This window comes from Oryza sativa, chromosome 9, assembly GCF_034140825.1.
Source record: "Oryza sativa Japonica Group chromosome 9, ASM3414082v1".
In the NCBI taxonomy this organism is placed as follows: domain Eukaryota; kingdom Viridiplantae; phylum Streptophyta; class Magnoliopsida; order Poales; family Poaceae; genus Oryza; species Oryza sativa.
Genome location: NC_089043.1, coordinates 8950756 through 9020000, shown reverse-complemented (window position 1 = coordinate 9020000; position 69245 = coordinate 8950756). Strand labels below are relative to the sequence as shown.

Sequence of the window (69245 nt, the reverse complement as noted above, 5' to 3'; positions counted from 1 at the left end):
TCTTGACTGCAATCGTACGGTGGCTCCTTGTTTTTGGTGGCGTCAACTTTCGCCTTCTTCGTTGCCCTTGTGCGGGCAGGCAGTGGAGCTTGGCGAGACCTTGTCTTGGGAGGTGCAGGCTGACACAGTGGAGGTGGAGGAGGCAGAGGAGCCGGAGGAGATGGTGCAGGAGGAGGTGGCGGAGGAGCCGGAGGAGATGGTGCAGGAGGATGTGGCGGAGGAACCGGAGGAGATGGTGCAGGAGGAGATGGCGGAGCCGGAGGAGATGGTGCACGAGACGCCGCTTGTCGCCCAGGGAAGATGATGTACCGCTTGCGCCATAGTATAATGGCGTGGCTTGTGTCTCGTAGATGCGTCTCACCGTCTCCTCCTGGGTAGTCCAACTCGAGGGCCTCGTACGCGGCTTCCACCAGCTCAACTTCGACCCTCGAATATCCTGCTGGAATCGGCCTGCAGTGGTAAGTCTCGGAAGGGTCCGTTGGGATGGCCATTCCCGACGCCACCTTCACGTGATGAGAGGTTATCTATTAGTAATCAACCTAAGCAGCAACTTGTGGAATGTACAAGTCAAAAATCATCAAACTACGAGCATACCTTGATTGATAAGTTCTTGAAGGGAATATGCAGCTCACATGGTGTCCACTGCGTGATCTCATCAACGGGGTAGGTGGTTTCGTCCTGGGTTTGCATGGCGTCCATGCTCTGTGATCCAACCTGCCCCGTTGAGGCGCAGCTGCTACGATTGCCTAATGGGCTGACCATTGTAGGAGGAATGTACGGCTGGGGATCCTAGGACCGATGTGCGGACATACGTTCATCCACCTTCCTTGCCACCTCCTCTTGCATGCTGAGCTCGTAGCTCGATACCCTGTACTCAAGATCTGCAATCTTCGCCTCAGTATCTCTCTTGCTCCTCATCCGACTCCTGTACGTGTGGATGTCCTCCTTAAATCCAATCTTCCAGGGAATCACGCCTTTCCCTCGTGTTCATCCTGGATGCTCGGGAGTCTGTAGGGCGAGTGACAGCTCGTCCTTCTCTCTGTCGGGTCGGAATGTGCCCTGAGAAGAGGCTTCCACTGCGTCCGTTAGTCGACTGGCAGCCTCACGTATCTGATCGCTGAAGACAAGGGAGCCATCAACTGGGTTAAGCGTTCCACCGTGAGCATAGTACCAGAACTTTGATCGATCCGACCATTTAGCGGTGGCCGGTTCGATACGCCTCTCAATAAAACTTGCCTCCATCTCCTCCCACTTCGGCATTGCGACGCTATATCCGCCTGACCCCAAGTGGTGATGGTACTTCTTCTTGGCGGCATTTTCTTTGTTTCTAGCCATCATCGCTTGCCCTTGTTGCCCTGTCTTGTAAGCAACGAACTCATCCCAATGATCCCTTACCTTTGGGAATACGTCGAAGTTCGGTGTTAGTCCCTTCAGGATGTATTTCTTGTAGAGATCTCCCTTCAAGCTCTGGAACTGTTCTGCCATTTTCTTCAGAGTCCACTGTTTCACTATGTTCTCCGTACCCACGGGTTGCGTGAACGTCTCGAGCATTGTGGTCCACAGCATCTCTTTCTCTGAGTCTGGGACAAAGCTGTCATTATCCCCGCGTGCCCTTGTTCTGCGCCAGTACACCGTGCTGACAGGCACGTTGTCCCTCACAACCCAACCGCTGTGGCGTACAAAATTCTTGGCTGCTTCTGCCGGGGTACTAGGTCGGCCGTCTTCGTCCACCTCAGTTATGATGTGTCAACGCTCTATCTTCTTCGTGGCACCTCGTTGTCCGCGTGCCCTCTTCTGTCCAGTGGAAGGATGACTTCCACTAGCCTCCTCCTCATCGTTCCACTCCGCATCCCTCTCCACGTTCCCCTCCTCGTTCAAGTACTGGTTTGGATCCTCGTTCCCCTCTTCTTCATTCTAGTACTGGATGCTTCCCTCTGCGATTGTATTGTATAGTATCTATTCCTCATCGCGATCAGCCATTTGTGCATACAAAAAATATTTGTTAGGTCCATAGGTCATATTTGCTAACCGTAATATTAAAACTCTACTAATCTTATATTAAATCTCTAATAATCTTATATTAAAATTGTAATAATCATATATATATGCTAAGTCTTACAATCTTATATTAAATCTCTAATAATCTTATATTAAATTGTAATAATCATATATGCTAAGTCTAACAATCTTATATTAAATCGCTACTAATCTCATATTAAAATTGTAATAATCATATATATATGCTAAGTATAACAATCTTATATTAAATCGCTACTAATCTTATATTAAATCTCTACTAATCTCATATTAAATCGCTACTAATCTTATATTAAAATTGTAATAATCATATATATATGCTAAGTCTAACAATCTTATATTAAATCTCTAACAATCTTATATTAAATCTCTAATAATCTTATATTAAAATTATAATAATCATATATGCTAAGTCTAACAATCTTATATTAAATCGCTACTAATCTCATATTAAAATTGTAATAATGTCGCGTCCCAAAACGACTCTAAAATCTATCCTCGAAATTGTGCAAAGAATAATTAAAATTCAATGTGAAAGCCTCCAACAATTAAAATGTGCCAAGATAAAAGTCAAATGAGGCTTGGAGGATTTTTGTATATTTCCTAAAAGCCTAAAATGCTTAAACAAATTTTAGTGGAATTTTCAGAGCACAAATAATAAGTGAAAAGAAATAAACAAAGTGGAAAAGGTTTATAAAAAGAAAATCCTAAAAGAAGTTCTTTTCCCCCCCCCTTTTTCCCTCTTGGGCCGGCTCGGCCCATTTCCCTCTCCCTCTCTCTCTCTCTTCCCCCGCGGCCCATCGGCTCCCCGCGCGCGCGCGCCGCTGACAGGCGGGCCCGCCCGCCACTCTCGCTGACAGGTGGGGCCCACCTGTCATCGCCCTCCTCCCGCCGCCGCCGCGCCCGTGCCCTAGCGCCGCCGCCGCCGCGAATCCCGCCGCCCCCGTCCGCCCCGCGTGCAATCAAGAGGGGGGAATTATTCCCCGCAATCCCCTCTCCCGATTCCCCCTCTTTCCCCTCTCTCTCTCCCTCGGATTCGCTCGGAATCAATCCCGCAAACCTCGCCGGCGTATTCAATGGAGCCGAGATCTCCGCGCCCGTTTCCTCTCTCTCCGGCCGCTCTCTCTCCCTCCCGTTGCTATATAATTGCTCCCCGAGCTCCGCTCTTCCGTTTCCGCCGCTCGCCGCTCGCTCTCGCCGTCGGAATCGTGCTCGCGCCGTGCTCCTCTCTCTCCGCCGTCGCCGCCGAGCTCCGTTCCGCCGCCGCCGCCGCTCCGGACTTTCTCCTTACTCGGCGACACCTCCGTCCGCTTCGCCGTGTTGCCGCCGACCCCGTCCGCCGCTCCGCTTCGCCCGCCGACCGCCGGAGCACTGTCGCCCTCGTCATCCCGAGCCGCGCCGCCGTCTTCCTCCGCTCCGTCCGCCGTTTCCGCCGCCTTCGCTGTCTCGGGGTGAGCCGTGGACCGTCCCCTTCGTTTCCCCCTTCCCTCCTCTCTCTCGGGTGCCACTCCGCCGCGCCGTTGGTCGCCGGCGGCGACCATCGGGGCGCGGGTGCGCGCCGCTCCCGTCGGCCGTGCCGGCGAGGCCGCCCTCGGGCGCGCCCTCGCGGCTGCCAAGTGGGCCCGGCCGTCAGCCGCCCGCGCCCGTGGGTGCGGCTGACGCGCGGGACCCACGGCGCCGACCGCCGCCAGCCGCGTGCGCCCGGTCCACCGTGGACCGAGCGGCTGACGCGTGGGCCCCACTTCCCGTGGACCCGGTCCGCGCGCCCGCCCCCTCGGCTGACGCAATAATCCGTGTTTTTAATTAAAAATTAAATGAAGAAATTCGTAAATATCCATTTAAAGAGCATATAAACTTCAAATGGCCATATCTTGGCCATTTGAACTCGGAATTGGACCGTTCAAGTCTCTAATTTTTCCTTAAGATGTAAAGAACCCATTTTTGTGCTTTGTTTCTGCTGTTATGTGGAGTTATTTAGTGTTAAAGCCTTTTTCTTTTCCGTTGGTCGTGTAGACGCTGCAGCTTCGGAAGATCCGCTCTTCGTGGAAGTCGAAGCCGTCGATTGGGAAATCGAGCAAGGCAAGACACATCATCTTGATCATATTGAATCCCATTTTATAAAATTATGTTGATTTAAATTATTGCATTATCGCTTTATTTAAATTCCCGCGTTATCACTGTTTTACTTAGCCATGCCTATTTACCTTTGTTATGACCATATTATTATTGTCATTGTTATTATTATTACCTTGTTCACCCTAGATCAAACAAAACCCCAACTAGTGGACACTCTACTCATGACACCACTAGTTTAATTCTAGGTAGATGCTTCGCAATTTAATTAGGTAACATTAGGAGGTTTTACAACTTTAGACTTTGGGAATTCTCATATCATTTGGACACACACCTCTCTTCCTCTTTCAAAACCCCTAAAACCTGTTTTCGGTGGGGTTTGGGTGCATGCCAGTTGCGGGAAGTAGCACCCCGGCCACTATAAGGACTAAAGCTCGGGCCTCTGTTGCAAAGCACTACCGTACTTCCACATGTCTAATGGGTAAGGCTTAGTTTGTGGCTCAGTCTAGTCTTAAACAAAAGTACACGGATTGGAGATGGATGAAGTCGGGCGTCGATGGACATTCTCCAGGGCAAATGAAGGCTACACGAGCTGCGGCCCGGTAGTCGAGATGTCATACGGCGGAGGGTTGGTGCCCAATGCTAGGGGCTCAGTTCTGCCTGCCTGTCCCGGGTATCCCGGCCGTAGGCAGGATTGGGTCGGTACTCTTGTTTATGGCTAGGATGGGTTGGGAACTATGTCACGTCTTCCGTCTGTATACCGTGGTGGTATGTGGCGCGTGGTAACACGTGAGGAAGATGTGTCTTGTGGGTAAAGATGTACACCTCTGATCAGAGTAAATCTATTCGAATAGCCGAGCCCTCGGATATGGGCAAGCCGAGCAATGTACCCAAGTCAGTGTTATAATTCTTAAAATTTGCTCAACAACTAAAATATGGAATGGTTGGCCTGGGTTGGCTTGGGACGAGCTGGAACCCAGGGTCGGGTTGCCAGTTCGGTCCGAATCATCGTAGGCCTTGGGTTAAGGCAGGTTCGTGAGGGTTCACGGCCTTGTTTAATAACTTTGTATAGTTCTAGGATCATGTTTACAAAATGGCCTTGAGCAACTAAATGTCTTTAAATGCTGTTTACTGCAACCCTAACCCTTATTATTATAATTCCCTTGTACTCCCTTGCATTTATTCTGCATTTGTGGGTGTGTCTTGTTGAGTACGGTGGTTGTACTCAGTCTTGCTTAATTTTCCCAAGCCCAGATGAGGAGTTCCCTGAAGATGAAGGCTTCGGTGTCTAGCTCGTGCCTGCCGTCAAGCGCCTGTGGTCGTCGCCCTAGTCTTCCGCTGTTTTTCGTTGTCTTTGAGTGTGCTGGGCCTTCGTTGCCCATGTAATAATTTTATATACGCTTCCGCTTGTTAAACTCTGTATTGTATCAACTTTTGGTGTACCTTGCCTCCTGGGACAAGGAATAATACACGCACGTCAGGAACGCCTGTTGGGTGATTTCCGGTCGTGACAAATAATCATATATATATGCTAAGTATAACAATCTTATATTACATCGCTAATCGCTACTAATCTTATATTAAATCTCTACTAATCTCATATTAAACCGCTACTAATCTTATATTAAAATTGTAATAATCATATATATATGCTAAGTCTAACAATCTTATATTAAATCGCTACTAATCTTATATTAAAAATGTAATAATCAAATATGCTAAGTCTAACAAACTTATATTAAATCGCTACAAATCTTATATTAAAATTGTAATAATCATATATGCTAAGTCTAACAATCTTATATTAAATCTCTAACAATCACTTCTTTACATCACTTGCCTCCACGAATTCCTTCGATGGCTAGCTACCACTTCGGCTTGAGGGACGACGACGACGTCTTCTCTGCAACATTACCAGGAAAATGTATTAGTCTAAACGAGCCAAGTTACATATATATAATCATATATGTATTACCAGGAAAATGTATTAGTCTAAACACGTTCGTTCTCACACTTTTAGTACAAGTACATTCACGTTCGTAAGCGTTTCGTTCACGTTCGTTCGCGTTTCGTAAGCGTTTCGTTCACGCTCGGTCGTGTTCGTAAGCGTTTCCTTCACGTTCGTAAGCGTTTCATTCACGTTCGTTCGTAAGCGTTTCGTTTGTCGCGACCGAGAAAATTACCTTTTCCTGAACGCTAGTGTACTAATCCCCGTCCCAGGAAAAGCCGGGGTACACCGAACAAACATGATACAAAAGGCACATCTTTATTATATCGATAATATTTACATTATTACAAAGGCACTTAAGGCCTGACAATCAAAAATAAACAGCAGCGGACTAGCGGGCCTACGGCTCCATCTTCACAGGCGCTCAACTGGGGTATAAGCCAGGACTCCACCTAAGACTTCTTCTCCAAAGCTTCTCTTACTGAAGGGGGGGGAAAAGATTGAGCAAGAATGAGTACAACCACAGTACTCAGCAAGCCACACCGGAGATGCATAATTAATGCAAGGGAGTACAAGGGGATAATAATATCGGGGTTAAGTTTTGCAGTAAACAGCATTTAAAAGTCATTTAGTTGCCCAAAGCCATTTTATAAGGACGATCCTAGAGCTACACAATATTATTAATCAAGGTCGTGAACCCTCACGAACCTGCCTTAACCCAAGGCCTACGATGATTCAGACCGAACTGGCAACCCGACCCTGGGTCCCAGCTCGTCCCAAGCCAACCCAGGCCAACCATTCCACATTTTAGTTGTTAAGCAAAGTTTAAGAATTAAAACACTAACTTGGGTACATTGCTCGGCTTGCCCATAACCGAGGGCGCGGCTATTCGAATAGATTATACTCTGATCAGAGGTGTACATCTTTACCCACAAGACACATCTTCCTCACGTGTAACCACGTGCCACATACCACCACGTTATACGGACGGAAGACGTGACATAGTTCCCAACCCATCCTAGCCATAAACAAGAGTACCGACCCAACCCCACCTACGGCCGGAACCTCCGGGACAGGTAGGCAGGATTAAGCCCCTAGCAGCAGGACACCAGCCCTGTGCCATGACATCTCGACTACCGGGCCGCAGCTCGTGTAGCCTTCATTTGTCCTAGAGATGTCCATCGACCCCCGACTTCGTCCATCTCCATCCGTGTACTTTTGTTTATAACCAGTCTGAGCTACAAACTAAGCCTTACCCACTAGACATGTGGAAGTACGGTAGTGCTTTGCAACAGAGGCCCGAGCTTAATCCTTATAGTGGCCGGGGTGCTACTTCCCACAACTGGCATGCACCCAAACCCCACCGAAAAACAGGTTTTAGGGGCTTTGAAAGAGGAAGAGAGGGGTATGTCCAATTCCACCATAATCCAACAATTCCATAATGTCCAAATGATATGAGATTTCCCAAAGTCTAAAGTTATAAAACCACCTAATGTTGCCTAATTAACCAGCGAAGCATCTACCTAAGTTAATACTAGTGGAACCATAAATAGAGTACCCACTAGTTGGGGTTTTATTTTCCTAGGGTGAACAAGGTAATAATAACAATAGCAATAATAATGTCTTAACAACGATAAATAGGCATGGCTAAATAAAACAGTGATAACGCGGGAATTTAAATAAAGCGGTAATGCATTAATTTAAATCAACATAATTTTATAAACTGGGATTCAATATGCTCAAGGATGATGTGACTTGCCTTGCTCAGAGAGAACGGCCTTCCGAACCTTCGGCGACGACCGCGAACCACGCTTCGGGAACCTCCGGAACGACAGAAGCTATGCGAAGCACACAAGCAAAGCTACAAGCCTACAAAGAAGCAATAACAATACATAAAAAGAAAGCACAGGGTTCTTTAGGTTATAACAAACATTAGGAGACTTGAACGGGTCGATTCAGAGTTCGTATGACCAAGATATGATCATCCGAAGTTTAATGCTGTTATATGGAGATTTGCGGATTATTATAATTAAGCTTTGCAATTATAAAACATGTGTAAGCGCTAGCCTGGAAAAGACAGGAGGGCTGCGCCGTTGACATGCGGACCCCACATGTCAACCTAAAGGACCGCGGTAGACCGAGTACACAGAGACGGTCCCCGGGTCGACGGAAGCAGACCCCGTGTGTCAACCGAGGCGAGTGGCCGACAAACGGACTCCACTAGACACCACACGGGCTGCACACGTAGAAACCACGCGGCTACCGAGCGGGCACACTAACACGGTCACCACACGCACAAGCGAACGACTACCGACACCGGTACACGGGTACCGGGGTCGACAACCGCACAACGAGCACGGGCGACACCGAAAGGACGAAGACGGGGCAGCGAGGGAGAGGGATCCTTACCACCACGCGACGAGGCGTGGGAACGACAACGACGACCGGGCGCGGCGGAGGCGGCCGGGAACTACGGAGACCAACGGGGAGGGGACGACTTCGGCGGCGATCCTTGGACGAAGGCGAGACGCGGCCGGCACGAGGCTTGACGACGCGGAGGAGAGGACGAAGACGATGACGGGGGCTGCAGCGACCTTGACGAAACACCGAGGACGGACGAGAACGGCTCGACGGAGGGACGAACGCCCCGACGACCGGGAACGACGAGAGGACGACGACGACGACGACCGGGGCCGGCGAGGAGACGACGAGGGCAGCCGGCAGCGGCTGCACGGAGGCGAGGATGGCGAGGAACACGCCGCTGCGATGCCGACGACGGAGGCGGCGCCGCGAGACGACGAGCCGGCGAGGATGAACGGTGAAGACGACGACGGACACCGGCGGTGTTCGGCCGAATGGGAAGCGATGCCGAGGACGACGTCGCGGCTGCGATGCCGAAGGTGGTGGAGGTGCGGCCGACCGGTGCACGGGTGAGGAGGGACGGGCGGCCGAACAACTCCGGTGAGGCGGACGGAGAGGTTCGCGGCGACGTTCCGGCGAAACCGAGGGCAGGCCGGGGTGGAGGGCGATGCGGCGACGCCGAGGGAGGAGACGGCGACGTCGGCCGACGCTCTGGCGCGGCGACCGGGGCGACTGAAGGCGGTACAGTGGCGGCAACGCCACTGTTTTGCCGGCGAGGGCGCGTCTCCGGTGGTTTCCCCGCGAAACGGAGGGCTGACCGAGGGAGAGGAGGCGGCTGCGAGGCCGAGGGAGAAGACGGCGCGGCCGGGCGGCGCTCGGGCGAGGAGGGAGAGGCGGCTGGAGGCGGCCGGCGCGAAGGAAAGAGAAGGGCGACGGCGGGAACGTAGCTCCGGGGGTCTCCGCGGGAAACGGAGGGCAGGCCGTGGGAGAGGAGGCGGCTGCGACGCTGGAGGAGGCGACGGCACGGCCGGACGGCGCTCGGGCGAGGAGGGAGAGGCGGCTGGAGGCGGCCGGCGGCACGGGAGAGAGAGGAGGACGGCGGGGAGAGGTGATGCGGCCACGGGGAAGCTCGGGAAGGGGCTAAAACGAGAGAACGCACGGAGGGGGTTCCGTTTTATAGGATGGGGGAGGGAGCCGGGCATGGGAGAGGGCGGAACGGCGACGAGAAGCACGGCCGGCGGCCATGGTTGGTGGCCGGGAAAAGCGCGGCCGTTCCCGACGATTGGGGGCGCCATTCAAGGGGAAATTAAGGGGGAAAGAGAGAGGAGGGAAAGGGGTTTAATTCCCCCCAATTAATTTTGGAATCCAACGCTTAAATCGTGCGGATTCGAGGGAGGAACGAAGCTAGGGTTCACGGGAGAGAGAGAGAGAGGAGGCCGGGCAGGAGGAAGGAGGCGACCGGCCTGGCGCGTGGGCCCCACGCGGTCGGGCGCGCGGCGTCAGCGCGCGTGTGACGCGCGTGCACGCGGGAAGGAGGGGCGGCTCGGGCAGGGGGCGGCTTGGGCCGGGCGGCCGGCCCAGGAAGAGAGGAGGGAGAGGCGGCCCGGGGGAGAGAGGGAGGAGGAGGGAGAGGCGGCTGGAGGGGGAGGAGAGGCCCGGGAGAGAGAGGGGAAAGAGAGGGAGGAGAGGGAGACTTCGGGCTGGGCTTGGCCCAAAGGAGGAAGAGGATTTATTTTTAGGTTTTTCTTTTTAATAAACTTTGATAACTGTTTTTGTTGCTTAATAATTATTTCCGGTGCTCTGAAAATTCAAGTAAAATTTGAGGGCTCCTTTTAGACCAAGGAGAATTTAACAAAAATTCTCCGGGCCACATTTGAATTTTTCTTGTACGTATTTTAGTGTTTGCCAATTTCTTTTCGAATTTTAATTAATTCTATTATTCCTTTTAGAGAATGAATTTTATTTCGGAATGAATTTATCAGGACGTGACATCGTTCACGTTCGTAAGCGTTTCATTCACGTTCGTAAGCGTTTCGTTCACGCTCGTTCGCGTTCGTTAACGTTTCGTTCATGTTCGTTCGCGTTTCGTTCACGTTCGTTCGTGTTCGTTCACGTTCGTTAAGCGTTCGTTCACGGTCGTCCATGTATCGTTCGCGTTCGTTCACGTTTCAATCACGTTCATTCACGTTCGGCAATGTTGGGCGCGCGCGGCCCGGCGGCGTGGCGAGCTCGAGGCAGGGGGCGTCGTCGGTGGTGGCGGCCGCGTCGAAGTCGGTCGTCAGCGGTGGCGGTTGACCGCGGCGTGGCAGTGACGTCGGCAACGAGCTAGGCGGTGGCGGTTTGGAGAGAGAGAGAGATCAAGATCGAGAGAGAGAGAGAGGCAGCGGGGGCGGCGTGGCAGTGGCGACGGCGTCGTCGGCGGTGGCGGCCGCGTCGAAGTCGGTCGTCAGCGGTGGCGGTTGACCGCGGCGTGGTAGTGGCGTCGGCAACGAGCTAGGTGGCCGCTGTTTGGAGAGAGAGAGAGAGATCGAGATCGAGAGAGAGAGAGGCAGCGGCGGCTCTCACACAAGAGATGTGGCGGCGGCGTCTGCGGCGGAGGCGGCGAGGACCGCCAAGCGACGGCGGCGTCGGCGCGGGGTTGCCCTAGGCACGGTGGCGGCGAAGGAGAAGCCTAGATCGGTCTCGATGGAAAAACGTCTATGTGTTGGTGGAGAAGACGAGGGCGCACCGGGAATATATATACCCCCAGATCTTTAGTCCTGGTTGGTGAGAATATCCGGGAGTAAAGATATCTTTACTCCCGGTTCGTAACAACAACCAGGACTAAAGAAAAAATCTTTACTCCCGGTTGTTCGTACGAACTGGGAGTAAAGATATCTTTACTCCCGGATGTTCTCACCAACCGGGACTAAAGATCTTTTCCCACTATTTCCAAATTCTTTTTAAACCCGGTTAGGGTTAAGAACCGGGACTAAAGATAATAGGAGTTGTGTCTTGAATTTCATTCCATATGTGTTTCTAAAATAGTAAATAATGCATTACAATTATTTAAAGTCGAACAATTAATGACAAAACCTTTGAAAAATTATTGTTTGTATGTAGTAGAATAAGTGGATGATATATAATAAGCACATGAATGATTTAAAATCGTTAAAAATTCTAATAATCATATATAATTAGCATATGCATGATATTAAATTGTTAAAAATTCTAATTAACATATGTAAATAGCACATGCATGATTTAAAATTAATAAAAAATCTAACAATCATTTATAATTAGCATATCATGATAATAAATTGTTGAAAATTCTAATTAACATATGTAAATACCACGTGCATGATTTAAAACTTTTAAAAATTCTAATAATCATATATAACTAGCATATGGATGATTTCAATTTGATAAAAATTATAATAATCATACATAATTAATAAAAAAATCTAATAATCATATATAATTAGCATATCATGATAATAAATTGTTGAAAATTCTAATTAACATATGTAAATACCACGTGCAGGATTTAAAACTTTTAAAAATTCTAATAATCTTATATAACTAGCATATGGATGATTTCAATTTGATAAAAATTCTAATAGTCATACATAATTAATAAAAAATCTAATAATCATATATAACTAGCATATGGATGATTTCAATTTGATAAAAATTCTAATAATCGTACATAATTAATATATGCCATACAACAATTGATTTGTATGGATATTCAGTACATCCAAAATAGTTTACATCGTGCACACAACAATTACGGCTATACATCGACGGTGACGGTTGACCGCACGTACTTTCTCCTCACTATTGTTCCTTCCTTGTGATCGCTACGTGAGTAAGGGGTGTCTTCATTTGATAGGAGGATGCTAGGGTCAATCGTCACCGTGAAAGGGGGTTGCCCATCAAACTGATCGTAATCCTCGTCAGTATTGTCCTCTACTCCGACGATTTTTCTTTTTCCTGGGAGAACCACGTGGCGCTTCGGCTCGTCAGGCCCTTTGCCCTTTTTTCCTTTGCTAGACATGTCCTTGACATAAAAAACTTGTGTTACATCATTGGCAAGGACAAAAGGTTCGTCCGAGTATCCAACCTTGTTAAGGTCAACCGTTATCATCCCACTGTCATCAATCGTTACGCCTCCACTAGTCAACCTAACCCATTGGCACCGCAATAGAGCGACCTTGAGAGGTCCATAGTCAAGTTCCCATATGTCCTCGATGGCACCGTAATACGTGCCAGTTGTACCATCGTGTCCCATGGCATCGATACGAATAGCACTGTTCTGGTTCGTGCTCTTCATGTCTTGGGCCCTCGTGTAGAATGTGTACCCATTGATTTCATATCCCTGGAATGTCGCGATCGAGCCAAATGGTCCCCTCGCCAGGAAGGCCAGTTGTTGGTTAATCGTCTCGTTACCCATGAGATGTTGTCGCAGCCACGCGGAGAAAGTATCAATGTGATGCCATGTAATCCATGCATCGAACTTACCGATGTTTCTGGCGTGAACTAGAGCCAAGTGCTCCTCGATGTAGGGAGCCACCAATGAAGATTGTTGCAGAACCTTGAAATGGGCTTTACGAAATAAATTATTGTCTAACGTCATTATTGCTTTCCTTCCAAGAGTCCCCTTTCCCCGTAGTCTCCCTTCATGGCGTGATTCAGGTACCCCGATTGGGCGAAAGTCTTCGATAAATTCTATGCAGAATTCAATGACCTCCTCTGTTCCATACCCCTTGGCGATGCTTGCCTCTGGACGAGCACGGTTACGAACATATTTCTTCAGAACGCCCATGTACCTCTCGAAAGGAAACATGTTGTGTAGGTACACAGGACCGAGAATACCGATCTCTTTGACAAGGTGACAAAGCAGATGCGTCATTATATTGAAAAATGAAGGTGGAAATATCAACTGAAAGCTGACAAGACATTGCACCACATCATTCTGCAGGGCTTCTAATCTATCCGGATCGATGACCTTCTGCGAAATTGCGTTCATGAAAGCACATAGCTTTGTTATTGTTGCCCGGACATTGTCTGGGAGGATACCCCTTATTACAACTGGTAGCAGCTGTGTCATCAACACATGACAGTCATGAGACTTTAGATTTGTGAACTTCTTCTCCTTCATGCTTATTATTCGCTTTATATTCGTGGAGTATCCAGACGGTACCTTGATGCTCTCCAAGCATTCAAACATACTTTCCTTCTCTACCTTGCTAAGAGTGTAGCTGGCTGGACTCAAGTAATGGCTTTCTTTCTCCTTTGGTTCCGGGTGAAGGTCACCGCGTTGTTCCATATGCTTCAGATCATTACGTGCTTCCAGTGTATCTTTCGACTTTCCATATACACCTAGGAAGCCAAGAAGGTTTACGCAAAGGTTCTTAGTGAGGTGCATCACATCGATTGCGTGGCGGACGTCCAAGAATTCCTAATAGGGTAACTCCCAAAATATAGAGTGCTTTTTCCACATTGCCGCGCCCTATAGGCTGGCTGCCAAGCCCCTTTCCAAACACTACTTTAAGATCTTTAACCATAGCAAACACTGTTTTCTCGCTGCGATGTTTAGGCTTCGTACGGTGGTCCGCTTTATGTTCAAAGTGCTTGCCTTTCTTCCGTACCGGGTGGTTTGCTGCAAGGAATCGACGATGACCCATGTACACAACCTTCCTACAGTGCTTAAGATACGTACTTTCTGTTTCATCCATACAGTGAGTGCAAGCCTTGTACCCCTTGTTAGACTGCCCGGATAGGTTGCTAAGTACAGGCCAATCGTTGATGGTTACGAACAGCAGCGCTCGTAGGTTAAACTCCTCCTGTTTGTCCTCGTCCAAACCACGACGGGTGACGCTGCCGGCCATCTACAAACAAAAACAAAAAGAAAAGCAACATTTTCAAAGGTCAGATTTTGGCGATAAATGAAGCAGCAAGACAGAGAGAGACTAGAGGATTTTCACAAATAACAAAGGATTTTTTTTATTTTTGAAAATATTGCTAAGGCTTGGGATCTACGGCTCGTCCTAGGGTCAAGGGTGGCTCTGATACCAACTTGTCACGACCGGAAATAACCCAACGGGCTTTCCTGACGTGCGTGCATTAATCCTTGTCCCAGGAGGCAAGGTACACCAAAAGTTGATACAATTCAGAGTTTAACAAGCGGAAGCGTAAATAGATAACTTATTACATGGGCAGCGAAGGCCCAGCACACACAAAGACAAACGAGAAACAGCGGAAGACTAGGGCGACGACCACAGGCACTTGACGGCAGGCACGAGCTAGACACCAAAGCCTTCATCTTCAAGGAGCTCCTCTTCTGGGCTTGGGAAAAATTGAGCAAGACTGAGTACAACCACCGTACTCAACAAGACACACCCACAAATGCAGAATAAATGCAAGGGAGTACAAGGAATTATAATATAAAGGGTTAGGGTTGCAGTAAACAGCAATTAAGGACTTTTAGTTGCTCAAAGCTATTTTGTAAACACGATCCTAGAACTATACAATGTTATTAATCAAGGCCGTGAACCCACACGAACCTGCCTTAACCCAAGGCCTATGATGATTCAGACCGAACTGGCAACCCGACCCTGGGTCCCAGCTCGTCCTAAGCCAACCCAGGCCATCCATTCCACATTTTAGTTGTTAAGCAGGTTTTAAGAATTAAAACACTAACTTGGGTACATTGCTCGGCTTGCCCATAACCGAGGGCGCGGCTATTCGAATAGGTTTTACTCTGATCAGAGGTGTACATCTTTACCCACAAGACACATCTTCCTCACGTGTAACCACGTGCCACATACCACCACGGTATACAGACGGAAGACGTGACATAGTTTCCAACCCATCCTAGCCATAGACAAGAGTACCGACCCAATCCCGCCTACGGCCGGAACCCCCGGGACAGGCAGGCAGGACTGAGCCCCTAGCAGCAGGGCACCAACCCTCTGCCATGACATCTCGACTACCGGGCCGCAGCTCGTGTAGCCTTCATTTGCCCTGGAGAATGTCCATCGACCCCCGACTTCATCCATCTCCAATCCGTGTACTTTTGTTTATGACTAGACTGAGCCACAAACTAAGCCTTACCCACTAGACATGTGGAAGTACGGTAGTGCTTTGCAACAGAGGCCCGAAGACCGGTCCTTATATGGCCGAGGTGCTACTATCAAAACCATGCACCCCGAGCCCAGCCTAAAACCATTTTGGGGATTTTGAATAGAAGGAGCGGGGTGAATCCAATTCCACAATAAGCCAACAATTCCAGAGTGTCCAGGTGATATGAATATCCCAAAGTCTAGAGTTGTAAAACCGCCTAATGTTACCTAATTAAAAGCGAAGCATCTACCTAAAATTGAACTAGTGGTGCCATAAGTAGAGTGTCCACTAGTTGAGGTTTTGTTTAATCTAGGGTGAACAAGGTAATAATAACAATAACAATAATAATAAGGTCATAACAAAGGTAAATAGGCATGGCTAAATAAAACAGTGATAACGCGGGAATTTAAATAAAGCGATAATGCAATAATTTAAATCAACATAATTTTACAAACTGGGATTCAATATGTTCAAAGATGATGTGACTTGCCTTCCTCGCTTTCCCAAACGTCGGCTTCAACTTCCACGAAGAGCGGATCTTCCGAAGCTGCAGCGTCTACACGACCAACGGAAAAGAAAAGGCTTTTACTCTAATAAACTCCATATAACAGCAGAAACAAAGCACAAAAATGGGTTCTTGACTTCTTAAGGAAAAATTAGAGACTTGAACGGTCCAATTCCGAGTTCAAATGGCCAAGATATGGCCATTTGAAGTTTATATGCTCTTTAAATGGATATTTGCGAATTTCTTCATTTAAATTTTAATTAAAAACTCATTTATTGCGTCAGCCGAGGGAGAGGGCGCGCGGACCGGGTCCACGGGAGTGGGGCCCACGCGTCAGCCTCACGGTCCACGGTGGACAGGGCGCACGCGGCTGACGCCGGCCGGCGCCGTGGGTCCCACGCGTCAGCCGCACCTGAGGGCGCGGGCGGCTGACGGCCGGGCCCCACATGGCAGCCGCGGGGCGCGCCCGAAGGCGGCCTCGCCGGCACGGCCGACGGGAGACGGCGCGCCCGCGCCCCGATGGTCACCGCCGGCGACCACCGGCGCGGCGGAGCGGCGCCCGAGAGAGCGGAGAGGAGAGGGAAGCGAAAGGGGCGGTCCACGGCTCACCCCGGGTCGACGGCGACGACGGGAACGGCGGCCGAAGCGGAGGAAGGCGGCGGCGCGGTTCGGGACGACGAGGACGACGGCGCTCCGACGGTCGGCGGTCGAATCGGAGGAGCGGACGGGGTCGACGAGGACGCGGCGAAGCCGAAGGAGGCGACGCCGAGAGGGGAGGAAGTCCGGAGCGACGGCGGCGGCGAACCGGAGCTCGTCGGCGACGGCGGAGAGAGAGGACAACGGCGCGAGCACGAATCCGACGGAAAGAGCGAGCAGCGAGCGGCGGAAACGGAGGAGCGAAGCACGAGGAGCAATTATATAGCGTCGGGAGGGAGAGAGGGCGGCCGGAGGGGAAGGAATCGGCCGCGGAAATCTCGGCCGCCATTGATTGCGCCGGCGAGGATTGCGGGAGTAAATCCGAGCGAATCCGAGGGAGAGAGAGAGGGGAAAGCGGGGGGAAACGGAGAGGGAATCACGGGGAGTGATTTCCCCCTCTTTATGGCGCGCGGGGACGGCGGGATGCGGCGGATTCGGCGGCGGCGGCGGCGCTAGGGCACGGGCGGGCGGCGGGCGCGGCGCGAGGTGGGGGATGACAGGTGGGCCCCACCCGTCAGCGAGGGTGGTGGGCGGGCCCGCCTGTCAGCGGCGCGCGCGCGGGGAGGAGGCCGATGGGCCGCGGGGAGAGGAGAGAGAGGGAGGGAATTGGGCCGAGCCGGCCCAAGAAGGGAGGGGGGAAAAGAAGACTTTTAGGGATTTTCTTTTTATAAAACCTTTTTAACTTTGTTTATTTCTTCTCAATTATTATTTGTGCTCTGAAAATTCCACTAAAATTTATTTACGCATTTTAGGCTTTTAGGAAATATACAAAAATCCTCCAAGCCTTATTTGACTTTTAAATTTACACATTTTAATTGTTGAAGGCTTTCACATGAATTTTAATTATTCTCGGCACAATTTCGAGGATGTATTTTAGAGTCGATTTGGGACGTGACAGCAGCCCTCCTTGGCGTCCTGCAATATCTGACCAACATCATCCGCAACGTCGTTACCATCAGCATCCCTTTCCTCCTCGCCCGTTTGATTTCCTTCAAATCCAGCGTACTGAGCAAAGTCCGGAATATTGTCGTCTTCCACTTCATCTTCTTCCATTTCAACATCTTGCTCTCCGTGGGATGTCCAACAATTATAGCTTGGCATGAACCCCAACTCAAACAAGTGGAAATGAGTAGTCCTGGATGCAGAATACTCCTTCTGATTTTTACACTTATTACGTGGACAACAAATCAAACCCTTTTGCCTGTTAGTTTCGGCCACTCTCAAAAAATAATGCACGCCGTCAATAAACTCTTTGGACCGTCGGTCAGCGTACATCCATTGCCGATCCATCTACATGACATGAAAAAAAATCGTACACAAATAATTATTCGTACAATAATGATAGTCATACAATAATTATAAAATAATTACAAACTCTTTCAACAGTCACACAATAATGACATATCATTATTCATACAAAAATTATGAAATATTACACCAAATAATTCTTATTTACTATTTCTAAAGTTTAAAACTAATATTAATGTGTTGTACTTCTTTTAATTTTCATTTTAGTTTGTTTTCTATTATTCAAGATTAACTTTCACTATATTTTCCTTCTCAACTATTTTATAAAACCTTCTTTAGCAAATAAACTAAATTTCTATATATTCTTTCTTCCCCACACAAATTTTCTCTCTCATTAACTCACAACAAAATTTTGGAGACAAAAAAGTGTGCAAAACATAACTCCAAATGTAATATGACAAAAAAAACATTGGAGGATGAAGTTGCTAACCTTTTAGGCACCTCCGATTTGTATATAATCACCAAAATAAATTTACTAGAAATTTTGGCATGACCTCCCCTCTTTTTTGAAGAAATTTTGAAGCTTGCTCGGGCTGGAGGAGGAAGAAGACATATATATATATAGGGGTGGGACTTTAGTCCCGGTTGGTGTTACCAACCGGGACTAAAGATCCGGGGGGGCTGACAAGCCCTGACAGCATTTGAACCGGGACAAAAGATGATCTTTAGTCACCAACCAACCGGGACTAAAGATCAAATATGCCCGTTACCCTTTTTAACCGGGACTAAAGATCGGCACCAACCGGGACTAAAGATCAAATATGCCTGTTACCCTTTTTAACCGGGACTAAAGATCATCTTTAGTGATCTTTAGTCCCGGTTTTTGTTGCAACCGGGACTATTGTGGAATTAGGCCGACCGACGAACGATGGTTTCTCCACTAGTGCAAGTTGGTATATGTTGCCTCATATTAAATGCAAGGCTTGGTGGGGACCATGCACTGCTGCTCCCCTGAGTACTCGGGAGCAGAAGGCGGATGTGCCCCAAGCATGGCATAGTGGGACCGTGCAGATGTGTCCTGAACACAGCCCGTAGAGGGCATGCTCAGGAGCTGGCTGTAGATGTGCCCCGAGCATAGCCCGCAGGTGGCTGTGCTTGGGGTGGCTTTGCTCCTGAGCACAGCCCCCTACCTGCAACCAGCGAAACCCTAGCTCCCAAGTTGATGTCATCGCCGCTGCCACCACTGCCATCATCGTGCTCGCCATAGTCCGTTGCTGCCGTCATCACCACCGTAGCAGTCCGCCATCACCAGATCTGTGAGGATGGATGCCGCTGTTGCCGGATCTGTGAGGGAGGGGGAGGCCGACGATGGCGGAGATGGTGAATGCACGTCGCCCCCTGCCGCCACCACCAGATCTGTGGAGGGGGAGGGCCGCGACGACAGATCTGTGCGGGGGAGAGCCGCCGCTGCCGGATCGGTGCGCGTGGGAGTGCCACGCCACTACCACCGTCAACGCGTGCCTTCTCCATCGACTTCCTCGTGCACAGTCCGCCGTTGCTCCCGCCGCAATCTGTCAGAGCCGCAGTGAGAAGAGAGGAGAGGAGAGGGGGTGAGAAGCCGTCGGAGCCACTCGGGTGAGTAGAGGAGAGGGGGTGAGAAGAGAGGAGAGGAGTGGGAAGAGGAGATGATAAGGGAGGATTGGGCTGAGAGTGTGGAGTGGAGGGAGGAAATTAGATATTCTAAGGTGGTGGTGGGCTGATGGTCCGCCTACGAACAGGGGCAGAACCAGAATAAAATAAAGGGGGGTTCTACTCGCTTGCTTTACTCTGGTTTGAATCAAATTTAGCTTGATACGGGTGCCTATGTTTAAACTGACGGAGTATATATATAGTGAAAATAGATAAATTATAGGTAGATTTTTTTTTAAACCAGGTTCCTGGGCACCCCTTAGCTAAACTAGCTCTGCCCCTGGCTACGAAAATCGGTTTTTTTATTGCATGCGGGTGTACCTATAAAAATTGATTTTTGTATTCGAGTATTTTAAGGAGCCGTATATGAAAATGTAGGCCAATTTTGTAGGTACGGCCAATTACGGTCCACACGTAACCTACAGGGGTTCTCGTCCAGAAAAAATGCTTTTTAGTAGTGAGTTCTAATTAAACAGTGGAAACAATCTTAATCAATATATAGCATGGAGTATATAGGTATCAAATCGATCGATGCCATATGCCAGGATATATAATTACTGGAAGTTTTAATTACTAGTAACTCATAGCCAGATAAGCACTGATAATACTGTATAGTACATACGGCCGGGATACAGCTAGCGTGGCCATATATATTTGCTGCCCGTATTACTGTGAGATATAAATGAAAATAAAAGAAATAATGAATGAGTCATCGTCACCAGCAAATATGTATGCGTATAACTTTTGAATTCATGTGGTTTGTGCAACAGAAAGAAAATTAATAGTCCAGCAAGATGATGAGTTGTAAAATATTGTCTGTATCTATATATATAACTACAGGTGATCGAAGGTTAATTTGCTTTAAATTTGGGCTGCTAGCTAGTTAGCGCTGCCGTGCTTCCAAAATCAAAAGAAAAGAGAAGAAAAAGCGAAGAAAAAGTTGGCGTCATTCATTTTGTAGTTTTGTACTAGCTAGGTATGTATTTGCTTAATTACGACGCCAGCCTCAGCCTTTCTTTCTCTTTTGAGCATGTAGCGGCTGGTTATAACGTTGTTAGATGGGAAGTGTTAATTAGCTAGGCTGCAAGCTAGGCATGTAGACACCTGGCAGGGCGTGCACAGCCTCCATGGCCAGTTGTGCTGATGATCCTCCAACTAACGGTCTCACGCCTGCCTTGCATGCATCCACGCTCGATCGGTTGAGTTTTGTATATATACATCTTTTTCTAGCACATATATATAGCCAAAAAGTGGCAAGTGCTCCCTCCGTTTCACAATGTAAGTTATTCTAACATTTTACACATTCATAATAATGTTAATGAATCTAAATAGATATATATGTCTAAATTTATTAACATCAATATAAATGTGGAAAATGCTAAAATGACTTACATTGTGAAACGGAGGTGTTGAAACATGAATTCGGCAATAATAAAAGGGGTAGCGCACGAGACCTAAAAGTAGATGGATGCGGAGACAAGAGATTTAGACAGGTTCAGGCCCTCTCAATGAGAGGTAATACCCTACTCCTGTTTGGGGATTTGAATCCGCCGGGTGTAGTATAGATCTGACGATCATATGTGCTCATGCCCCCTAGAGGGCCTCCTACCCGCCTTATATAGGATGGGGAACAGGATTACAAGATAGAAACCTTAACCAATACGGTATCGGTTTCCTAAATTTACTTTACAATCTTATCAAACCAGAACTTTAGGCCGTTCCATAATATATAGGGAAACGTAATACCCAAGTCATGATCTGTTACATATTCTATAAATATATGTTATCCCATATTACAAGTCGGATAACCATGCCGTGTAGGTATGGGGTACCCATAATCTCCACAGTAGCCCCTGAGACCTTCACAGTCGAAAATATAATCTTCTCTCGAACTAGATTACTCCAAAGCCGAGTACTTCAATCATCTTCGCCATGGTCTCCCGAGTACTTTTACTAAATCTGAAGACTGTGGAGGGCTGAAAAATAAAGTCAGGTGCATCGAATAGATGCACCTAATAGGTGTAGCCCCCGACTATGTGATTAGCTGAACAAACTAAACATATAGTCAAGGAATAAATTATCCAATTAACCAAGTGGTTTCGATAATTTTAGTTAACCAAGCGACTTAATATTAATATGTAGCATATGCGGTGTGATTCCCTGAATAACATGATCCAAGTGATATACCGACTACTTTGTAAAATATGATAAGTGTAACCTAAAGTTGGCTACATCATCGAAAATTCACATAGCAAAACAACTATAAAGAAGCTTGTATGTTGTGAATAAAGAAATTTCCAAAGTATTGGACATACGCCATGTGCACACTGCTTTAAGAGATATGCTTAAGTCCCTAGAAGACACATGGTTCCACCACACCTGGAAATATATGGCATATGTGGTATAAAATCCTAGTAAATAAACTCATAAAGGATTTACCAACCGCCTGGAAAATGACCAAAATATATAATTAGCCTAAGCCATAATATTGGTCAATAAAAATGCACACATACGTGGCAAAAAGCAATGATATTGTATCCAATCAATTGCTTGATAAACCCAAACAGCGCCATGACTATATAAAAAAGTCAGCGGGACAGCTATATAAAGCTTTACTGTTTGACACCTTTTAAGATGCATTGTACCAACTCCTAAAAAGTTGAATAACTGCGGTATAAAAGGATTTTAAGGTATTGGGCACTTGATCACGCGCACTTTGGCCTAAGCAAAAAGTGCCTAAGTCCCTAAAAGAACATGATAGGCCACACCTGAAAATATGGGCTGCAGACATATTAGGCCTAGGCCAAAAAATATGCCTTCGACACCCTTTAAAGGATGACGCATGTAACATGCTCCCGAGTAATAGATCTTCCGGGTGATATAGACCAAGTGTAGCTTATATGAATAGCTTCTGATCTGAGTGATTATCCCTTATGGGATACTCCAAAATAGATATAATAATTGAATCCTGACTGATGCAAGTATTCGGTTGATAACCCTTACGGGGAATAATAAATAGTCCAGTCTTTGAGCATAGAAAATAGAACCATGATCATGAATTCATGTTGCATGTATCCAGAACAAGTCCAAATTGAAGGTATGATACTTGTGTTTGAGCTAGTAAGCCCCTGAGCATATAGCTTGTCCTTCTGTCGTAGTCACAATTGTTCATTGATGGTAGCTGACACAGTTGGTATATAGACAAGACGACCAATATAGAGATAATATTGCCCACCAGAGGTGGCAACAATACTGGTGGTAGTGAAGATAGTGATACCAATCAAAAGTAATGAAGTCGCATAGCCATGGAGGCCAAGAAACCAGTCAGCGGCAGACAGATCAACTAACAATGAAGATGAAGGAGCCCAGCGATAAAGTTGTGTAGCCATGGCAGCAAAATAATCAGTCGGTGACAGACGAGGTAGATCAAAGGTGATGACAAAATCCACCAATCATGAAGATGAAGAAAATAGTTGACGACGACAAACGCAACCGACATGATGAAGATGACGATGTCGGTGATCCAGCCAATAGCAGTGTAGCAACCAATGATAATGACAAAGACGCTCATCAGCATTTGCATAGTAGGTCAACCGTGAAGGTGAAATAATAAGTCGGCGAAAACATAATCATCCATTAGCAACAGCGGAGATGTCAGGGTCGATGAAGCAGAGGTGCTGGTGATGATGTCAGTGATAATAATCCATCAAATTAATGTTATAGCTGTTGTAGATGCTTTACTTGGAGGAGAGTTGATGTTGTTGCCCAACTCGTCTAAACCGAAATATTTGAAGTTGTTGAAGTAGAATGTCTGCTCCGAAGCAAAGATGAAGATAATGACTCCTGGAGTTGACTCGTTGGCTGATTAATTGATTTCTTCAGCTTGACATAAAATTTGTCAAATTTTGAGCCTTGTATTTGTGTAGCCCCCGACTCTTTGATTAGTTGGGAAACAACTGAACATAGAGTCGAGAACTGTAGCTTCTTGTCATCGAATAGTCATTGCTTAATTGAAGATATGTGTTGAAGATGTCTAAGTAGAAATCCTGAATATTGGAGAGCCACTTGTTGTAGTAAAATAACACGGCATTGCATGCCGTGATGTCGAGGTTCACAAAGACGTCGTGATTGGTGAAGTAGCAAAACTTACGAAGTAGCAGCAATAGAGTTTGCCGGTGCCGAAGATAATAAAGATGAAGTCGCTCCACCATGGTGACAAAGTTGCATAGCTGTGATGAAGTGAACACGAGTCGGCGGTAACAGAAGCAAACCGATGGTGAAAACGCGCAGTTGTGAAGATAAAAGCACCAGTCGGCGGCGGCATAACCAGTTGGCGACGGAAGACGATGATGTCCATTAGTAGTGGTAGCTGTATAAACCAGACGTAGAGGCAAGGACACCAGTCAACAGCAAACGAGACGACCGGCGGTGAAGACGATAAGGCCAATCAACAGTGGCAGAATCAAGCAGCCATAAAAGTGAAGAAACCAGTCGGCAGCAGATGTAGACAGCTTGTGTTGAAGATGATGACGCCTATTAGTCGTGGTGGCAACGTGGCCAGCCGTGAAGACGAAAGCATCGGCCAGCCGTGCAGGCGGAAACACCAGTCGGCGGCGGACGAGGCGGCCGGTCGCTGAAGACGTAGACGCCCAACAACGGCGGCATAATAGGCCAGCCGTGCAGGCGGAAACACCAGTCGGCGGCGGACGAGGCGGCCGGCGGTGAAGTTGTAGACGCCCAACAACAGCGGCATAATAGGCCAGCCGTGCAGGCGGAGACACCAGTCGGCGGCGGCGAAGGCAAGCCGGTCGGTGAAGACGTAGACGCCCAACAACGGTAGTGTGACCAATCAACCGTATAGGCGAAGACACCAGTCGGCGGCGACGACGGCGAGCCGGTGGTGATGTTCTGACTGATCCATTCCTGGAGCGTAAGAGATAAGCTTAAAGCCATGAATCCCTTTTATGCATATCTGGATTTGGATCTTGCAGAACAAACATATAGGATGAGTAGTCTCTGATGCAAATATAATACTCGAGAAAAATGCAAGTATTTTAAAATATTTATAAATATGTATTTCTCCTCTTGTCAATTTTGATTTCCCCGAGCAGATGACTCATTACGTTTAAACGCTCTGTCCGACTAGTCATAGCCCCCAAGCACCGGGAGTCGGCCTAGGCACTTCCCAAACATGCATATGAGTGACATGAGTTCGTCATTAATGGAACAAAGTTTCACGAATCAGAATTTACTACTCGGGTACTTTTGTAATTGTAAAGAGCAAAAAATAAATTTATTTTATCTCTATGCTTTTGATTTATTCCGAATAATACTTAGCACCTTGCGTTACTCGGTCCATCCAACGAGCCCCCGGGTGCTAGGAATCGGCCCAAAGGCAACTATCCATCGACAAACCAAACGGAAAGCATAGGAAGATAGAACTCCATAACTCGATAGGCACTTTTGTACTCAGATTTTGTCGCAAGCAATCAAGATAAATATTATGAAAATTGTGTAAAAAATATGATATAACATCAATAGCCCCCGACTCACTAGTCAACGGCGAACCAGTTGATGTAGTGAGGCAGAGGAAGAGCAAAATATCATATAAAGAATAAATGATGACTTAGCTTTGTCGTATTCCCTCGGTGACAGCAGAAGTAGCCGATGTGGGAACGAAGCAGTCCATCAATGGTGACAAAAACACCAATCAGCGCCAGTGGAACCAAGCCAGTGGTGTAGATAATGAAGCCCATTAACGGCGGCGAAGTCCACCAACCGTATAGGCGAAAACACCAGTCAGTGGCGTCAGAGGCAGGCCGGCGGTGAAGTCGTAGACGCCCAACAGCGGCGGCATAATAGGCCAGCCGTGCAGGCGGAAACACCAGTCGGCGGCGGCGAAGGCCAGCCGGTCGGTGAAGACATGGATACCATCAGCAACGGCGGCGGAGTACACCAACCATGGAGGCAAAGACACCAGTCGGCGGCAACAGACGCAGGCCAGCGGTGAAGTCGTAGATGCCCAACAACGGCGGCATAACAGGCCAGCCGTGTAGGCGGAGACACCAGTCGGCGGCAGACGAGGCGGCCGGCGGTGAAGACGTGGATGCCCATGAACGGTGGTGTGACCAACCAACCATATAGGCGAGCACACCAGTTGCCGGCGGTGAAGACGATGTCGCCATTAGTAGGGCGGCGCAGGCCAACCGTGAGGACGAAGAGACCAGTCGATGGCGATATCGTCGTCCAACGTGGCCTATAGAGACCACTGCCAATTTGGCGGTAGCTCCCTATGTACATGCAAAGAGACAAAAACAATCTCTAGTTAGCATCAATAAGATTAATTTTGTGGTCGTGCATTTGCATATGTCAATGCATATATCGAGCATGCATATATTATTTGGTTGGCCGATTGATCTCCTGTAGCATGAACATTAGACTGATCCGTGCTTCTTGCCATGCGTGCATATAGAAATCGCAGGTCCGAGTTCAGATCGAATCCAAGTCAGAGAAAATCAGACTCGGGTAACCAGGGTACATGCAAAATAGTAAACCACAGATCAAACTGAGATTAGTAGTAGAAACGAATAAAAAGTGTAGATGATTATGGAAATTAATGAATGCATGTAATTGGGCCAGCATATCATGCGTGTGCTTCCTGGCAACCAATAATTTCCTCGTGGAAACACGTGGCCTAGGCTCAGCATAACAAAAGCGTGTGCCTTGGATATGGGAAACTCATCAAGCCCCGCAGTCGCTGTCATAGATCAACAGAGCGCCTCGTCTTGCAATCTTGCACGGTGATGAGTTGTCAGTTGGGCGTCTCAAGCCATCGGCAAAAACGAAAGCACCATTAATCTGTGATTAGAAATCTAATACTCAAGATTAGTATCGAGAAATTAATTCTATAGATGCATGGTGCGTGCTTGATTAGGTAATTCGTGCATATTGATCGGTCAGATCAACTCAAACACGCCATCTCTCCGGTAGGCCGAAGGCGACTGCTCCCATATGTGACCATTGGTGGCCATAGGCCATAGCACGCCCGTAGCCCTGCTCCGTTGTTTGGATCGCGTGAAGAAAATCTCGACGCGTGAAGGCGTCGGCGACGATTTCGTCTTGATCTCAGCCGACCAACACACAAACATAGAAAAATTCCAGCAGGTTAATCTAGAATTAGAAATCAATCAAATAGCAATAACAGATTGAGGCAACAAACCCGAACGACATTGAAAATTGGTTCCATCGCACTTCTTGATAGATAACTTGACTACCTGGCGCGCCAACTGTCGAAACATGAATTCGGCAATAATAAAAGGGGTAGCGCACGAGACCTTAAAGTGGATTTAGACAGGTTCAGGCCCTCTCAATGAGAGGTAATACCCTACTCCTGTTTGGGGATTTGAATCCGCCGGGTGTAGTATAGATCTGACGATCATATGTGCTCATGCCCCCTAAAGGGCCTCCTGCCCGCCTTATATAGGATGGGGGGCAGGATTACAAGATAGAAACCTTAACCAATACGGTATCGGTTTCCTAAATCTACTTTACAATCTTATCAAACCAGGACTTTAGTCCGTTCCATAATATATAGGGAAACGTAATACCCAAGTCATGATCTGTTACATATTCTATAGATATATATTATCCCCTATTACTAGTCGGATAACCATGCCGTGTAGGTATGGGGTACCCATAATCTCCACAGGAAGAATAGTAAACATATATCTGTACGTAGTACACGCGTTCTAAACTTGTGTGTTCTAAACACGCGCGCGCGTTCTCTCTCCCGGATATCGATATATATCAAAGTTAGTACTTCTCTCCATTTAGCTAGTTCTTCCATTTCCACGACTCCATATATCCAATTTTTCTCATTTTCTATTTTGCGCGCACATACACACACCGGCGCTTCGAACTGCTGCTGGTGGTAGTATTGCCGTGCCCGTATAGCCAGCCGCCGTTTCTCCGTATACCGTAGCTACTTTCAGGTAAATTAACCGATCTGGCCTGGCTGTGCTCCACCTCTGTATGTTTTGGTATTCAACCCGGCCATCCATAGATCTGTATTGTACTCCCTCCGTTTCACAATGTTTGACACCGTTGACTTTTTAGCACATGTTTGACCGTTCGTCTTATTCAAAAGAATTTGTGAAATATGCAAAACTATATGTGTACATGAAAGTATATTTAACAATGAATCAAATGATATGAAAAGAATAAATAATTACTTTAATTTTTTAATAAGACGAATGGTCAAACACGTAATAAAAAGTCAACGGTATCAAACATTTTGAAACGGAGGGAGTATTGTATTTCCATGTATATGCGTGTCGACCGGTCTCAATAGACTCCACCCACACCTGCTGCTTGCTCTCTCTTATTAAATCTTCACGCTGGTCGGATCTCTTTTCCCCTTTCTTTTCCGTTCAGATCTATACCCATCATAAAAATTTTTGGATAAAACTAGACAATTAAGCACTATGTCCAGATTAATTTTTAGGATTGGATTTTAATTAGCATTGGTGTTTTTTTTTTTACTTCGCCCCTCCCTCTCCTTTTCCCCTTAGATCTTGGTTCTCATTTTTGTTTTCTACAGTAAACAATATATCTATCTTCTTGACCTCTGTTGCTTTTCTTGAGTCCGTGCTCAAACGATCCGTCTTTGTTAACTTTTGTAATATTCATGATCTATTCGGTATGCAGATCTATTTGCCAAAAAAAACTTCCAAACCTGCTTACTGAACAAATCATGAATAAATTATAAGCCATTTGATTTTTTTCCTAGTCAAAATTATTTATATTGACCAAGTTTATAGAAAAAAATAGCAACATTTACAACATCAAATTAGTTTCATTAATTTTAATATTGAATATATTTTGATAATATATTTGTTGTATTGAAAATATTAGTATATTTTTATATAAATTTGGTCAAACTTTAAGTTTGAAAAAAAAAATTAAACCACTTATAATATAAAACAATATGAAACATAGAGAGTATCGTCCTTAATTAAATATATATTTGGCAGGGGGTGCGATCGACACGTGGAGAACGCAGCTGCTCGTGGAGGAGGGGCACCACAACCAGAAGTTAGCGAGGAGAGGCAGAAGAAGATGAAGCACAAGGCGGCTCACGAGATGGCTGATGGCAGCAGCACTAGTGACATGCTGCTGCTGATGGTGTGTGCTTCCCGCGTGGTACAAGTACAGCCCCAGTGTTGCTCGCGCAGCCACAGCATGAGGTAAATTCTTGGCCCTGTTTCTAAAAATTAATTAATCCTTTATCCTATACTCCACATTAAATGAGGCACTAGGGTACCCAGCTGGCACCAAGATTGAAATGAATTATATACTCAATTTAAATGAGTATGAAATTCTTTTATAATTAATGTTTAGGTATGAAAATTAATTAACTTCTTTACTAAGCAGTTCAAACAAGTTTGAACTCGATCTGAGCTTTTTTTTATTCGATTTTGATTCTAGGTATAAAGCATCCAAACATATAATTAGTTATATAATTAGTTAGGTATATAATAATGGATTGTGAAATAAAATTGAATTTGAGTTGTTTTGTTGCTAGGTATAGGTATGAATCAAATTCTTATACCTAGGTATACAATCACAATTTAAAATTTTTTAAAAATTTAAGTGAATTTGTGTATTTCATATCTTGGTGTCCGGGTACCATGGTGCTACCTCCTTTCCCAACGTAAAATAAAAGAGAAGCGGGTATATGAGAAAACAGAAGCAAAACGTAGTCACATATATACTATGACGAATACGATGACACAATGTTGTCAAGCTAATGTAGGGAGCATCAGACCGAAATTAAAAGAATGTAGTATAAAAAATTTAAATAGGTAATAATAAAAACAATGGTGTGGTTTCTTTCTTCTTTTTTTTGGGGGGGGGGGAGGGGGGCGGCAGGGCTACCAGACCGTGTAATGCATATATTCAGAAAAAGTTCATTTTGAACCCTCCAACTACTAAAACTGGACAACATGACTCCCCCGACTATTTTGAGGTGTCATTCACGTTGTAAATTTAAAAATATATTCAGGCCCCAATGTAATCTGGACAACATGACTCCCCCGACTATTTTGAGGTGTCATCCACGTTGTAAATTTAAAAATATATTCAGGCCCCAATGTAAGTGACTACCTCACTTCCTACTCCACCACTCCCCTCTCTCGCCTCTCTCTCCATGAGCAGCACTAGCGAGGTCGTGAGAGTAGGTTACTACTAGGAAAAGCATTATCGCAAGCGGCCGAAAAGGGTCTTCGCAGGCAGGGCGGCCGTCCGCCTGTAAGCCAACGACTGTGAAGATCACCGATCTTCGCAGGCGGGGCGGCCGTCCACCTGCGAAGATAATTTTCGCAGTCGGACGTTGGCTAGTCCGGTCCGCCTGTGAAAATAGGAATCGTCCGCTTGCAAAAAAAAAAAAAACTTCCGCCTGCGAAGATAGGTAGAAAATATTGAAATTTAATTATAATTTGGCCATAAATTACTTTTAAATTATTTAATAGAAATTCTTGCAGGTAGATTTTTATGTACATATATTGGAAGATTATCAAGCATTTGGTACTAAGAAATCTATATATATTCCATAAATCAAAAGTGTTGCCAAAATATATATATTACAATATTTTTTTACATTGTCACTTCAAATAACGTCATCTAGTCACATTATGGCATAGCAGTGTTCCACTCCCAAAGATCCTTGAATTCGTCACTTGCCGCTAGGGCACCCTCTGGATCGAAGAAATCTCCTTTGACATGACAGCACTCATGGTGGATGAAGTGGCACAGATCACGCTGCACATTTGTGATACCTGTATCGTCAAAGCTTGTTCGACATTCTAATCTTGGCAACTGCATGCATTGAAATTAATCAATATATTAGTATCATAAATATCAAGAGCTGTCTAGTACATAGTATAGAGACTTACATCCTCCGCGTTAGTCCTGTACCGTCCATTAACCCTAAGGAATTCGCACGCATAATACCTGCAAAGGACTGTTCCTCACGGTTGCTTATGACACTTTAGGACATATCATAGAAAAAAGTAGTTAAAATTTGCAATTAGTGAAACAATTGGAATACATAAAGTGAGTGGAGTATTACCGGCCAATAGGTACGTACTAGCAGCTTCTCCCGTGTTCGGGTCTGTTCTCCACCCTTGAACTTGTAGTATTGGTATGCACTGTATGGATGTCGTACCGTTTCAGAGTAAGGACGATATTTATTTGTAATATATTCATATACAAATGCAAAAGTCATAATAACTTACTACTGTAAGATTGTTAGAAATTCTTTGTATTGCTTGTGATTGTAATCGAGAGGATCCAAGACTACCACGGTTCCGTCTTTAGGGTGGATGAGTAAACAGATATAATGATCGCTACATATTAACAACATTATAGTTAGTTAGTAACAGCTAAAATAAGACATATGTGTACAAGATAAATGTACCGGACTTACTTAAAATTATAAGCGGCCATGACGACTCTCTTATTTTGAAAATGCAAGAAGGCTCGTCCAATGTACTGTGCGACAGTAATCAATTTCTCCTTGTGCAAGCCCTTCTTGTATTCTGCTATCTCTGTTGGATTCTTGCCCTTCAGCTGGTCTGACCCTGGTGCTAGCGTCACGGTATGCTGTGTTTGGCAGATCTGAGTTGGATCCAAGAAGCCGATGGGTTATTTTTTCTTCTTAGCATCCATGTATTGCATCCTACAGAAGAAGTTTATTAGTAAAAATCACATGGATTTGTATTGTACATATTTTTCATCTAATTAATTAAAACTCAAACTCACATGCACCAAACACCGACGAAGTTGACGTCCATCTTATCCCGACGATATATGGCGTGGATATCTGAGAAATCTAGCCATACGTAACCTTCTTCGCCGAAACAATCTGCCGGTGATCGAGCTGTTATATTGCCCAAGCCTTTCTTGCTGGCCTCCATGTAGAAGTTATGTAACCTTCTCATCTCCCATGGTGCTTCTTTCAGTGCCCATTCCGGCAAGAGTGCTTTCCCATGTTCGTACTTTTCCGGGCAATCATCGGTTGCGAAGTATGTTGGCCCGGCTAGTTCAGAAGCCTTCTGGGGGTCGTCATCTCTGAGCTTGGCACGTTCCTTACCCCCTCTGAAGACGGTTAGCATGAACTTCTCCTTGTTCTCATATTTGGACTTGGAGTCGTGGCTCCTAAGCACTCGTGGCACCTCGGGGTCTTTCGCAGGAGAAGGATCTTCAAATATTTCTGGCTATGTACCATCCCATTCCAATCCTGGTACTTCTTCTTTGTCTGACCCGACTGATGCCACAAATTGCACCTCTGGTTCTGCCACTGTAATCTCCATGGGCACATCCGGCACTGGAATCTCCATGGCTGTCTCCGGCGGTGCAATCTCCATGGCTGCCTCCGGCAATGCAATCTCCGGTGGCACTTCCGGCACTGGATTTTCCTTTTGCATCTCTGGATCATCCGCCTTATCAGTCACCTTCCTCTTAGGAGGCCTCGGAGGTTTTCCCAACCCCGATTTAGGCACCACAGGTTTTTGCGTGGCGTCGGTGCCCAATCCAAAAGATATGTCATTCTTTTGCCAGAGAATTACAAGATCGACCGCATCCCCAAGTACGGATACACCATCTGCAGTCCGGTAGTCAATGTCGTAGGACTCAAACCCTTCGTGGACCACTTGTGGCTGCACCTTGGCATACGCATCGGGTATGAACTGTTCATTGTATGTTCTCCCAGGGATAGCAATGGCTGTAGCGGCCTCAAGAGTTTTACCGGAGCGTCCAATGGGAACGTGCAATCTGCAGGGTGTATTCTCCTTGAGGTCATCGAAGGGGTAATCTGGCTCAGTTTCTTTGGTTTCGAGGCGAGGCAAAATCATGTGCTTGACGCAGAAATCCATCATTTGCCTTTCAAACTCCACAGCCCCTTCGTCTCTAAGTTTATCCTTGTACGCTTCATGCTTCTTGTGGGGGTCATTTTTGAACCCTTCCTTCCAACTCATCATGCTCGACACACCTCGAACCCTTCCCCCATGCTCAGGAGTACCCAGCGCCGTACTTAGCACATCTTTCTCCCTTTTAGGCTTGAAATATCCTTTCTTTTGTGAACTGGATAAATTTTCTATTTTATCGGCAACGCTCTGCAGCTCCGGATTTTCAAACGATACTTTTCCCTCATCCGTGATCTTCGGAGTTCTAGCTCTTACCCAGTTCCTTGATCTCTGTGTCCACTCCTCCATTGGTACCGGTTGCCCCTTCTTCCTCATTTTCTCCTCCTCTTTTGTCCACTGCTCCACCTTTGGTGCGTATCCCGCGGAGCCTAAGCGATGAGGAAATTTGTTCTTCTCGGCCAACTCTGCAAACTTTTGGCTCCTTTTAATTTCTTCCGGGGAGTTCTTCAAGGTCAGAAAGTTGTCCCACTGATTGGGGGTTATGTTGGCATACGTCGAAAATGGTGTGCGTCCCGTCTTCACAAATTTCTTGTTCAAGGTGGTTTTCCAACCACGCCAAGACTTGGCCATTGTTTGCAGTGCACAATTTCTCACTGCTGCCTCTGATCCTTCCGGGAACTGGAAGATTTTCTTCAACTCTTTCCATATGACTTCCTTATCCCCATCCGATACATGATCCCAGTCCTTGACCGTGATGGAGATCTTCTCCCTTACTATTATGCCACACTGTGAACTGAATTTCGCACGTGCCGTCTTAGGGGCGAGCGGCTCTCCTTTAGGCGAAACATGGGTAACAACATGGAACCCTTCATCCTTTCTATTCACGCTTCTCTCGCCCTTCCTTTTCTTCGCCTTTGCTGACCGTTCGCTTTTCTTTGTGCCGGTTGTGTTAGCTGGTACGTCGTCGTCTTTTGACGGAACTTTTTTCTTCGGCTGCCGTTTTGATCGCCGTGGCGCCGTTTCCTACGGGAAGGTATGCATGGAAGTTTCGAATTAGCTCGGGCTAATAGTTATCACGGTGAACATTTTACATATTAATTTTACTTACCCCTTCTTTAGGGGGAATGTAGTCCTTGTCGCCTTCTTCACCGTCGCCCTTTTTCCTTCTCTTCGGGCTTGGGCATGGACAAGGATCGCTTGGCGACGAGTACTCCTCATCTTCGTCACCTACGTCGCTGTTGGAACTACCTTCCGGTGGGACCGCTGGTTCCGGAGCAACCACAACAGCAAGGGACTGCTCCTGCTCCCCTAAACCCTTCTCTTCAGTCCCTTTAGTACTATCGGCCATCGTTTCAAACCTCTAATATAAAAAAAAGTGTTATCGTCCACATTTTAAATTACTCAAATTAGTACAAACTAATTAGTACAAAAATAAACTGTATATTAACAATATGTCGTATGAACAAATTTAAATTCTCTGAGATTTCCAAATTTAACTAGTACTTACTATTATGCTAAATTAATTAGTACAAACAAATTTAAATAGCGAAACTAATGACTACTTACTATTATGCTAAATTAATTACTACAAACAAATTTGAACAAAATTTGATATGTTATTATCAAGTTGTGCACTAATTGACTTCCTTATTTCATCGACATGTTGACTAAAAAAATGGAAAAGGCAAACATATCCTCCACATTTTTTTTAAAAAAAAATGTTAACATACCCTCCAACATGTTATTTAAAAAATTTGTCAAATTCACATATCCTGCAAAATTGAACATACCCTCCCAATTTCATTCACATATCACCCACATTCCCAAATTCACATTCACAATCAACATATAACCCCTCATTCACATATCACCCACCCCTCATGCCCATTCACACCCACATGCACACACATATATACCCCCTCACACCCACATGCACGCACGTCCGTGTTCGACGAACGGCCGACGACGAGCTTCGGTCATGGACGACGAAGGAAGGGCCGGCGACGAGGTTCGGCCGTGGACGACGACCGGCTTCGGCCGTGGACGACGAACGGCCGACGACGAAGTTCGGCCGTGGACGACGACCGGCCGAAGACGTCGTTCGGCCGAGGACGTCTTTGTTCATGGACGACGATCGGCCGATAAAGCCGTTCGGCCGCGAGCGGAGGGGTGGCCGACGGCGGTGGAGGGGCCGACGGCCGGCGCCGGTGGAGGGGTGGTCGACGGCGGTGGAGGGGCCGGCGGCGGCTGTGTGTGCGGTGGAGGGGCTGGCGGCGGTGGAGGGGCCACCGGCGGCCACGCGCGCGGTGGAGGAGCCGGTGGCGGTGGCAGAGACCGGTGGCGGTGGAGGAGCCGGCAGCGGTGGAGCAGGCGCGCGGTGGAGGGGTCGGCGGCGGCGACGGCAGAGAGCTCGACAATGGTCGGCGACGGCCGAGGATGTCGGTCTCGGTGGTGGACGACGACGGTCGGCGGCGGCGGAGGATGACGTTCGGAGAGCGAAGGTTGCAGGCGGGCGGTGCCGGAGGACGGCGGAAGCGTGCAGCGGTGAAAAATTTCAGCAGCCTGACGGCGCCAAAATTTCTAGGGTTCCCGCCTGGACTTAGAAATTTTAGCGCCGCGTGCTTGCCCTTATGTAGGGCAAAGATCTTCGCAGGCGGGCGGTCCGCCTGCGAAGATCATCTTCGCACGCGGGCGGTCCACCTGCGAAGATCTTTTTTACTATCTTCGCAAGCGGACCGTCCGCCTGCGAAGATCTTTTCTGCAAACTGATAATTGCACATAAAAATAATTACACTTTTCAAATATTACTAATTTTAAATTTTTTAACTAAATTTTTACACTTCAAATGGTAATTGCACATAAAAATTAGTACGAACTAATTAATATGCAAAATGTTGAGTACAATTGTTCGTCAATTTGCGATATGATCACACATCACCTTACATACGACCATTACATAACTAATTACTTCTTAGATGCTTACATGCCACTCAACAATCATTACCCTTTAACATTTTTGCCCACACCGTCTGTGCGCATGTAAGGCTTCACGGTCTTCTGAGTAGATGTCTCGACATTCTTAATCTTCTGTACAAACTGACTATAAAGTGGCATACTATCGTATTGGTTGTAATCTTCGATATCTTCAACCCCATCCACTCCCAATATCTTTTGTTTCCCTGGTAGCACTATATCTTTCTTCAAATTTGAAGGGTCTTTCACATAAAACACTTGTGCCACGCGATTGGCGAGTACCCAAGGGTCATCCTTGTGACCCACACTCACAAGGTCAACAACAGTAAGACCGAACTTATCAACATTGACCCCGTTCGGGTATTTTACCCACTGGCACTTAAATATGGGAAATTGCATTGTGTGCCCATAGTTGATTTCCCATATTTCTTCAATAAACCCGAAGTATGATTGTTTTTCCCTGGCTTCATCAATTGCCTCCACACGGACACCGCTGTTTTGCGTACAGGTCTTATTATCTCGGGCTCTTGTGCTAAACGAATATCCCTGCCAAGAATTTACTGTAGTTGATGGACCAAAAGCCAACCGCTTCATAGTTATTTCATCGGTAGTTTCTCCCTCAGGTAAATCTAGGTCTCGCAACTAATCTATGAAGAGACGCTTGTGTTCTTTCATTATCCACTCGGTGGAGCGACCCTTATTGTTAGCTCGTATTAGATCGATATGTTGATCGATGTACGGCTCGACGATAGCAAACTGATGATGCACGCTGAAGTGAGCTTCTTGGAATGATTTGTGATCATATGTGACGAATCTCTTCTTTCCTATCGTTCCCCTGCCACTCAATCTGCCCTCGTGTCGGGGCAAGGTACTCCAATTGCATATCCATCTTTGAGGTAATCGATACAGCACTCGACAACCTCTTCAGTACTATAACCCTCAACCATTGATCCCTCTGGATGTGCACGATTTCGGACGTAACCCTTCAGAACCGCCATGTAACGCTCGTATGACCACATTTGATGGAGGTACAATGGGCCAAGCGCAACCATCTGCGGCACAATGTGAACAATGAGGTGCTCCATCATATCAAAAAATGACGGAGGGAAACACATCTCATGTTGGCACTGGGTCTCATGTGCGAATGTACGGAGATTTCCTAACTCTTCGAGACTAATGACCTTCTGTGACATTGCGTTGAAAAAGTAGCACAACCTTGTGATAACAACCTTTAAATGCTCTGGTTTTATGGCTCTTATTGCAATTGCAAGAAACACGGTGAGCAAGACATGGCAGTCGTGTGAATTATAACCAGATACCGACAAATCTTTCATTGAAACTAATCGACTGATGTTTGATGAGAAACCTATGGGCACTCTGACACCACGGAGTGAGTTTCAAAATGACTTCTTCTCCTCAGGTGTCAGTGTGAAACAGGCTGGTGGAAGATATACTTTGCCATTTTTTTCTCCTTCTTGAGGGTGTAACTCTTCCTTGATTCCCATCTCGACTAGGTCCATACTTGATTGCAGACCATCTTTAGTCTTCTTCGGCATGTCCAACAATGTTCCAACTATGTTGTCAAACACATTCTTCTCTAGATGCATGACGTCTATGGCATGCCGAACCTCTAGATCTTTCCAGTACGGGAGGTACTTAAAAAATATGAAATGCTACTTGAATAGGGGAGGGAGTTTATCATCTGGCTTCGAACTGTCATCTTGCTTCTTACTATCCCCTCCCTTCGTATTCTTCTCGGGTTTCTTGCGCTTTATCCCCTTTGATGGTTTCTTAGTCATTTTTCCAAACTCGCAAATAATTTTCTCTGTCATTGCACACACCTTTTCTCCCGATGTATGTTTTGGTGCAGGATCAGTCTCTTCAGTACCATCAAACTCCGCCTTCATCTTGCGGTACTTGTGATTTGTGCGTAGGAACCACCGGTGCCGCATGTACACAAGCTTGTTGGAACCCGGGAGAAACCTATAGTACGTTCCATTCAAGTAGATCACACATCCTGTTTTACCTTTAGTTTGACCTGAAACTGAAAACATTGCTGGATAATCGTTAATGGTCACGAAGATGATGGCCTTCACTGTGAAGTATTCCCTTAAGTACTCGTCCCACACTTTCAATCCCTCTTTCCATAAATCAGCCATATCTTCCAACAATTGTTCAAGAAATACGTCTATATCAATACCAGGCTGACGGGGTCCCTGTATGAGGATACAGAGTAATACGTATTTTCGCTTTTGACAAAGCCAGGTAGGAAGATTATACATGGTGAGAAGCACTGGCCAAGTACTATGTGAACTGCTCGTCTCCAAAAGGATTAACTCCATCAGTACTCAGGGCAAATCTAATGTTCCGTGGGTCTTTAGCAAACTCTCTATACTGAGCATCAAAGTTTATCCACCGACGAGCATCTGCCGGGTGTCGAATCATCCCATCCTTCTTACGCCCTTCTTCATGCCAGCGCATTAGTTCCGCATCTCGCGGGTTTGAGTATATCCGTTTAATGCAGTCTTTGACAGGAAGGTACCACATCACAAGCTGCGGGATTTTTCTCTGTCGTCCCTCAGTTGCTTCAAAGGGTTTTAGGCCAGTATTGCTATTCGACTTGTACCGGCATGCACCGCATGTTGGACATTCATCCAAAGTAGCGTACTCTTTCCTGTACAGTATGCAGTGATTTACACACGCGTGAATCTTTTCCACACCAAGTGAAAGGGGGCATATGAGTTTCTTTGCTTGATATGTGCTGGATAGTAGTGAGTTAGGCCTCGGTAGCATTTTCTGCAGAAGTTCTAACAGACTGTCGAAACTGGTATCAGACCATCCATGTCTCGCCTTTAACCTCATAAGTTCAAGAACTGACCAGAGTGCTGTGAACTTACTGTCACAGCCCTTCGACACATCGTACAAAACTTCCTTTGCTGCCTTCTGTAAAGCTTCAAAGTTATTTAGCCCTCTAGCCGACCCCATCAGCACCTCGGGTTCTGCATGACGTAACATTTCCTCTAGGTCGATTTTGTCCTCAACAAAACCATCGTCATGCACCATGTCTTCAACTTGTGTCGGAACTACATTTTCAGGCCCGTCCAATTGTTCTTCGCCATGACGTGTCCATATTTCGTACTTGTCCATAAATCCATGAGTTACTAAGTGCTCCTTCACTTTAAAAGCATCGTCAAAGTCCCAGGCTATTTCATTCTTACAGTCAGCACATGGACAAATTATCTTCCTCATATTGTTCTTCTCAGCGTGTGCCTTAGCAATACCAATAAATTTAGCCACTTCGTTTCTATATGGAGACAAAAACCTCGGCCAATGATACATCCATTCCCGACTTTCCATATCTCTAAAAAAAAATACACGTAAAATATTTGCACAATTAATACCAAATTTGTAGGGTTTATTGAAAAAACTTATCGCTATTCAAAACTAATTAACTAAAGGTTAAGTGTAAAGTAATAAAAAATCATAGTTTATTTCAATTTTTTTTACACAGACATGCCAAATTAGTACATTAGGAAAATCTAACAAAATCATATCATCGGCATATTACAAAATACTATAACTATTTTTTGATTGCACCGAATAAATAGACATTTAAAATTTTATTCTCTCTCTATATATGACAAGAACTAGATCTAGATCTAGAACTAGGTGGTGGATGTGATAGCAAAAATAAAAAAAATAAGAATTTATGTTACCACATTAAACCACTACAACAAGAGGCATCAAGTATTACACATACATCTAACATCAACATATGAAAAGAAATAAAATTAAAAAACATGGAGCTCTTCCTTCACAATTTTGGATGCATAAATCCATCACAAATTAAAGTCTAAAAGCTTAAAAAAATGCATACCTAGTGTGGAAATGAGTAGATCTAAGTACCGTAGAAAAATCCCGCGAAGATTTGAAGTTCAAAACCTCCCCCCCTATATTTAAGTCACTTTAGGAGAGAGAAACGTCGGGGAGAATGAACAGGGCTCGGGGAGGAAGAAGACTATATAGGGGCATCTTTGCAGGCGGGCCATATAAGCGTCGTCTGCGAAGATCAATCTTCGCAGGCGGACCATATAAGCCTCGCCTGCGAAGATCTATCTTCGCAGGCGCACGACGTCTACCGCTTGCGAAGATCGATCTTCGCAGGCGACGCTTATATGGACCGCCTGCAAAGATCAATCTTCGCAGACGGACCGCCCCCTCCACCCAGGGTACTTTTTTTGCCGGCGGGGTTTTGGCTCCGAATTACATGCCCGCCTACGAAAATCGATCCCCTACGACGCCGAAAATGAGTTTTCTAGTAGTGGGTGTGGCGTGATGGTCATGTGGATCCGGACATCCGGCGCCATAGCGCGTAGCTCCCGTGGAGCACCCAAAGCACCTAGTCCAGGTCAAGTCGCTGGCCACGGCTCTAGCTTAGGGGTCCCCTACTTTTCATCCTTGTACAACCCACAGTGGGAGTCAGTGCCGAGTTTGCCGAGGAGGAGCGAGAACCCGGCGTCAAGCAAAAACCCATCCCGCCGTGCAACACCATCCAGCTTCACACTTCATTGGTGTTCTCTGCATTCTACAATCGCACGGATGTCAGAGAAGGCCATGTTGCTTAGCACCTGCACCCATAGGTCAGGGTTGAAGTACCGGTCACCAAAGAAATTGTTTTCACTACTAAAAAAATGATTTTTCCAGGCAGGCAAAAATGGTTTTCGCGTGCGGACCTCCAGCCCATCGTGCGGGTGGCACCCGCACAAGAAAGTTAGTTTTTCGCATGCGGGTGCTTATGTCGCCCGCATGCAAAAACAAAAATACAAAAAGAAAAATAAAAATAGCAAAAATCGAACCGCTGCCATCCGCCGCCGGGGTCATCCCGCCGCCGAGCTCTTCCCACCGCTGCCACCGCCAGACTCCTCAAGCAGCTGTCACCATCGTGCTCCTCTCGCCACTGGCCTCTTCTAGCCGCTGCCGCCGCCGGCCTCCTCCCGCCGCGGCGGCCGTGCTCCTCCCTCCACCGCCACCAGATCCACACGGATCCAGGCGGGGGACGGCCGCCGCTGCCGGATTTGCGGGGGACGGCCGCCAGCCCGTCGACCGCCACCGTGCGCCCCATGCCACCTTCGTCGCTCTCCCGCCAGACGCCGCCGTCGCCCCACACCGCTTTCGTTGCTCTCCCGTCGGACGCCACGCGTGCTGGCCTCTGCCGCCGTCACCCCAAGCCGCCTTCGTCACCCTCTCCTCGTCCGCCGCGCGCGTCGGCCTCTACCGCCGACGCCCCTCATCGCTTTCGCCGCCCTTCCGCCAGCTGCCGCGCGGGCCGACCTTTACCGCCGTCGCCCCTTGTCGCCTTCGCCGCCCTTCCGCCGGCCGCCGCCACTCTCCCAGCCAAGAGAGTTTGAGAGAGGGAGAGGAGTATGAGGAGAGAGAGAGAAAGAGGAGAAAGTGAGAGACAGATGAGGAGAGAGTGAGGATAAGTATGAGGAGGTGAGAGAGATGAAGAGGATAAGGATGTAATTTTTGAAGTGTTGGGAGGGAAAAAAATCTAGAGAGGGTGGGTATTTTCGCGTGTGGTCCTCTTGAGAGATCCGCACGCGAGAATCAATTTTCGTGTGCGGCCTTTTAAGAGGTCCGCCTGCAAAAATAGGCTTATTTTTGTGTGCGGATCCTTAAGAGGCCCGCTTGCAAAAATCGTTTTTTTGCGTGCGGTCCTCTTAAGGGTCCACGCGCAATAATGGGAGGACGATTTTTGCAGACTCGACCAGTTCGGTCCGTCTGTAATCTAAAGAGGTCGTTGCACAGGAAAATCGTTTTTTAGTAGTGTTTTATCGTTTGTCATTGCAACACTACCTAGGCTCGCTAACGTGTTTGTCCAGGATCACCATGAGTGCATGATGCCGTTCTCCCCGAGCTTGTCTACCACGGCCTTAAACGACTTGATCAGCGTGAGGTCGAGGAACCTCGGGATGGTCGCCTCGACGCCAGCGACAGACTTGGCAAGGTTGTGGGCTAGGAACAACATCCACACGGTGAGCAATGACAGCGACACGCTGGTCGCCAGTGCGATCAGGGTAGGTAGGTCCTCATGAAGAACCCCAAGACAGACAATTTCTTGGTGATGGCATCCACCGACTCCAGGTGCAATGGCAAGTTGACGTGGGCCAACCTCACTCGTTGTGCTACCTCATTGACGATCCACTGCGATGATGTTAACAGTGTGACAGATACTCTTGCACCATCTATGGGTGCAGTAAAAGAAACAATCCAATGAGTGAGGAGCAAGCTATAAAAGAACTTCATCAGTGTTGCTCATGGTTGTGGCGAGAGAGAGGAGGGAGGGGAGTGGGGAATGGAGGAAGAACATGAGATAGTCACCTACATATGGGCCCCACGTCTATTGTTTAATTTCTTTCATGGTTGGGCTGCCATGGTGATACCACGTCAGTGAAAACGGCCCTAAAAATAGCCGAGTCATTTTTTCTTGTTTTAATAGTTGAAGAGGTCTTATATTTGAGGGAATCAAATTAGACTTTCTTTCCTATTATGATACCATAGTTGGGCTTTAATTTAGGCCCACTTCAATTGCCTGCTCAAATTAAACACGAGATAGCTAGCTACAAGGGGATTAGCTAAAAGTTTAGTTTAGTTTAGCATCAAACTATATGAAGGGTGTGTTCGGACCCAAGGGTTCCCAACACCTCTCCATCGTTTTCCGCGTGCACGCTTTTCAAACTGCTAAACGGTGTGTGTTTTGTAAAAAGTTTCTATACGAAAGTTGCTTAAAAAAATCATATTGATTCATTTTTAAAAAATTAGCTAATTTCTAATTAATCACGCGTTAATGGACCGCTCCGTTTTCCGTGCGAAGGAGATTTGTTCCCAACCTCCCCCAGCAAATATAGCCGAAGTACACAAAGACAATGGGTTAGGAAGCAACTACAGGTCTGCAACAACAGATGCTATATATATGCAGTACATATAAGTACTTACAGAATTTACTTCATGCTAGATGCCATATAATACCCTGGAATACCTATAAACGACACGTAATATAAGTGTGTATAACCCATGGTGTTCATAAATCAACCACAAAAGTGACATCAACAAAGATAATTCCTGATGTTTAGACCTACCTAGAATTTATAAATGCCCCATATACATCCTTTCACATGGCTTCCAAACAATGGATGTTCATTTTTTTTCTTTGTGTGTGTGTGGGTGCGGGTGGGGGTGGAGGGATGAGGAAGTGGGTCGGCAAAAAAACATCCATGTACACAATGATAAAAGCACACAATAGCTTGTTTTATAGGTTTGAGGAGGCCAATGTAAATAAAAAAAACTCTCAAAAGCAGAGATTGTGTTACTATTTGGTTAATAGTAAAATAGTAAAAGTTAAGAAGGACCTCATTGAAGTTCTTGTAAAGCTGGTGGGGACCATGACCCCCCTTTTTTTCTCTACAAGGCTTCGCCTTTGTTCATCAACCTCTTCTCTTTTTTCCAAAAAAAAAAGATTGATAGAAGTAGAAATGTGCCTAGGGAAACATGCTACCTATCCTTGGTAACGCACCTTCCAACAATGGCCGCAACCAAATACATGGGCAAACCAAATGGGAACACAAGTCAAAGGACAACCACTTGTTTTAACATTATTACACTCATATTGAAATATCAGAAGAAATATGGCAAATGCGTATGACACTTATGACCATTACAATGCTTCTTAAGTGAGGTTCCTTCAAATTATCCAAATTAATTTTACGAGTTGTTTTTCACTGGAAAACTATTTGTAACTCATGCCAATACACACGCCACACTTGAAAATGGTCACACCGACCAATTTAATATTCAAGTAAAAACGATGGGAATGAGTAGACTCAGAGAACGCATGCTTCTTCAGCTTCGTGTTCAACTCATTTTTGTCTTTGGACACAAAGCTCTCATCTCGACCAATGGCCAAGTCAAGAGTTCTTTTTGTTGACCATGTATTCAATCTTCCTGCCACCACTAGAGAGGTCAGAGTATTGAACTGCCAGATATAGCAAGCGTACTCAACTAGACATGCCTAGTGCAAGCTGACAGTTCGACCACATTACAATGGCACATGGTCTAACAAGAGAAGTACTACAATATACGGGTGTCCGAATGCACATCCGGTGAGTCATGCAATCTGAGTACACAACGCACTGGTCTGACGTGATGCTCAAGCAATGGTGCCTTAGAATTAAGAAAATAAACCATGCCGTTACCACGATCTTGTGTTAGCACAGATCTATGCTAAAAATGGAATAAATAAGAACGGGTGCATTGTGATAAGAATACCATCCAAAAAAATTTGTGTGAAGTGTTAAAAGTAATTGTCTAAAGTTACATTCATGTTGATCTATGAGATGCATTATAGTAGGTGCGTATACCATCGAGGGCCATTAATCCCGATATTTTTTTAAGTGGGGTTCCTTCACATTATCCAATTTTTATGAGCTGCATGAAAAATCTTGCTACTTATGTCACACATCCTTGTTTGCATGCATGCCACACTCAATATTAGCCATACCAGTCAACTGAATATTCGGGTAAACCAAATGCGAGTGAGCACTCAAAGAACAAGTGACTCTTCCACTTCGTATTCAACTCATTCATGTGCCATCGGACACAAAGTTGATCTCATCTCGACCACTTGCGGAATCAAAAGCTCGCCTTGTCGACCATGTATTCCCTCTCCCTCCTCCTATTACCGCCATTGTCAAACGACAACCGCGTCACATCGAAGGACGTGGTTCTCTCAACAGTAGTTGGAAGTAAAAACAATTGTATTACTTAGTAAAATTTTTCAGGGATCCCCCCATTACATGGCCCTAGGGGGCTATTTATAACCCTATTACAGGCTCCCCTCTTTTAGTTTCAAGGCTTACAGGGGAATTTACATGGCTACCCTTATGATAGAGACTTTATTGAGGGCACACCGTGTCCTTTACATGTATGGGCCTCTAATGGGCCAATAGACTCGGCCCAGTCGTGGCGACGGGGCTTCTTGAGGGCGCGACCGCCCACAGGGCCTTCCTCTGGCCATGCCCGGCTTCGGCGAAGCTCGTGTACCTCGCGATATGGCCTTTGTCATACAGCCTTCGCCCATGTAGCCTTCTTCTGGCGAGGTCCATCTCCGACGAAGTCCGTTTGCTTCGCGACATGGCTTTTGCCATATGGCTTTCGCCCATGCAGCCTTCTTGGGTATGGATCGTAGCCGCGTCGGCGTCCCCGCGGTCTTCGCCGCATATCTTCGGCTTGAATCCTCGCTAGCGTTTCGGTTTCGGCAGGTCCGGTCGAAGGACCTCGTGGTATACCTCCAACAACCACCATGAGAGGTCGAAGTATTGAATTACCGGATATAGTAGGCATACTTAACTATACACATAGACATGCCTAGTGCAAATCTGTAGTTAAGCAGAGCACATCGCAATAGCACACAGGCTAACAAGAGCAATATTACAACATGCAAGCATTGGAGTCAACCTCTGTTGAGTCATGTGGGTTCACTATACCATTGTAACAGTCCGCCATGATTCCTCGAAGTTAAGCAAATCAACCACATCATTGCCACAACCTTGTTTAGCACTAATTAGTGCGAAATATGAAACGAATTAAATAAGTAGATATGGAGGATGTGTATGCCACCAAGGACCATAAATCTCAATGTTTCTTAAGTAAGTGTTTTCAAATAGTTTAAATTTTGTAGGAAACAATTTGTAACTCTCATTCCTGCTAACGTAAGTATGTTTGCACACACGTCGTACTTGATACCGGGCCACCGGCCCATAGAATATTCAGGTAAACCAGATGGGAATGTGCATATTCAAAGAATAAGCGCATCTTCCTCTTCACATGCAACTCATTTGTGTGTTGGACAGAGCTCTAATCCTGACCACCAGCGAAGTTAAGAGGTCACTTTGTTGACCATGTATTCCGCCTCCCACTTCCTACTGCCACTGTGAAAGATTGAAGTACGTTGAACTACCAGATACTCTCTCCCTCCAAAAGTCTAACGCATATTTCATTTTGTTTTGTTTCCAAATGAGATGGGCATATTTAAATCGTTGATCGAAATCCAAGAAGCGATCTTAATACTCATGGGTTGCATGCATGCATATAGTTCCTTGGTTTTGTTATGTGGTGGATGAGTTAATTCCTCCTTGATCTTGGTTACAAAAGAAATATGCCTTAGACTTTTGGATGGAGAAAGTATATAGTAGGCATACTCAACTAAGGCCATATATACGTCGCAAGTCATCAGTAGGGAAAAGCATGTCACCTCTATAGTTATGGCATGCAGGCATTGGAACACAACTATAAGGAGTTAATGTTGGATGATTGATTCATTGGAATGTGCTCTAACGCCGCTTGACCACAATACCATAGAAAGAGGCAAATTGACCATATTATCAGAACAATCAAGGGTGAGAATATATCAATGCTAAATATGGACTAAATGGTAGCGCAAATGAACATGTAATAATTCACATTGATTGAGGAAATAATACATAAAGCCAATCCCCTTGCCTTATCTCTAGTCCTAACTTGTGGTAATAGAATTAAGCGAGATTAGCATAGAATAATGGGAGTGTGATGTATGATGCGAGAGGGCTTGGCCACATGGCCAATTTCTATTGTATCACCTTGGCCACATGGACAAGACTACTCTCTTCCAAACCATTACAATTAATTGCGAGTGGATCTAATGCAAAACGGTTTCATACTATAGCAAATCAAACAAAACCAGATTAATATATGATCAGACATCTCATTTGCTGATTTGAACCACCACTAGGATGCCCTAACAATTATAGGTTTTAATGCACTTAGGGTATGCTAGAGTTCTTTGAAACAAATTTATATTATTATGTTGACATCCAAACATCCTAGAATGTAAGAATCTATGCGACTCCATTAACACTAGTAAATAATAGGAAGTTGTGGGATGTATTGCATGACCTCATGTCTATTTTTTCCCTTTTACTCAACAAACTTATTGGATTTGTGCCGTATGGCAAAAGTTGGAGATAAAAATCATTTCTATTATCTTAAAAAAATGAACTTAAGAAAATTTTACAATGAAATGTTTGTACCTTTGATTTAGTATTTGTCACATCCTGATTTTCGTTTCAGGATTTATAAATTATTTAATAAATCATTAATAGAATTTATATTAAATGTTCATTAATTTACAAGTGAAGTTAAATGTGGGAAATAAAATTTCCTAAATATAAAGCATGGATGGATTTAATTTTTTATTAAATTCTCCATGATTAATTATACTCTCTGAAATTTTCTCGGAATTTTCGGAGCTCAATTCCTAATGTTAATAATACAAAGAACAGTTTAGCAATTATTTAAAAAATAAATTAATCATTAAATGATCTGGATATTATTATATTAAATACTTTGAGTGTCCAAGTATGTTCAAGATTTTTCTTGGAATTATTTGAGCATTGGAAGTATTTTTAACAATTGAAAGATCATCTCATTGGTTAATTTATTTGGAAAAGTAATAAAAATCCTCCTCCTCAGCTTGGGCCGAATTCAGCCCTCTCAGCCCGCATAGAAGTCTGTTTATCCTCCCTCTCGCTACAGTGTTGTCTTCAACCCCTGGACAGAGCCGAGCTGTCCCGAGCCTGTGCACAGTGCCGCCGATTCCCTTCCAAAATCCGACCCCCCCGTTGCTCCTCTTTCCAAATTGGTTGCGGGAATGGAATCCTCTCAATCTCCTCTTCCTTTTCCCCAAGAAATCCCCAAAATTTTCTATGGAAATCCTTTCCAATTTCGCGGATCAAATCTTTCCTTTTTCCGGCAAGGATCCTAAACTTTCCCAAGTTTTTTCCGTCGTTTTGGGCCTGGACCCGAGCTCCCATGGCTATATAAAGGACCCCCTAGTCCTCCTCTTTCGTTTGCCCCCTCTCCCGTGGTCTCCCGTGCCTCGTAGCGCCGCCGCCACGTGCTCCACCCCGCCGTCGTCGCCGGCCGAGCTCCATCCGCGCCGCGCCGCCCCTCTGGTCAGTGCCGCCTTGAGCCGTCGCCTCCCTCGGCTTCGCAAGGGTGAGAGCTACCTCGGCCACCGGTTGTTTTGCGCCAAATCCCACCGGAGGTTGCCCGTCGTCGTGAACCAGAGCGCCGCCGTCGTCGCCGTGTCTCCAGCCGCTCTGTTCGTCGTCGTCCGTCGTCGCCTTTGGTCGCCGCTGCCGCCGTTGGGTTCGCAAGAAGGAGAGGAAGCCCGGCAGCCATCTCCCCGAAGCCAAAATCCACCGGAGCTCCATCGTCGCCGTCAACCCGAAGTTCGCCGTCGCGTTTTGATCTTCGGCGAAGCCCTGCTGCTCCTCCCGTCATCGCCCTCTGTCGCCATCGACTCCATTGGATTCGCAGCTGCGAAGTGAAGCCCGGCCACCCCTCTGTTGTCGCCGCACATCGCCGGAAAGTCGTCGCCGCCGTGGACAGTACCTCGCCGCCCTTTGAAGCTCGTCGCCGGCCATCTTCCGTCGCTGTCCGTCGTCGCGTAAGTGTTGGTAAGAATCGCCGTTGCCTCCTCTTTCTCCCGGTGCCCTCCGATTGCATTATTTCGTCGGCAATCGCCGCTCCTTTGTCGTTCACCGGTGTACTTTATCCCTAGGGTCTTAATTCCATCTAATCTATTCTTGTTTGGCCCTAGCGTCATCATCGTCTCCGTGTGTTGTCGTCGGACCATAGCCGTCGCCTCTTCCTCTCCGTTCGCTACCGTTTCCCGGTGAGGCCTCCTCTCCGATTCCTAGGGTAGATGTTTATGTAAGCCACGTGTGTGTCGTCGTCACTGTGTCGTAGCTGCTGCACGCCGTGCGGCTGCGGTTTGCCGTCGCTCTACCGAGCCTCTTAGCCACCGCTGCTTAGTCGCTACCGCGTCGCGCCTTGCCGCGTTGCCCCGCAGCTGCTTGCCGTGCCGCTGCTGCGCGTGTGCCGGCTGAGCCGCTTAGCTGCAGCTGCTTGCCGCTTTGCCGCGCTGTTGCCCTAGAGGCCTAGATTTAGCGCAGCCGCCGTCCGTCACCACGCTGCTATCATGCATCACTACCGCTGCCGCTGTTTGCCGCTTTGCCACAGCCGCAGCCGTGCCGGTTGCGTTTTTGCTCGCAGCCCTGCTGCTCTAGCCGTGCATGGTCGCTACCGGCTGTGCCGTCACCCTAACCCTAGCTGCGTGTTTCCGCCTAGCCGCCGCCTAGCTGAGTCAAGTTGTCTTAGTGCCGCCGTGTCGCAGCTGTGTGCCGCTTAAACCTAGCCGCTGCTTTTAGTCGAGTTGTGTAGCCGTAGGTGCAACCCTAGGTTCCCACCGGCCTATCGTTTGTCGTACCGGGGCTTTACCGTGAATCGTTTCTAGTCCACCGGTTTAGCCGCAGCCGTTGTTGAGTCGTTCGCTCGTTCGTTCGAATGAGGTGTTCCCCGTGCTTCGTTCGTTCGTCCGTGTTGAGTCGTCCTTTAGTTCAGAGCCGCCGGTTCCGTTCGCCGGTTTCGGTTGATCATTTAGGTGATCCCGTGTCACGTAGAATTGACTCGTTGAGTCGGTATCTCGTGAGGCCCGCTTGCCAGATCAATCTAAGCCATCCGATCTTAGTCGACTCGGTCAAGGTTAATCTCAGCTGTCCAAAATCAATATAAATTCGTTCTATCTTTTCAATGGCATATTAGTCCTTTTTCTTTTTATCATATGTCATCTACCAATATGATCTAATCTTTTCTGGAGGTTGCTTTAATCTTTTATCTCCGTTATAAATCATTTGTAAATGATTTAATTAATTTGGAATAGTCTCTGTTTAATAGGTTTAATTGGAATTAAATCTTGTAAAATTCATAATAAATTCATATGAAATCAGAATGAGGCCGTTCAAGTCTCATAATTCATCTAAAATTATGATCTACATGTTTGTTTACTTTTTATGTATTGTTTATTTGGTTTTTATTAGTCTTTTTCTTCGTTTTGCGTGTTAGCTTGTCGTTTCCGTCGTTGCGAAGGTTCGCGAGTGCGCCGGAAGTATTCAAGAAGATTAATTGAAGACCGATTATTGCAAGGCAAGTCACACAGATCCTAAACACAATCCTTTGAGCATGTTGATCCTATATTTAAATTCTCTATTTATTTCAACTGTGCATTTATTTTCGAATGTCACTGGGTGGTGTGAATCTATTCCTTTGTTATGGCCAATTTGCATTGATTACTTTATTCCTTGATACCTTGGGTTATTATAACTTGACTAGTTGGGCTTTATATATTGGTTCAGCTAGATATTAGATATGATTGCTTAGCCATGCTTAGAAACATTAGCACACTATTGGGATAACTTATGATTCATTATTATTTAATGATGGCTTAATGATAGTTCACGATGGTCAATCGTGATTGGTTAATTAATTACTTGCCAATTAAAACTTGATAATGGTGGGTTGTGAGCACATGGTTTTGAGAGTCGTGCTCATGACAATTAAGGACCGGTTCGCGAGCTACTATTGTGAAACATTAACCGTGCCAACCACAAGCCAGCGTGGGCAACGGCTTTACCTTTTGTATAGCATGATTCATTACGGAGCACCAGACTGAGAAGTGGCGGAGATAAGCCCACGGGGGTCGCTGGGGAGTCCATGTCTTGTTTTATAAGGGGGTGATTATGATCCAGGAATGGTGCACTGTGGTGAGTTGTGTTATGCAGAGGGTATTGTCACAGCCTCTATTCGGGTACTTTCCAGTATCGCGACGCATGGTAGACATGATGTTGAGGCTGTGTCTTGTGGGTACAGTGGTACACCTCTGGCCAGAGTAAAACTATTCGAATAGCCGTGCCCGCGGTTATGGGCGAGTTGAGCAATGTTTTTCGTGATTAGTCTCACACCTCTCACAATAGTTATGGATGTTATACCTGATAATAATTTGCTTAGCTCCTGGTTTGGAGATTAGATCTGTACAGCCGGGTATGGTTGTTCAGGATGGTTGGGCCTGTGCAGCATGGGTGTGCTGTTCAGTGTTGATTAAAATTCCTGATTAATTACTCCACTGTTTTACTTCTCTTAAATGTTTTGCTAAATGCTGCTTTTGCAAATGAGCCTATATTATGCCATCCTTTGGTATCCTTGTGCACTTGCATATTTGCTGTGTGGTTTGCTGAGTATGTCATATGCTCACCTTGCAATAATCAATCAACCTCAGTTGAAGAAAAAGGATCCAGGAGAAGAAGACGTTTGGCTTATACCCCAGTTGAGCTGCCTGTGGGAGTGGAGCCGGAGCTTCGCTAGATTTTATTTTCCGCTGCAGTTTTCTTCATGATGAGGACTAAGTGCCTCATAAGTAAGTATTTATCGTTTTAGTTAATTTGATGAATCTGTATATTAAATTGTCAGTTTGTGTACCTCGGCTGATTCCTGGACGAGGATTTTATGCACAAATAAGTTCGGAAATTACTAGTGAATTTCCGGGCGTGACAGTATTGGACATGGTCCAAGTGAGCGGTTAGCAAGAATATCGTAGAGAGGTAACACATGGATCGGATGTCGACCTAAAATTTCTTTTTTTTTCTTAACGAAGAACTACTATTGCCTATTGAAACTAGCATGCATATTGTTTGCAGTTCCTTCTCCAGTAGTTTAGTTGATGTACATATTATTGCTAATATTTATCTCTACTCCTTTGAAAAGAATCCAATGGTGGTGGCAATGAATTTGCCACCCCATCTACTCCCATTGCAATTTTTACATGTTACCCCTTGAACCTCTTAATATTCCATAACAACTAGATTTAAATGGTTAACCACATATAAAATTAATGTGGATAGCCACATTTTCAGAAAATTTGGATAAAATATTTTTAGAAAATGTGGATAACATATTTTCAGAAAATGTGTATAACACATTTTCAAAAAATGTGTATAACACATTTCATGGTAAATATGATTTATTTAGTTTAGAAAATATTGTGATATTTTTCCTTTTATCCATAGCAAGGCACATTGTGGACCCCCGTTTTTATAACAGGAATCAATCGTGTAAACAGTACCATTTCCCTGGATCAAGTAGTTTGGTACACACGAATTCATAGCTGGAATATCAAGTGCACATACACGAGTGTCTAATACGAATTATTACATCATAGGCCCGCAGGCATAGTCTTAAATCATCGGACCGAGAGGTCCGGAATACATCCAAAAGCAGAAATAGATAAGGCAGCGGAATTCAGGCAGCGGCATGCCATTGCCACAGGCAACGACCGTACTAAGACCTACTGGACGCCATCGTCTTCATCTCCCTCCTGATAGTAGGCATAGGGATCCTCCGAGGCTTCATCTCCCGCTTCTGATAAATTTTATATTTGCAAGGATGAGTACCAACCGTACTCAGCAAGCCACCACAGCAACAATGCATATGAAAGGGAGAGTTCAAAGGATGGCCATAGTTCTTTTGCGCAAAGCAAGTTTTGTAATTCTTTTCACAAGCCTAAGACCTAGCATTGACTGATCAAATTTTAGTACCAGAGTTTGTATTTAAACAACGACGGTTCTGTCCACCATCCATTGTGATCCCAAGGATAGCTTCCCGTCATTGAGTCGTTATGGTTTTCTGAGGACGTCCACATTCCCGCCTCTCAGGAAGTGGCTCCATCAGCATAAAAATTCATCATGCAATATCCCCTCCCACACAAGTTAAGAATTTAGAGTCTAGCCAAGTGTAATACATGTCCCGGTGCTCAATAACCGCGAGCACGGCTATTCGAATAGATTTGGTTTACTCACACTGCAGTGGATGTACACTTTACCCGCACTCCGCGACTGCCCAACACATGAGCCTCGTCCCAACACATGAGACGCGTCACGGCAAAGCTTTTCGATAACCTCGCATTGGCAGTACCCGCTCCATGAACTTAAATCCTCATGCACTCTAGACGTCCATGTTTCTAGCAGTGAGAGTAGTTCTGGCGCTCCCGGGAAAGAGAAGTCTCACACACATATTAAATTATGGTTCAAGTTAAGTTCTCTCTCTCACACACTCATGGCAGTCCTACCAATGGCGACACCGATGTAGGGCACGCCTCTTGGCCTTACCTCAACGGCTGTCCCATCGTAGCGCACCTGCCTCACTCAGGGGTGAACCATCTATGCAGGGATACTGCCTCCGCTCGGCTATCTAATCCGCTAGGTCTATACCCATTCGAGAAGTACGGTTGTACGGGGGTCGTTTCATGCTTAACTTCATGGCTCGGTCCTTAATTGACCGGGGACGGTACTAGCCTTTTCCAGATACCACCCAAATCCTCCGTCCGCCCCAGTCGAAAACAGTTGTTTAATTTTATTTCTCCTTTCACAAATCATGTCATCAACATCATGGCAATGTGGCGCTCATGTCTCCACATGCCGCATCTCAATTACCTTCCCAAAGGTAATTGCCCAAGCATATAGCATTTGATAAATATGAGTATGCATGATTCTAGAATAGCATTTCTAAGCAATTGTCATAATTGACTAGGGACTCATACGTAATCATGGTTACAAAGATTTAAGGGTTAACAATAATCAAGGCATTGCATAATCACAAGTGGGATGTTCATCATTGCATGCAATTTTATTTGTAAACAAAACAATTTCGCAATTAGGATCAACATGTTCAAGGAATAGTGATGACTTGCCTTGCTGAAAGTCTTGCGGGTCTTGGCCTTCGCTTGGATCCGCAACTCCCTCGGGCTCTATAGTTTCGTGCAAAAATTGATTTGAATTCGGTTAGAATTCAAATAAAAATCCAAATAAATCCAAATGAAAGTCGAATGCGAAAGTCGATTCCTTTTTATTAACTTTACTATCTGCAAACTACGGCAAACCCAATTTTGATTTAAACTACTTTGCGGGTATAATTATTTCGTTGTCAATAATTTACTCTCCCCGAGCATTGTATATAATAAGCTAGAAATTTCTATTACGAGCTAAATATTGGACGAAATCCTAGAAATATTATACAATTTAATTTAGTCTATGACTAAACGATTAAATATAATATACGTCTAAAATTCCTAGCGATTAAATCCGAATTTCTACCGTGAATCGATTACTTATAGGGATTACCCAAAAATAATCTATAAGAATTCATCTATTTGTTTAGTTATTAATTACACCTAAATTACTACCGCGAATTGATTTCTTATAGAAATTACCAAGAATAATCCATAATTTATATTAAATTTTGCAATTCTACGACTATAATTAATCTATAATTAAATTCTAATTATTTTAAATTTTCTAAACTTCCCCAAACTCCCTCTAATTTCCTATTTATTTCCTTTTTCTTTTTCTCCCTTTCCTTTTTCTTTTCTTTTCTCTTTTCCCTTTTCTTTTTCTCTTTTTCTCTCTTTTCCTTTTCTTTTCTTTCTCTCCTCTCTTTCTTTTTCCCTTTCTTCTCTCCCTCCCGGCTCCTTTCTCTCTTCCCCGGCTTCTCCCTCCCTCGGTTTCTTTTCTTCTTCCTCTCTTTCTCTCGGCTCTCTCTCTCTCTCTCGGCTCTCCCTCCTACCCGAGCGGTGGCGGCGGTGGACGCGAGGGGGAAGGAGGGCGGCTCACCGACGGCAGCAGCGGAGACGCCGGCGGTGGCGACGGTGGCGTACGGCGGCACAGAAGCGGCGGCACGGTGGCACAGGAGCGACGGCACGGCGGCGCGGGAACGGCAGCGCGGCGGCACGGGAACGGCGGCGCAGCGGCACGGGAACGGCGGCGCAGTGGAGAGGGGAGAGGGGAGAGGAAGGGGGAGATGGAGTGGAGAGAATGGGGGGGAGGGGGAATATTTATAGGGAAGAGGGGGAGAAGGAGAGGGGAGGGGCGGCGGGGCTCGGGGCGGCGCGCGGGGCTCGGCGCGGCTAGGTGTGACGGCGACGGCGACGCGACGATAACGCGGCGCGGCAGCGGCGCGGGACGCGAGGCGGCGACGCGATGGGCGAGCGGCGCGCGGGGCGCGAGGCGCGCGGCGGCGCGCGGGGCGCGCGGCGACGGGACGGGGCGGCAGCGGCGACACGACGGGCGCGCGGCGCGGCGACGGGACGGTTGCACGGCGGCAGGCGGGCGTGCGGCGCGGCGACAGCGTGGCAGCGGCGGCGCGGGGCACAAGGCGGCGGCACGGGGCTCGAGGCGGCGGCACGGGGCGCGAGGCCGACGGCGATGGCGCGCGGCGCGGCAGCGGCGACGCGATGGACGGGCTCGGGGGATGGCAGGCAGGTGCGGCAGAGGAGGGGCTGGGCTAGGGGACATGGTCGAGCACGTGGCGGCCGATGAACAGTGCCCTTTTTCCATTAAACCGATTTTAGAGTATTTCCCATATAAATTTGATTCCACAATTCCTAATTTTACATATATGCATTTTACTCAATATTCGTGTTATCTTAACTAATGAATTCACCCTAGATTAATATTACTCATATTTTATTTTTATATAATTTATTTGAGCTTTAATTAGGGTTAATTCTTATTCCATCGCAATGAAATTTAATTGATCCAAATATGGTCGCGATAATATTTTATTTATTACTATCCACACCTAATCTTTATTTTTAATTTATATTTATTTTACCAATTTGTTTTTAAGGTTTATTACTAATTAACTATTCTTTACTCACGATTAATAATCCTCGAGATCAACTCCAGATAAAATAGACGAATAAGATCGGCATGATGCAATTAGTTTAAAAAGTTTCTGAAAATCCGTATTTTTAGAGTTTTGGTTTTGTCGGTCGAATTTTCAGGGTGTTACAAACCTACCCCCCTTAAACAAATCTCGTCCCGAGATTTCTTACCAGTTTTCGAATAGATGCGGGTACTCCGTCCTCAAGAATTCTTCGCTTTCCCAGGTGGCTTCATCCTCAGTGTGATTACTCCATTGTACCTTGTACATACGCCACACTTTGCTCCTAGTCCTCTTTTCTGCTTCATCCAATATCCGAATCGGGTGTTCTGGATATGTGAGATCATTGCTAATGTGAATCTCTTCCAGCGGAGCTTGTTCTTCCGGCACTCGTAAGCATTTCTTTAATTGGGATACATGGAAGATTGGGTGCACATCCGCGATATTCTCCGGTAACTGTAACTGATATGCAACTTCTCCTCGCCTGGCGGTGATCTGGAATGGCCCCACATATCTTGGTGCCAGTTTTCCCTTGACCTTAAACCTTTTTGTTCCCCTCATCGGAGAAACCTTTAGATAAACGTAATCTCCCTCCTTAAATTCCAGGTTTCTTCTTCGAGTGTCGGCGTAACTCTTTTGTCGTGATTGTGCTACTTTTAGACGGTCACGGATCAAGCGAACCTTTTCTTCGGCTTCTTGAATAATGTCAGGTCCAAACACCGCCCGTTCTCCAGTCTCGGACCACATTAGCGGGGTACGACATCGTCGACCAAACAATGCCTCAGTGGGTGACATCTTTAGGCTTGCTTGAAAGCTGTTGTTGTAGGAGAATTCAGCGTAGGGCAAACATCTCTCCCAGTCCTTGCTAAAATCTAGAGCACAAGCCCTCAGCATGTCTTCTAGGACCTGGTTGGTTCTCTCCGTCTGGCCATCTGTCTGTGGATGATAAGCTGTGCTAAATGCGAGATAACTTCCTAGGGCTTCATGGACTTTCTCCCAGAAATGTGAGGTAAACTGTGTGCCTCGATCAGATATAATCCTCTTAGGTATACCATGAAGACACACTATCCTGGTCATGTACAACTCGGCGAGTTTTGCACTGCTATAGTTTGTCTTGACGGGAATGAATCTTGCCGTTTTGGTGAGTCGATCCACGATCACCCAAATGGAATCATATCCTGTTGCGGTTTTGGGCAATCCAACAATAAAATCCATACCTATCTCATCCCATTTCCATTCGGGAATCCTGAGAGGTTGCAACAAACCTGCCGGCCTCTGGTGTTCAGCCTTCACCTTCTGGCATACGTCGCAGAGTGCTACGTATTCGGCCACATCTCTCTTCATGTTGGGCCACCAGTAGCCCTCCTTCAAATCCTGGTACATTTTGGTACTTCCGGGGTGTAATGAGTATGCCGATTCGTGAGCTTCCTTTAAAATTAATCCCCTCAGTCCACCCTGTTTGGGTACGTAAATTCTCTTTTTATACCATAGAACATCTTTTTCGTCGGTTGAAAATTCTTTTGCACGTCCGGCAGCTAAGCGTTCCTTCACCTCTCGGACCTCCTCGTTGTCCTTCTGGGCTTCTTCTATTTGGGTTCTCAAAAGAGGTTGAATGTCCAGGGTGTTTATCTGTCCATGAGGCACTATATATAGGTTCAGCTGAGCTATTTCCTCCCTAAGCTCAGGGACCATCCCTTCCATTCTCAGATGATTGCAATGGCTCTTACGACTCAGAGCGTCGGCTACAACGTTTGCTTTGCCTGGGTGATAGTGAACCTCTAAATCATAGTCCTTGATTAATTCTAACCATCGCCTTTGCCTCAAGTTGAGATCTGACTGGGTGAAGATATACTTTAGACTCTTGTGGTCAGTGTAGATATCGCAATGGTTTCCAATCAGATAATGTCTCCAAATCTTTAGCGCATGAACCACAGCTGCGAGTTCTAGGTCATGGGTAGGGTAGTTTTCCTCATGTGGTCGCAATTGTCGCGACGCATAGGCCACCACTTTTCCGTCCTGCATCAGTACTCCTCCTAGTCCTTGCCTTGACGCATCACAATATATAACAAAGTCTTTCCTGATGTCGGGAAGAACTAAAATAGGCGCTGAGGTCAGCTTTTCCTTGAGCTGCTCAAAGCTTTCCTGACACTGTTCTGACCACACAAACTTCTTTTCCTTCTTGAATAGTTGTGTCATTGGTCGGGCTATCTTAGAGAACCCTTCAATGAACCGTCGGTAGTATCCAGCCAAGCCTAGAAAACTCTGAATTTCAGTCACAGATTTGGATGCTTTCCATTCCGTGACAGCCTCCACTTTAGCAGGATCCACTGCTACTCCACCGGCCGAGATTACGTGGCCTAGAAAAGCGACTTCTTTTAACCAGAACTCGCACTTGCTGAATTTTGCATATAACTTATGCTTCCGAAGTTTCTGGAGAACCAATCGTAAGTGTTCCGCATGTTCTTCCTCATCTTTGGAGTAGATCAGAATGTCATCAATGAATACCACCACAAACTTATCCAAGTAATCCATGAATACTTTGCTCATAAGATTCATGAAGTATGCTGGGGCATTGGTTAGACCAAACGACATTACTGTGAATTCATACAACCCATAGCGTGTTGAAAACGCGGTTTTGGGGATATCCTCGGTCCTAATCTTCAGTTGGTGGTATCCTGATCGAAGGTCTATCTTTGAAAACACCTTAGCTCCCTTAAGTTGGTCGAAGAGGTCATCAATCCGGGGTAGTGGATACTTATTTTTGATAGTTACTTCGTTCAGTGATCGGTAGTCTACACACATTCTCATGCTACCGTCTTTCTTTTTAACAAACAACACTGGGGCTCCCCAAGGTGACGAACTGGGGCGTACAAATCCCTTCTCTTGCAACTCCCTGATTTGCTTTTTAAGTTCTTCTAACTCATTGACCGGCATCCGATATGGTCTCTTGGATATGGGGGCAGTTCCGGGTATCAGGTCAATAATGAACTCTATGTCACGATCTGGTGGCATTCCAGGTAAATCTTCTGGGAACACATCAGGAAATCGCTGCACTACTGGCATTCCCTTTAGGGGTAGCATGGTAAATATACCTCCGGCACGTTCGGTTAGCCTAGGATCTTGATCCATGGTTGCTCTCATATCCGATCCCCAGGGTGTGGTCAGGGTAACTTCTCTACGTCTACAGTCAATTACTCCTCTATGCTTTGCTAACCAATCCATACCCAAAATGACATCAAGAGTTTGGGGTATTAATACCATAAGATTGGAGGGAAATACCACATCCCTAAGGCGGATGGGTACGTCAATGCAAGCTGTATCCACTGCTATCTCACCCCCAGGTGAATGTATTAACATTGGTTGTCTTAATTTAACTCTGGTTAAATTGTGTTGTTGACTTGCTTTCAAAGATATAAATGAATGCGATGCTCCTGAATCGAAGAGAACTTTAACGGGAGTGGAGTTGAGTGAAAACATACCCATCAGTACGCCTTGGTCTTCCTGGGCCTCTTCAGCTCGAACATGGTTCACTTACCCGCGTCCAAATCCGGTAGCGGTCCTGTTAGTCTGCGGAGTCCTGAATAGACCTCGTCCAGCAGCAGGGGTAGCAGTACCGTGAATAGCCGTTGCATTAGCTCCGGTACGAATGGGTGTCTTGTTTGGATGAGGACATTTATTAGCGAAATGCCCATACTCTCCACAGTTGAAGCAGCTCCCTGGCCTTACTGATCCAGTGGCGGCCTGATTCGGTGTAGGAGCGCGGTTCTGAATGGTAACCGGCCTGTGGAAATTGCTGGAGGCGGCAGGTCGACTGGTTGTCACCACTGTTGGTCTCCATGCTGAGGGGGTTGTCCCTTTAGGACGCTGGGGGGCGGTCTGAGGCGGGCGGTTCATGGCAAGCCTCCTTTTACGATTGTGCTCCACTACCTTCCGGTCGTTCTCCAGCCTGACGACCTTATTGATTAAGCTCTGGAAACTATCGTGGTCTTGTCCAATCATGGGCCCGCGTAACTCGTCATTCAAGCCTTCAATGAATTTGTCGATCTTTTCCTCTTCGTCGGCAAGATCTCTAGTTGCGTAGCGCGCCAGCTGAGTGAAACGGTTCAGGTACTCTTGTACTGTGGTATTCCCTTGCCGTAGTCTCCTGAACTCGTTCTTCTTCATCCGCATCACTGCGGCAGGCACAAAGTTGTCACGGAAGGCTGTGGTAAATTCCTCCCAGTTTGGTTCTCCAGCATCTTCTTCTCGGGCTTCTTTGTACGTGTCCCACCAATCTCCGGCTGGTCCTTCCAATTGGTTTGCCGCAAAGATCACCTTATCGGCCTCACGTACTCGAACAAGAGTTAGCTTCTTCTCAATGATCCTTAACCAATCTTCAGCATCCATAGGTTCTTCAGCTGTGGCGAATGTGGGTGGCTTGGTCCTCATAAACTCTCCAAAGCTTGACCCTCCGCGGTTGCCTTGGTTGCTCGCGATAGCTTGCAGAAGTTGAGTTTGGGTGGCCATAATTCCGGCCAGAGTGTTTAAGTCGGGTGTCTGAGTTTCGTCATTGCTGGTTGTTGCCCGACGTCGGCTTGCCATCTGTGTAGGTTGATGGAGTAAGCATCCTAATTTTCTAACTAGCTCCTATGGCTTTATCCCATTAAGGGAGTTGTGTCGATATGAACTTTGTTTCGCAAGCATGGTGGAATAAACTCATTTACAACACAACAACAATAGATATCATAAATAACATCACAGAGTTTCACAAATGGTACATAAATCATGATGCAATTGACTGCATACATACGCAGTCCAAATAAGGTTCATCCAAACGATACATCAAACCAATCATCAAACTACTCGTCAATCTAGGTAAGGAAGGGGGTGTCTCGCATACTATCCAAAAACCATCTGATACGAGATCGAAGCTGCAAGGAGTCCGTCAGTCTAGTCCTCCAGCCATCCGCAGGATCCCGGGGCAGGTAGAGGGTGGTCGCTGGCTCGCGCAAACCGGAGTCCCCAAGGCTCAGAGGTAGTGGCCTCTGGATCTGGCTTGGGCCTCTTGCCCGGGGGTCGTGTGCTCTTGCGAGCAGTGCTGAGGGTGCGAGGGCCTCCGAGGAAGGTGATACGGGGAACAGGAGCCTCATCCTCTGAAGGATCAGCGATGTCTGGCTCGATCTCTGGCTCGGTGTCGGTCCCCTCTGTCTCGGAGTCGACCTGGATCGGAGTCTCCAAACTGGAACCCAGCTGCGGAGAAGGTGTATGGATCAGTGGAGTGTGCACCAACTCCGGAACAGGTGGCTGTGTCGCTGTAGGGTCCACTAGGTAGGGCGCTGACTCGGTAGCTAGCATACCAGCCTCTCCTAGAAGAGCGTGGAACGCCGGTGGGTATGGCGGGGTGAGGAAGAAGTAGCGGTCACGGCCTACTGCTGTGGAAGTAGAAGCCCCTGTAGTGCTGATCTTGGCTGCTCGAAGCTGCTCCTCCAGCTGGCTGACGTGCTCCTGACTCTCTCTCAGCTGCTCCTCAAGAGTATCCATCATCCCGCGGCGATCGTTGTACTGGTCGGATAACTGCTGGAACTGATCGCCGTGGACCTGGAGCTGTGCCTTCAGTGAGTCTATCTCACTGCCCCAAGCCTGATGCTCCTCCTCCAACTGAAGCTGCTGTGCTGTGAGGTCGGTCACCTCAGTCTCTAACTCCCCCACACGTCTCTGGTGGTCGTCAATCTCCAACAGAGCCTCCTCGTAGTAGTCATCTACTGCCTCAGCCCATCGTGACAACCGAGTCACCATCGGGTTGTAGCAGCAGGGCGTGTCCTGAACTGTGCAAACTGAGTTGCCCTCCTCCCGGAACGGGTGATGAGCAAACTCGGTACTCACTAACTCAGCTCGGTGGATAGAGCTGAGTCGGAGGAAGGCCTCCCGGGCGGCATCCTGCATCGCGGTCTCTGGCAGGTCTCGGTGGTGACGTGTCTGGAAGCTGTAGTCCAACTCGGAAGGGACTCGGGGGTGAATCTCGACCCGAGCCTCCCAAACTGAGCCACACTGTCTCACTCGGTATGACGGGAACCCAGGGTATCGCAGACGCCTCAACATCCGATGCAGCTCAATGACATACCCCTCTGATTGAGGTAAGCTCAACTCCCAGGTAGCGGGTGAATCCGAATCTGCCATCTAATTTTAAGAAAAACCCAAAGTCAGTTGAGAGTAAAACTTGTTTTGTAAAGAAAATAGTTAAGAGTAAGATGAAAATTGTACCGAGTTTTGTAAACATAGCGTTTTTATTTTTGAAAGTATTACTAAATGGGAATATCTCCCTTGGCCAACTTAGAAAAGGGGTGGGGCGCCTTTTGGTCTTTTCCTACAGTCGTATGGCTCTGATACCAGCTCTGTGGACCCCCGTATTTATAACAGGAATCAATCGTGTAAACAGTACCATTTCCCTGGATCAAGTAGTTTGGTACACACGAATTCATAGCTGAAATATCAAGTGCACATACACGAGTGTCTAATACAAATTATTACATCATAGGCCCGCAGGCATAGTCTTAAATCATCGGACCGAGAGGTCCGGAATACATCCAAAAGCAGAAATAGATAAGGCAGCGGAATTCAGGCAGCGGCATGCCATTGCCACAGGCAACGACCGTACTAAGACCTACTGGACGCCATCGTCTTCATCTCCCTCCTGATAGTAGGCATAGGGATCCTCCGAGGCTTCATCTCCCGCTTCTGATAAATTTTATATTTGCAAGGATGAGTACCAACCGTACTCAGCAAGCCACCACAGCAACAATGCATATGAAAGGGGGAGTTCAAAGGATGGCCATAGTTCTTTTGCGCAAAGCAAGTTTTGTAATTCTTTTCACAAGCCTAAGACCTAGCATTGACTGATCAAATTTTAGTACCAGAGTTTGTATTTAAACAACGACGGTTCTGTCCACCATCCATTGTGATCCCAAGGATAGCTTCCCGTCATTGAGTCGTTATGGTTTTCTGAGGACGTCCACATTCCCGCCTCTCAGGAAGTGGCTCCATCAGCATAAAAATTCATCATGCAATATCCCCTCCCACACAAGTTAAGAATTTAGAGTCTAGCCAAGTGTAATACATGTCCCGGTGCTCAATAACCGCGAGCACGGCTATTCGAATAGATTTGGTTTACTCACACTGCAGTGGATGTACACTTTACCCGCACTCCGCGACTGCCCAACACATGAGCCTCGTCCCAACACATGAGACGCGTCACGGCAAAGCTTTTCGATAACCTCGCATTGGCAGTACCCGCTCCATGAACTTAAATCCTCATGCACTCTAGACGTCCATGTTTCTAGCAGTGAGAGGAGTTCTGGCGCTCCCGGGAAAGAGAAGTCTCACACACATATTAAATTATGGTTCAAGTTAAGTTCTCTCTCTCACACACTCATGGCAGTCCTACCAATGGCGACACCGATGTAGGGCACACCTCTTGGCCCTACCTCAACGGCTGTCCCATCGTAGCGCACCTGCCTCACTCAGGGGTGAACCATCTATGCAGGGATACTGCCTCCGCTCGGCTATCTAATCCGCTAGGTCTATACCCATTCGAGAAGTACGGTTGTACGGGGGTCGTTTCATGCTTAACTTCATGGCTCGGTCCTTAATTGACCGGGGACGGTACTAGCCTTTTCCAGATACCACCCAAATCCTCCGTCCGCCCCAGTCGAAAACAGTTGTTTAATTTTATTTCTCCTTTCACAAATCATGTCATCAACATCATGGCAATGTGGCGCTCATGTCTCCACATGCCGCATCTCAATTACCTTCCCAAAGGTAATTGCCCAAGCATATAGCATTTGATAAATATGAGTATGCATGATTCTAGAATAGCATTTCTAAGCAATTGTCATAATTGACTAGGGACTCATACGTAATCATGGTTACAAAGATTTAAGGGTTAACAATAATCAAGGCATGGCATAATCACAAGTGGGATGTTCATCATTGCATGCAATTTTATTTGTAAACAAAACAATTTCGCAATTAGGATCAACATGTTCAAGGAATAGTGATGACTTGCCTTGCTGAAAGTCTTGCGGGTCTTGGCCTTCGCTTGGATCCGCAACTCCCTCGGGCTCTATAGTTTCGTGCAAAAATTGATTTGAATTCGGTTAGAATTCAAATAAAAATCCAAATAAATCCAAATGAAAGTCGAATGCGAAAGTCGATTCCTTTTTATTAACTTTACTATCTGCAAACTACGGCAAACCCAATTTTGATTTAAACTACTTTGCGGGTATAATTATTTCGTTGTCAATAATTTACTCTCCCCGAGCATTGTATATAATAAGCTAGAAATTTCTATTACGAGCTAAATATTGGACGAAATCCTAGAAATATTATACAATTTAATTTAGTCTATGACTAAACGATTAAATATAATATACGTCTAAAATTCCTAGCGATTAAATCCGAATTTCTACCGTGAATCGATTACTTATAGGGATTACCCAAAAATAATCTATAAGAATTCATCTATTTGTTTAGTTATTAATTACACCTAAATTACTACCGCGAATTGATTTCTTATAGAAATTACCAAGAATAATCCATAATTTATATTAAATTTTGCAATTCTACGACTATAATTAATCTATAATTAAATTCTAATTATTTTAAATTTTCTAAACTTCCCCAAACTCCCTCTAATTTCCTATTTATTTCCTTTTTCTTTTTCTCCCTTTCCTTTTTCTTTTCTTTTCTCTTTTCCCTTTTCTTTTTCTCTTTTTCTCTCTTTTCCTTTTCTTTTCTTTCTCTCCTCTCTTTCTTTTTCCCTTTCTTCTCTCCCTCCCGGCTTCTCCCTCCCTCGGTTTCTTTTCTTCTTCCTCTCTTTCTCTCGGCTCTCTCTCTCTCTCTCGGCTCTCCCTCCTACCCGAGCGGTGGCGGCGGTGGACGCGAGGGGGAAGGAGGGCGGCTCACCGACGGCAGCAGCGGAGACGCCGGCGGTGGCGACGGTGGCGTACGGCGGCACAGAAGCGGCGGCACGGTGGCACAGGAGCGACGGCACGGCGGCGCGGGAACGGCAGCGCGGCGGCACGGGAACGGCGGCGCAGCGGCACGGGAACGGCGGCGCAGTGGAGAGGGGAGAGGGGAGAGGAAGGGGGAGATGGAGTGGAGAGAATGGGGGGGAGGGGGACTATTTATAGGGAAGAGGGGGAGAAGGAGAGGGGAGGGGCGGCGGGGCTCGGGGCGGCGCGCGGGGCTCGGCGCGGCTAGGTGTGACGGCGACGGCGACGCGACGATAACGCGGCGCGGCAGCGGCGCGGGACGCGAGGCGGCGACGCGATGGGCGAGCGGCGCGCGGGGCGCGAGGCGCGAGGGGGCGCGCGGGGCGCGAGGCGACGGGACGGGGCGGCAGCGGCGACACGACGGGCGCGCGGCGCGGCGACGGGACGGTTGCACGGCGGCAGGCGGGCGTGCGGCGCGGCGACAGCGTGGCAGCGGCGGCGCGGGGCACAAGGCGGCGGCACGGGGCTCGAGGCGGCGGCACGGGGCGCGAGGCCGACGGCGATGGCGCGCGGCGCGGCAGCGGCGACGCGATGGACGGGCTCGGGGGATGGCAGGCAGGTGCGGCAGAGGAGGGGCTGGGCTAGGGGACATGGTCGAGCACGTGGCGGCCGATGAACAGTGCCCTTTTTCCATTAAACCGATTTTAGAGTATTTCCCATATAAATTTGATTCCACAATTCCTAATTTTACATATATGCATTTTACTCAATATTCGTGTTATCTTAACTAATGAATTCACCCTAGATTAATATTACTCATATTTTATTTTTATATAATTTATTTGAGCTTTAATTAGGGTTAATTCTTATTCCATCGCAATGAAATTTAATTGATCCAAATATGGTCGCGATAATATTTTATTTATTACTATCCACACCTAATCTTTATTTTTAATTTATATTTATTTTACCAATTTGTTTTTAAGGTTTATTACTAATTAACTATTCTTTACTCACGATTAATAATCCTCGAGATCAACTCCAGATAAAATAGACGAATAAGATCGGCATGATGCAATTAGTTTAAAAAGTTTCTGAAAATCCGTATTTTTAGAGTTTTGGTTTTGTCGGTCGAATTTTCAGGGTGTTACACACATGCATTTAGCTAGTCAATAATATTCATGTATTAATTGTATTCCTCCTTTCAGCGTTATAATTCAGGTAATCAGAAGGTGCTTGCAAATGGTGCCACAGACAGAGATACCAACGATTTGGCAATGCAAACACAAGTTCCTACTCAAACTAGAGAGGGACCAACTTTCACACAGCTACTACTCGGAGAGGAAGATTTTGACCTTCCTCCATATGTTCCAGACGAAGCTGAAGAGAACAATCAGTTCTATCATCAAACAATGAATGAGTTCCTAAACATGAACCAATTGGGAAACAATGGGACAAGAACTACTCAGTTGGAACCTCAGGAGCAAATGATGATGTTTGGCTCTAGTTCTGGTATAGGTTCACAGCTTTCAGGTTCTCAAGCAATAGAAGTAGTTGATGTTGTAGGAGGTCTAACTTCACCATGGGGTACCCAGCTACATGAGGGTCATCTTGCACATCTAATGTCATATATCCGTGCATTTCGTGACCTAGAGCAACAAACCTCTCCCAACCTTGTCATGCAGCAATCTATTGGTCCAGTGTTGAATCACTATGCCCGTAGTGCCAGATGTCATATTCCATGAGATATCCAGAAAATGTAGTTTCTTATGGACCTCAAAATGTTTCTGGGTTTCCCTAGACCTATGGACATATCAACACACTGAACAACAGGAACTCTGAGTTCCATTTCCTGCTTGAACAAGCAAAGAATCCAGAGAACAATGTCATGCGACTAATCAACATCAGGAGCCATGTACCTGCTTTCAGGTTCACACATAACCCATGCAACCGTCAGTGTTTTATTGCTTATTCCTAATTTCATTTTTTTTATTTTGCATAAGCAGTGCTGATCCATTTGGAAGCCGTTTCATACAACATAAGCTTGAGAGAGCAACACCAACAGAGTTACTTATGGTGTATAAAGAGATTGTTCCTCATACCTTCATGTTGGCTATTGATGTTTTTGCCAACTACGTGATCCAGAAGGTTCACCCAAATGCATATTGACTTCTATTTTGAAACAAAAAAAATTTTTTATTTAATTTTAAATTTTTATAGTAAATTTGAAAATGTGGAACTTAGCTGAGCTAATTTTGTTTTCCCCTTTCAGCTTCTTGGGTATGGACCTACCTTGTGCGGAAGGGAACTCATCGGTAAACTAATTGGTCATGTGGTAGCCCTGAGCCTTCACATGTATGGATGTCGAGTGACTAGGTAAAATGGGGCTTTTAACTATTTGCCACTTTTAGATTTGGCAAATAACTATTTGCCACCCCTATCTCAATGACATGTAGGTCCACATGTGTCTATGACATGTGGGTCCAGTGGCAAAAAGTTAAATGTGGCAAATGGCTAAATATCTCAGGTAAAATATGAACATACATTGTAACTAGTTGCTTTTGCACCATGTTAGCTAGGTTATTTCAAAGTAAATTCTGGCACATGCATTATTACAATACAACAACATATACCTTTTTTCCCCTCTCGAAAGGATTACAGAGGTGTTGTTTATTGTTAGAGAGCTCTTTGTTGCAATATTGATAGAAGTTCGTTGGATTTAATGAACAAGTTTAGTTAGTTTTCCATTTTATTTTTTGGTATATAATGTTATTTAAGGTGTTCCATGGATTCTTCTTGAATTAATTAATACGTATAATTTTGACATGAGGCTGCAGTTAATCATAATGTGTAATTAGACTATTCTTTATATGATTTTCATTGCGTGCTTTAATTAATTAGGCTTTTGAAGTAAGTGATATGGATCAGAGGATAGAAATGGCCAACGAGGTTGGCAGAAAGTTGATGCAATGTGTATACGATCAAAACGGCAATCACGTTGTGCAGAAGTGTTTGCAGTGTGTGCCACCTCAATATATAAAATTAATCCATGCAAGCTTATGTGGGAAGGCCGTGATGTTATCCACCCATCCTTACGGATGTCGTGTCATTCAGGTTGATATATACACAAACGCACTCTTCGTTTTTTTATTATTTGTCATATATAGTATAAATGCTTTTAGTTAATGATTTTGCTAGTTATCAATTAGTTGATCATTTGCATTAATTAATTAATTGGTGTCATTTCGATCCCTATGCAGAGGGTGCTGGAGTGGTGTGATGATCTAGAAATACTGAAAGAGCTCATCTCTGAAATTGTGGAAGGCGTCCTCGAGCTGGTTGTAGACCAATTTGGGAACTACGTTGTGCAGGTAAATGATCCTGTTTCATATATCGATCCTAATTAAGTCCATAACTAGCAAGCTATGTAGTCTCTCCGTTGAAATTTTTCATATATCGATCCTAATTAAGTTCCTAATAAGCTAGCTATGTAGTCCCTTTGTAGAAATTCATAGGATGTATGATGTATGAAATATAAATCAGACTTTAGAGATTTTGACCAACAAGTAATCAAATTACTATTTGTGCATATGTAGAAGTCTTAAGTGTACATTAATTTAGTGTATAGAAGTTATGTCAATAGATTGATCAGATAATATATCTAAAGAGATTTAATGAAATATTGATTGTGTTTTAATTGTTACATGGATGCAATATTGATATATATGTGTGGTATAGTAATACATATATGGTGCAGTATGTTGTGGAGCATGGAGGGGAGTCGGTGCGAGCGATGATAGTTATGAGGTTGAAGGGATTAATGGTTATGTTGAGCTGCCAAAAGTACGGATCGAATGTGATGGAGAAGTGCCTGACAATTGGTAGAATCCATGACCGTCTCATCATCGCAGCTGACATCGTCGGTGCCAGCGAGGACCAAATCCTTGTTAGTACTCACTACTATGTTTGTCGTCGATCACACACACACACACACACACACACAACACACACACACACACACGTAAGCGCACACACAAAGACACATAGAGAGACCACACATGTTTGTGTGTGTTTATGTTGTGATTGATGTTGATGTTGATGGGCATGCGTATATGTAGATGGTGATGGTGAACGAGCATGGAAACTATGTGATACAGAAGATGTTGGAGACGGCAGCGGCGGAGTGGGTGGTGGACTTGATAGTCATCGTCGTCAACCGCAACTTCTTCAGGCTCATCCACTACGTCCATGGCAGGCACGTCCTCGCCCACCTCCAGATCCTTCTTGCCGCTCGCGGTTCGTATATACTACCTTACTCTCTTTTTAGTTTTTACCTAGCCTGCAATGCATCATCTACTGATCTAGTGTGTGTGTGTAATTTCTCATAAGCATGTACTAAGTTGATTCATCCAATCATTGTTGCATGCAGAGAGGAGGCGGCTGCTAGCTCTTCTCACCCCGCCGCTCTATTACTTAGGTTAATTTCAGTCAACAAACTACTAACTAAGCTAGCTAGCTGTTGGCTTTATTTCGTTTTACCATGCATGCATGATGTAAATGTGTTTCGTCAGTCCGGTGATGTCATACAATCACAATTAGTTCATCACAACTGTAACAAACAGGCGTTTTAATTTTACCAGTGGAATAGAATTGACACTACTTAAAAAAACTAAATACGTGTTGATTGGAAACCCCGCATAGGTGTCGGTTTGCCAGGTGGCACTGATGAAAGAAATCAAAGGTGTTGGTTTCAGAACTAGCACCTTTTAAGTCCCATTAATCCAAAACAAAAGGCAACTCGATTCGAGCTGATGCATCGAGTAGCTTGTAATCATCCCTGAGATCCCCATAAAAAAATACCCAAGAACACAACCATAGAATAGAGAACAAAATTAACTCAATCATAAGATCAAGAACAAAATCAATATCCATGAACATATTCAAAGAGGAGGCCACTGTCGCTACTGCTATCAACATCATTGAGCGGGCCATACCCATGCTCCCAGCAGTGGATCCAGCTGCCCTCTTGGGCGTGGCGGAGGATCGGACCACCCCCATGCGTGCGGCGG

At 46.0% G+C, this 69245-nt stretch overlaps 1 protein-coding gene across 1 annotated transcript; it reads left to right on the top strand.

The window, feature by feature from the left end:
• The first annotated feature begins 19343 nt into the window (after positions 1-19343).
• Positions 19344-66345, top strand: LOC107276857 (uncharacterized). The gene is given in 7 exon segments (XM_066304282.1): positions 19344-19585; positions 28697-28827; positions 28830-28909; positions 39948-39962; positions 65385-65901; positions 65904-66105; positions 66183-66345. Coding segments are annotated over 7 exon segments (1350 nt in total).
• The last annotated feature ends 2900 nt before the right edge of the window (positions 66346-69245 follow it).